Genomic DNA, 69,995 nt, shown 5'->3' with positions numbered 1-69,995 from the left:
CGCGGGGGCACAGGGGAGAGCTCACTCCCCGGCTGCACTCTGGGTACGGCGTGGCATGGCCCTGCGGTGCCGACACCGTGGCCGCTCTGCTGCTTGGAGGCGGGGAAACCAGTGGGGTGGTTTCTCCAAAAGGTGTTGGTGTGGGAATGCAACACTCTGGGGGGCAAATATGGGGATCCTCCTGACATTAGGGAAGTTTTGCAAAAGTCTCCTCTGGTGTGGAAAAGCAGAGAGGCAGCAAGGAATGGTATACATGGGAAAGAACTTGGTGTTTCACTGTTGATCTTGTCAGTTGATTTGGTTCTGGTAAGTTCCCGTGTGTGCATGACTATTAGTCAGTATTTACAGTTAAACATTGAAGAGAAGGCTCTTACAGTCAAATAAAAATGAATTCTCTGCAGGCCCTTATCGTGCCCAACACTTAAGAAGCCCTTTGGCACTGGGTCCCTTATGAAGGTGACAGAAGACAGCCTCCCGTGTCCCCTGCGGTCAGACCTGCTGTTGGAGGGAAACACCAGCATGGTTTGTCCATGTGATCATAGGAAACCCAGAGCTTCCCATCTTGGAGTAGATCCAAGATCTCTTGTGCTTTATGCACAAGACCATCCTAGGAAGGATGTGCTGTTTCCTGATACTCCCAGCAAACAGTTTCCTGCCCTGAGATAACCAGAAGTCGTTAAGCTTAGCTAGGACTCATCCAGACATCCGATTTACTACCAATATCCATGCGGGAGTTGTGGGAACAGATGAAGCTGTCAGCATGCCGAATTCTTCCACGGGGCTCTTCCAGCCCGAGCAGGAGAGGCAGTCTCTGCTTAGTTCATGTTCTTTGAGGGAAAAGAGGAAGAAGGGGAAGGCAGAATGATGCAAAGTCTGTCTTTTCTTTCTCTCATTTGCATGTGTTTTCTGGACAGATTTTCCTGCTCTGACTCAACATTAGTAAGCTTTTGTTTCCCAGTTTGTAATCGCTCTCTGCTGATAGAGGAGGAAGAAGGCTGTCGTCACATGCAGTTGGTGAAACGGCCTCTGACATTTCTGTTAACTTGTTTAAACAAATACATCTCAAAACCAGTTCTGTTTGAGAGGGCAGTGCACAGAGGTTAACTCTGTGTGTGCTAGTAAGTACTTGTATATAATGTTCTACCTTTTCAAGGAGGTATAGATATATTTTCACAGAGCTCAAACTCCAGGCAGCAGCTAATTCTGGGTTGTTTAGCAAGATGTAGCTCCACTGCAAATAAGTTAATGTGAATGTATTTTCTATTGGTTGTGGAGTTCATCTTGCTCTTTAGATGAATCTAATTAAAATATTCTGTTTGCCTATCCAAATTTCAGGTATTTTCATAAGTGCGGTCTTGTTTGTAAAACAGGTAAGATTACATAAAGATAATCTTTTCTGGTTTCTGAGAGGGCTACGACACACAGCTACTATAAGTGACAAAAATTGCCAAAGAAGCCTGTGACGGTGTTTACTAGCGATCTCTTTACGTCCCTCATTACTGCAGGCATGTAGTCTGCTTTCTCTTAACAAATTCATGGCATCCATTGATTAATCCCTGTGCACACGTCAGTCTTGTGTTCATGCAGGTCTCAGAGGCTGAAAGAAGCGTAGTCTGTGAGGAAGCAGCTGGAAATCAGGAGGGAATTTGGGTTGCTTTCTGTCATTTTTGTTTCACTGACCAGTTCCAGCCTACCCATGGGAGCTGCTGCCACCTCTCCAGGACCACATAACGCCTGCATGTGGGGAGCACCACGCTCTAACTGAAGCCCCCTGTTTTCCATGCTCTTGGAACGACGTGATGAGTTTGCAGACGACTGGCAAAAGGTTTTGAAGTGAAATAATGCCCAGGCTTGTTCTGTTCCTGACATCCAACCCCCCAGTTCTCACTCTGGCATCCCTGACATTTGGTGAGACTCCCAAGCCTGTACTGTACCCTGTGTGCAGCAGGTTTGCCCAGGGCTTTTGGAAAGTCCCTGACAAAGACCTTCCTTGGTATGCTGAGACAGAGAAGTATTTTAAGGATTTGGGTTAGCTAAACTGTGATAAGCTGCCGGAAGAAATTTTTTTTAGGTTGCGTTGAGCTCAAGGGAAAAAGGTCTTTAATCCACAAATCACACCTTGCTGAAGGCGGTTTTGTTTTGCATAACTGGTCAAATGGCAGTTTGTGTTTTCACTTCTGTTTAGAGCTTAGGAAAAACATTGGCCTGTTTGAGCCCTGGAAAGGATTGTACAGAGGTCGACAAAAGCAAGGACCTCCCTTAGAGCGAGGAGCCACCAGCCTCAGACCTGTGTTGTGTGAAGGACAAAAAATGACCCAGTAAGGGTGTGAATCCAGCCTGTGAATTGGGAGCTGGAAAAGAGAAAAGTATGGAGAGCTGCTCGTGATAGCCAGTGGTCCAAGAAGACACTTCTGTCCAGGTTTATGCTCGCTTTTGGACTAAGAGTGTTACTAATCACAGAAAGTCCCTCTTGTGTTTCCACTGAAGTTCCTGTCCCAGCTTATCCAGCCTCAGGGGAAGCCCACAGAGATGTGGGTAGCAGCTGTAAATGTCCCAGGGTTTGAGGACATGCTGCGGGGAACTGATCTGAAGCACATCAGACAGTGCAGGCGTCCTTAACCTGTCACCTCCCCACTGAGAACACCAGCGCAAACCCGGCTTGTGAACCCAGTGTGCTAGTGGCTGTGTGGCACACTGAGTAGGTCTTAAGTTGTAGTCAGCCTGTGGGACTTAGAGAGCTCTAGCTTGATTTTTGCAAATGTTTAGCATTTAGTAGCTGTGTTTGTGCCCATAGGATCAATTTACATAAAGTATTCAGCAGTCGGCATGCTTTGCTCCTGTAGGAATCTGCCTCTTTGATTCCTCTCCAGTGCCCATCAGCATAACCAGAGAATCTCTCCAGGAATCTCCTTGTGTTACCATTATTTTTAGCGCTAAATTTCCCTTTCTTCTCTGCCAGTTCAGTAATCCTTCCCAGAATGCCTCCGCATTCTTACTTCTTTTTTTCCCATGCAAACATCACAAGCAAGCTTTCAGGCTAACAGACGTAACTCGTGTGGCTTCAGATGACCATGACATGAGAAAGAAGTGCTCGTTTTGCTGATCGTCTTGCACATAAGTGTTCCACACAGTTATTCGGATGTTTGAGATTAGAAGAATTCCTGGGAGTGCAGCCTATGCAGATACAGATTGGATGAATTCACTTCCCTCCAGGGAACTGCCTGTGGGGAGCAAAGCATCCTTGCAGAGAACCTCCTCACCCCTCCGTGGTGCACCTGGGGAGTTCACTGACGAGCATCAGGCAGGAGCGATGCTCCCGTGCCAGCTTCTGACTGCACAGCATCATGCAGACGTCGAAGCTGATTATGTTTTGCCACCTGACCGCACTTCCATGGTCCAAACCTCAGCTGAGGTGAACAGGCTTCAGTTCTACACACGTCTTTCCGTTCCTGATGTGACCTCTGTGACAAGGTTGGGAGAACCACCTTTGGAAAACTGGCTGTCAGCTGACAATCCTCCCTGCAAACTGCTGGTGAAGACCAACCCCTCTTTGAAGCAATATGAGCTCCATGGAGATTTAGAAGAGGAACAGCTGGGCAGCCTGCTCCTCATGGACACAGCAAAGAGGTGTGCTCTTGTCAAGGCTGTGCCTGCTGGGAACAGAAGTTGTGGGGGTTTAAAGGAGCGTAAAGAGCCCTGGGGAGCTGGTGTGGGTGTTGGTGCAGGTGTAGGTGCAGGCTGTGCCCCGAGGGCTCCTTCACAGCCCTGGTAACAGGAATAAGGCAGCAGAGCTTCAGGGCTTGGGAGTAACATTTTCTGAGTAAGAGGAGCGCGGTACTGTGAATCCCAGTTTTGTGGCTCTTCAGGCAAAACTGGACTTTAGAAATATTTCTCCAAACAGCTTTGCACCAGTGTAGCTTTAAACCAATACAGCACCAACCCTCTCTGGATGCTCGTCTATTGAGAACTGGTATCCTTCTGTTTGGCTTGGGCTGGCAGGGACTTGGATATGGCTTGTGGACAAATGTCTTCTTCCAGCTCCTGCCTTCACAGCAGAACCATCTGCTTTTACAGAGGTTTCCTCAGATCTGCTGCCGGAGGTGCCCAGCCTCCTCCAGACAAAATCAATTGGTTTTGGAGCTAGTATTTATATCTATATACATACAACTGCTGTGTACAGCTGGACTTATACAGTTTACAGTAATTGTTTTCCTATAAATGTTGCTTGCAAGCTTCTTTAACAAAGACTAATCCTTGACAAGTGTTTCACAGCCCCCTGATAATATCACAGCTTGAAGGGCCACGTGTTGGAGGCCTCTTCTGCAGCAATGGGTTTTGACATTTCTGCTTTAGCGTCTCGTATCCGGTCACTGGAGCGAGGTTTCCCGCTCGGTGCCGCGGGAACAATCATGGTTTGTGTTTGATCTGTGCTTCAAAGAGAGCCTTGTGCTGCAGCCCTGCCAGGCCACCAGAGCCGCTCAGGCGCCCGGTGCCGGCACTGACCTCCACCCGAGAGCGGTGGTGCTGCCTGCCGCAGATGTCTGCGGGGGGGGCATCCTCTGGGGTAACGTGGGGTGGTGGGGGTTTCTGACAAAATGGTTTTTAAGGGAGCCATCTGGTTTGCATGGAGGGTTGACAGCATGTCGTCTTCTTTGTTGTCTTTGGGACTCAGTATGTGCCTGGGGCTCCACTTGTGCCAGGAGAATGGTCACTGGTTTCAGTAGGTGGCCTTGGGGAACAGAGCTCTTTGCTCTGTGTTTTGGTTTCCCTTTCTGTACAACAGTGCCTCCCTTTCACTTGCACTGAATCCACCTTGTCAATAATGACGTACTTCGAGGCAACAGTAAGTACAGACTGTCATTGTGGGATGCAGTCACATGAAGCACTTGCAAAATGGAAAGAAAAGGGAAATTGCTTAATCTCTGATTTCTCCGTTGTGAATTATCTTTTTAGAGAATATATCAAATCAGCACTGCACTAAGATTACAGAGTAGTCTTTGGTCCCAAATATTACTAAGTTCCTTCTTTTGCTTTTACAGCCCCATCTGAAGTGGTATTAAATGCAGCAAGTCACTTATAACGTGTCCGAGCAGGCAAAAGAAATATAAAGACTGGTATTCGGGCAAGTCAGCAGATGTACCATCTGGCAATTATGTATGTTGGGCATACCTTGACCGGCTTTGTGCTGGTGAGTTCAGGTAAGACGGCACTCCAGTTCATCAGGACAACGCGGCGTTCAGCACAGGTTATGGGAATTAGCTAAATAAATACCTACACAGTCCATGGTAAGACCTTATGTTGCTGCAGGTGAATTTCTCCTGTAACCTGGGCAGCTGTGCTTTAGTGAAAAGTGTCAGCAGAGTGAGCCGTAGCCCATCATGTCCTGTAAAACATTGCTATTTTGAGATTACTGCTCTGGCAGTTGTCTTTGCATCCAGTTATATCAGTGCCTTCGGTGCCTGAGAATATTCTCTAGCAACTCTGATTCGTTCACTGTATTTTCCTCTGGTAGTTGATTTTTTTTTTTCCTTTTTGTTTTTGTTCTAATTTTAACCGCAGAAAGCTTAAATGAGTAGACGTACTATTTAGACACTGTGAGAGGTAAAAGTATGAAATAAGGCAGTTTATTTTCCTGTCCCAGCTAGCCAAGTATTAGCCTGCTCAGTCAGTCCTCCCAGCGGGGCTGGATCCAGCCCAGCGCTCCCACCCCAGGCTGCACTGGGGACAGACCCATTGTTCCCAGCTAATTGTTTTCTCCTGTACAGAAGCTGACTTCCTTTGAACTGCAGTATAATGTGACACCAAGCATCACATTTCCTTCTACCCACTCTCCTGTGGCTTGTAGCAACCTGATACAGCTACGACCAGATAAACGCATGTGGCTGTTAAAGTCAACGCGACTTTCCCGTGTTTTATGAGAGCGTTGAACAGAGAAATGCTGATGTGACGTGGTCTTGCATGAGCTTGCCCTGTTTGAATTAAGTAGACTGGTCTTGTTTCCTGCTTTCAGGCAACCTAAACGGATTAATCACTTTATAAAGAAATAACGCAGTGTGACGGGGTAAACTTTCTGCAGACTCAGAAACATGGGAGAAAAAGCAGTGCAAATCTTAGTCTCAAGCTAAGACTTAGCTTCATCTGAGCTTTAACTGGACTGACCAAGTTCTGTGGTAGGCAAGTGGTTTCAGTTTTCTGCCTTACTCCTGCAACTTGTCAACTCTCAGGCTTTCTCGGTTTCTCTTCCAGTTCCCTGTGCAGACAGTGGTGAGGCTCCTTCTGGACTTTCAAGTCGTAACATCCGCAAGTCATCCTTGAGCAACTCTTCCCTCTGGTTGCTTCCACTGCCCTCCTAGTCCCTTGCTTGGCTGCAGCATGTCAGCATGTAAATTAATATCCCCTTGCCCAGCACCTTTCCTGGGCTCTGGTGATGCATTTGCAATGTGAAGGCAGCTGGAGTGTTCAGAGTTCCTCCAGCAGCAGCCTTACCCCACTGTGGTGTAACTCCACTGTGTCCTGTATGTGTCCCAGCCTGCTCTGGCATGCATGGGTGAGATTAAAGCATTTTCACTCCAAGTCCTACTTTGGTGGGGGTTTTTTGGTTTTGTTTGGAAGGATTGTAATGCAGGGTTATTCAATGGCTGTACCATGAGTCGTTCCTCTCCCCAGTATAAGAACAAACGCTGCTGCAAGTCACTGCCTCTGCAGGGTAAATAACTTGCAGATGGGCTCACAGTGTTTTGAGATCCATTTGCATCTCACAGCTCGTATGACATGCATCAATACTGGGTGTTCGTTCCAGTGAAAAAGGGAGTGTTTCTTCCTGGCTTGGGTCCCTTTTGTGTGTCTGTATGTAAATCCATGATTATACTCTCTAATCAAAGAAATTCTGGGGATTCCCTGGTGCGTATTATGTGACTCACAGCAATTTTTAAATTTTGGTATTGCTTTGTTTTTAGGCTGGGTTTGTGAGGGTTTTTGTGTTTGTTCATTTGTTTGTTGGTTTGTTTATAAAAGCAGAAATAAATTTGCCCCGTTTTCTGTGAAATGGCAGTAGCAATTGAAGTTCCTTACATAAGAAACTTGCTCCAGCTTCCTCCTAATAAGGAGAATTCGAATGAGCAGCATAATGTTTCACCACTTGGGTAGGGAGCGATTAGACTAGATTCTTGTAGTAAATCTGAGTAACAGCCATCCTTAACTTAGGTATGGAAGTTATCAGTCAACTGTGTACTGTCTGCCCAGCTGGATGTATCCAATTTTAAGATGTGCTAGCTAGGGTTTGGTGTTGCTGGTGCATTCAGATACTAGAAGATTAATGTTAGGGTCCTCGTTCTGTATTTTGGTATGTACAGATGCTACTATTCAGGATATACACCATGTTAAATTAATTTCATTGTAAATTATTATAATTGCTTCAATATCTCACATTAATGTTGATTTGAAAGCAAAAATTAATTCATGCCTTCAGAGGGACAGGTATTAAGGCAAGTAACTTGTTGATTTAAAGTATTTACCGAGGAACCAAGATACAAAGGTGCTAATCCTGTTTGACGTCAATTTGTTATGTCACTTTATCTAAATTGCATTTCTGATATCTCTGTTTCCTTCTGTTACAGCTGGGACATTGCTCCTGCTGGGGCTCCAGAGAGACCCTGCTGGGCTGGATGGCATTGCCAAGTAACAAGATTGTCAGAAACAGTTTAAATCCTATATGGAGTAGTAGTTGACCCGCCTACCTAACACACATCACCATATGAAAATCAGGGCACATTGGTGGAAAGGATTTGTTTATGTGCGTACTGGGTAGGCCTGAAGGAGACAGAGCAGCAGAAAAGAGTGAGGGAGTGGAAAAGTAATCACAGGTATAGCACGAGTTCCAAGAGTTATTCTGGAACGGCCGTCCCACTAAAACTATTTCTGATTAACTTGTCTTAGAAACACATACCAGGTTGAGTGTTTTGGGTTTTGTTTGGTTTTGTTTTGTGGTTTTGTTTGTTTGGTTTGGGGTGGGTTTTTTTGTGTTTTGTTGTTGTTGTTTTAATTGTGGATTAGCTCAATGTATTTCCAAAGGCATTTTTGCTCTGGAACACCAGTCTCTATAGCATCTATCTAAAATCGCAATATTTCACTTTAAAATTGTAGTATTCCTTGATTTTAATTAACTTTCCCAAAGAAAGAGAGAGAACCGCTGGGGTTAATCGGTAGCTCTCAGGAAGAAAATTGGTGCAAAGAGCCCACCTACTGCTACCAAGTTCCTTTAGCATGCAGGGAAACAAGACTTTGCATGTTCTTTGTAAAGAAGTCCTCTCAATGATTTTAAGTTTTAAAGTAAATTTAAATTCTCACGGAAGTACTTTGTTATTTTGAAGGGTGACTTGAAAATACAAAAAAAAAAACCACCAAAAAAAGTGAAATATTTATCCATTTCACTCTTGCCTCATTTTAGTAGGAGGTATACTTAGATATATTTCACTTGGGAATAAACAGGGATGGAAACATTGCTGAACAGATGAAGACAGAGACATTTAGAGGCGATCCAAGGAACAGAACAGTGCATTTCCATATTTGTTCCCATATAGCATGGTTGGGGCCTGGAGTGTCACTGCTGCATCATCTGCTTATTAATGTAAATTTTAAACGTCCTCTTTGTTTTCAAAGAATGGATCCCATTGGATTTATGAGGCTGGATTCCATGGATTAAAATCCTGTATGTATTAATTTTATGGAAGTTAATGGCCCCGAAATAAGACAGTTGTATAAATAAGTTCATTGGAGTAAGTCCTGTGTAGTAATGTTTGTCTCTGCTCAGATGCAGAAGACTTAAGAAATGGTAAGATCGTTTTCAACAACAGTCAACAAATGGTGGAGTCTTCAGTTCCCAGCTTGAGCTATCACATATTTTATAAATAATTACCCATGGACATGGTCTGTTAGAACAAGCAGCATTCCTGCTGCGCTCTGCTTATGCTGAAAGTTGTAATAACTCCAGCGTGGTTATGTTATGGCTGTTGACAGCTGCAGAGGATCCTTTTTCTCTCGGTGTCCCTGCAGTGATGATCTTTAGCCAGCATTGCAAATAATCTACTGGTAATGCTAATCTGTGTGACGTGAAGCAGACAAAGGGAAACAGAAATACAAAGCAGGCAGGATGTCTCGCTCCTTACAGAAACACACAGCAGACTTGAAAAGACCCTGAAACTTTTCTCTCCACTGAAATAAAAAAAATGGTCAACTAGCTGATGAAGAAGTTGGTATTTTCTAATGACAGGTGTCTGTGCTCTGGTAAGGAAATGCAAATCTTGTCCGACTTGGTTGCTCATTAAACATGGTGGTATTTGGGGTTTTGTTTGTTTGTTTGTTTGTTTGTTTTTGCTTTGACTAGAGCTGTGTGTCATCTGCCAAACTGCCAACTCCAGTTTGATTCTTGATAGTGGGTGGTCAGGGCTGAATTCAGAATAAATAGGAGAGATTTTGTCTTCCCGCAGTGCTGCTTCCCATGTGCTGCAGCGAATAACTCCCTCAAAGGGAATGATCTTGGGGCAAATGCTACACTTGCTAGGTATAGCTGGCATTATGCTCCCCCAGCACAGCCTGGGCCATGGGACAAAGGGAGTTGCAGAGCATGAGACCCTTGATCTCTGCATGCAAAGAATACAAAATGCCTCATGAACTTGGCCAGGGATCCTGTTAGCTGTCCCCTGGCAGCGCCCTTTGATGTAGGATATTTGAGCATGAGGGTGGAACCTCTACCGTAAGGCCTCTTTGCCCGTTATAAAACTATCCAAATGTCAGGATCACACACTTTCCTTTTAACTCAGAAAACAAGTGAGAGAGCTCCAGTGATTTGTGTGTGTGTGTGTTGTTTTAAAGGTAAAGGCACCTCGAAGAGCCTTTAGGACAGTTTACAAAGCCAGCCTGAACCTTCTGATTCCACTCATCCTCAGAGCAGGGACATCTGCTATAAAGCCTTGTTACAATTTAAGTGTTAGAGATAAATGCATATGCAAGTTTGAACCTTCAAACTGAAACTGTGAAGCAGGTCCTGTGGCTGGAGGAAATGAAGGTGAATGATGGCAGAGTGCTCTCCAGTCTTCTGCTCCTGTCCTCTGTGGAAGTGATAATGGCTTTGGCTTCAAGATGTGCCTAGCAGTATGAGGCAGTCTTAAATTAAATTACTGAAATGCTTCACTGCTTGATTGATTGGTTAAACCAAGTCCTTGTGAATTGATTTTTTTTTTTCTTGTGAAAAGCATAAACTTATTGTTCTTACTGAGTACTAAAGCCAGCCTATAAGTATGCATCAGTTATAATACTAACAAGAAATGCAAATAGAAATGTGATTGAGAGAGGCAGTTCTGAACAAACAGAAACCTCTGATCTGGAAGTTCGTAACTTTTCACAAATAACCTGAACTATGACTTCCTATCATTTCCCTCATGGGGAAGCGTGATATATGAGATATGTTTGTAACTACCTCTGCTGTGGAGCTTATGTATTTTTGGGAAATGTGTCTCTTGCAGGGTGCTTGGTGAGCTATACCTGGTGAGGAGTACGAGGGTGGGAAGACAAGAGACGTGGTGGTCAGTGGCACGTGATGCAGTCAGACAAGGCTCTCCAGCTCCTGCTGCAGCTTCTCCTGGAGGTACGTGGACCAAAACAGGGAGGACCGTGGCTCCTGTGCAGCTGGTAGTGTAGCTTTTCCATCTGATGCAAGAGGAGGCTATTTCAAGACAGGCACATAAATGTTGCTGGATGGGGTCAGGGACAGTGGCTGGCACTGAAGGGGCTGCTCATGCTCGGCAACTGTGTGGGAAGACAAGTGAAGTGGCGTCAAATTTAAAGCTGCTTTTGATCCCTTATAATGAATTTTCCTAATGTTAGCTATTTAGTAGTTGGTTTGGTTTTTTTTTTTACCTTTTTGGGGTTTTTTGGCTTTGCCAGATCATAGTGTTTTAATGTTCTGCTATGTAACTGGGTATATACAATGGTGATTAGTTTGGTAATTTCTTCAAATCTTTAGGAATGCCACTGTTTTTTCCTTGGCAATATAATAATCTGTGAGAGCCCATCACGGATGCAGACTGTGGTTATTAGCTTGTTTTGGCATAAAGTTGTTCTAACAGTGCTTTGAAGCTGTGCCAGCTGACAGAGCTCTTCAACTCAGTGAGGGCCATGCGAGATGCTGAGAACTGCAGGTTACTTTTGTTGATGGTATCCACTAAAACTACATATGGCAAATGTCACAGACAGCACAGATCCAGCTGGATTCTATGGGTTCAAACACCATAGCAAGAAGTCCTGTGTAAACACTGCATTTTTGTAAAAATATTCCAGATCAGTCTTCTTCCAGAGGGCAATATGAGTGAATAAGCTAGGCGACAATGGTCTAAATAAAAGAAGTGATAAATCTCATCTGTGCAGTGAATGTGAGGTTGATTAATTCTTACTTAAATCAGACATTGATAGGCTCTGTTTTATTTTCTTTTGACTATAACTGCTCCTGTGATGATCAAAAAAGCTGGATGATCTCCAAAAGCACACATCTTCGTGTGAGGAATTGGATGGTTACTTGAAGTTTATTTTTAAAGAAATCTAGAAGGATGCTACTCAGAAAATACTTTACATAGAAAAAGTTATACTTGGAAAAGGCTGCGAAGAGGAGGTTGGGAGCCAAATCTAATGAAACCATCCAAGAATAGGATTTCTGAACGATCAGATGCATTTGTCTGTATGCATTCTTCTAAGAGTCTTTCAGAAATGACTTCAAGTGCTTTATCCTGTAGTAATGCAAATCTTTGCTAACACTTCAGCTATATTTCCTTATGATTTGTAACCTATGGCTTTCTTTACTATGCATGCTTTCTCTTTGTAAGTAACACCTCATAAGCATTCAAGGTTATATCTTTAAATGAAAATATAATATCCCATGTTTGTTCTGGAGAACAAACAGCTATAGCGAAACATGTTATTTACCTTTCTGGGTTTGAGACAACAAAGCTGCAAAAGAGCTTTGATGTTCATCAGTGACTACAGCTGAATACAACTAGTTTTTAAGACTGCTGTTTTCTTGTCTTTTAGAATGTGACTACTTATCTTTATTTACATTGTGTTTCTTCAGAAAAGTTTGACTTTAATAATGAGCATTCATCTCCTCAAAATATTGCAAAAGTACCTACCAGCTCCTTCTCACATCAGTGACTCTAGAAGCTGTGTTACTTTTTAGCATCCCCATCGGTCACTAGCTGAACTGGTGTGGCAAACTTCACCCCAATGCCAGTAAGATCCTGCTGAGAGATTGCTCTGTCAGTTCTTCATTATGCGTGACCACATCACAACCCCCAGTGAGGCTGCAGCTTGCATGAGATCAGCTCATGGAGGAAAATCAGCTGCCATGGCAGACAAAGAGCATTCCTGGGGACAGAAGAAGTCTTCTGAAGAGTCTTAAGACAAAGTGTGGTGTCCTTGGTTGAAAGTACGAAACCGTAACTGTCAAATGCCATCTTCAGTTTAGGGGTACTGTTGGATTTTGAAGTGCTGCTACACTTTCTCACAACAGCACCCACTTGTCACACCTCCCAGTACCTCAGATTGGCTTGAAGTCTTGGCTCATTTTCACTAATTTTATCAAAACATTCTCACAAGCGGGCAGAGAGCTATAAAGTTATACTGTTCAGTGTCTGCTGGGCATTTTTCAGTCAGATCTAATAGTGAGATTCCACCCTCACTCTAAGCAGGAGGTTTCTCTCTAGATGTGTCCTTTTTTCCACCTACAAGATTTATCTGAGGAGAAGCTGGACATTTTGAACAGTTCTTGAGATTCCTGGATGTCTGGAAATCCAGGGTATACAAGCGCTCACCTGGGTTTCAGTGTTTTCTGGCTGTTTTGGACCTCTTGTACCTTTCTGATGGGCTATAGGTATCAAGTCTGATGCATATGGCATGCCAGGCATTTTGCACTTTTGCAATCTGTACAAGTGCATGCTCAGAAGGTTGGGTACCTCCCAAACACGCTGGTGCTTTGAGGCAAATTATGCCTCAAGGAGACAAGGGGAGTGAGCTGTAGGTGCCTTGCTGTCTGTGATGGAAAGAGTGTTGGATACAGGCGAGGTGAAAATGGAGGATTTGACTAGCCCCACAGACAGCGCTCTGCTGGTGTGTACCTCTATCTGTGGTGCTGTCTTGGTCTTCTGCATCGTCTCCGAGGGAATGATGAAACCCGCCACTGAATTCCTCCTGATTTCATCCTGCTTGCCTGCTCTTTCCTTGATGTCCTCTATTGCCCAGTGTCAGAAAAAGGGTTAGGCTAGATTGACTGTTGGTCTAATTCAGTCTGACCCGCTGTGGTGTGTCTGCTCTTTTTGAAGAGTGCTGTTAAGACCACAGCCTTTGCTCTTGTGCAGGAAGTCCTCACTCGCTAGTACTGTAACACTCGAAACTTGGAAGGATTTGAGTCTGGGTTTTTTCTTCAACGTGAGCCTAACCCTGCAGAAACTAATGTGCGCAAATGGCCCCACAGATTACACGGGGCTGGGAGAAGAGAGCGGCAGGAGTGGAAGTTTGCCTAGCATAACGTGTAGGGCACCAGGCACCACGTAGTTTTGGGATTCAGGTCTCAAAGGCTGCTGCTAGAGGAGGTACTCTGCAATTATATAATATAGTCTGGTGCCTTTGGGCTTTAGGAAAAAACGTAATTCTCTTAAAATCCTTCGATTACACTTTTCCTACTGCAGCCCTTCAGGCAGAAAATCTCCAGCTGGTGCTGGGCAGGAGCTGCTGTTCCAGCTCTCCCATCTCCGCTACTTTGGCGTGGGCTTCCCTGCCTTGCACAGAACTCCAGGACTGTTTGGCTCCTGACCTGCTTCACAGTGGAAAATTCTTCCACAAGCATTACTTACAGGAAGTGAATGAGCATCTCCTTTAAATGGTCTGGCCTCATGGGGAGGAAATGGGTCATTTTGTGAAGTATACTGTTTACCGGATAGCAAATGGACCATCTCCAAAATATATACTTAGCCTGAAGGAAGAAAAATGTCTGAGGTGATTCAGTTTTTATGTCAGTGTTTAAATACTATGTAGTTCATAGCTAATGAAAATGTGCATTTTTTTATTTGGGCTAAAAATGTCCTATCCTGTGCCAGGAAATTGGTAAAACCAAGTTTTAAATTTAAGTAAAAAATCCTGGGTGTGTATGACTTGCCAAGTTTTATTTTACTGTAACACTTTATAGCTTCATTATAGTGGTTTGTGGTAGGGGCGTGAAACAAAGGTAATGTCTCCCAGTGATACTGATAAATTTCGTACTTGTTTTACTCAGTAATTCTAATGCAGCAGCCAGCTCAAGGCTGGAGCATGATCTGGGTTTTATACAAGGCTGGTTTCGTGCTGCCTTCATTTATAATTAGTTTCTGCCAGCATCTCTCTGGTATTTTTGGTCCAACCTCAGGCTGAAAGGAAAGTGCCACATTCCCTAACACAGGAGACATGAGTAAGAATGTTGACGTGGATTTGGTGCAAGATTAGTGCTGCTTTGGCTTCAGATTATCTAGATCAGACACTATCCTGTAATATGATATTCATCCAAATTCAAAACATCGTAATCTGGCAAAACCAAAATGCAGCCGAGCACAGTGTTTAATGAGGAGTTAAGGCCAGTTTTTGCCGTGGTGTGGATACTGCACGGCTGCCAGGGAAGGCAACAACAAGTGAAAATGTGTACATGGGTGCAGCACCAGGCTGTTGATGGTGCTTTTGGAGAAACTCCGCCTGTAACCAGTACAGAAATGCCTGTAACATCAATTATATGGGTGCTCATGTTAAATAAGTATCTTCTTTTGATAACTGTCAAATATATATATATTAAAAAAAAAAAAAAAAAGGAAAAAAGCAGCAGAAATCTCTAGATATAGAGGCTGAGCCCCATGAAAGTGAGCGGGACATTTTGGGCTTCTCTGAAGGTTAGTAGCTGGTGAAACACCCAAGGGTCATCCAAAGCTTCATGGTCAACATTTGAAACTGTGTCAGAGCACAGAAAGCATCCTGCACGTGTTAGTGTCTCTGGATCAGCTCCATGATCTCTATCAGATCTCTTCATGTTTCCAGCAAGTAGGTGTTTGCACAGTGGAAAAGAGCCTTCATTTTCAATCCAAAACCATTCTTCAGTCTGCTCCAGAGGTCAAATCCTCAAATAGTTTGGTAATTCTAGCATAATCTTCTTCATGTGATTCCAGCACAACCTGGTTGTGATTTCTGCTTGAAAGTATATGCAGGGCTACAGCAAACTCCTCTGAACTGTTTTGTTAAGCAAGCTCCCATATCTCTAGACTTTGCTTAACAATTGCAAAATGGTTAGCCAGTTAATATTTATCCTATTGTTACTAAAACTCACAATTCAGTGTGTCTTACTTCAGAGAGCAGTATACATGTCAGTAGTAATTACGAGCTGTTCCTTGAGTTAGAGCCTCCCAAGCTAAATTAAAAGCAACTGTGGCTTGAGCTAAATGGCTAAAGGATGTCTTCAAAGGCAGTCATTCACTTAAAGATGCAGTTACATTCGGTTGCTATCATTTATCTTTTTGGATGGGAAGTTCATTCCAAATTTACTATGGGATCTTTGCAAGTCCCTGGGGTTATCTACCCACTTTAAAATTTACTTTTTTTTTTTTTTTTAAGTCCTGCTTGAAATCTCCCAGCCGAAGACTGTTTCAGTCTAGCATCTTCTGTGGATGACACACAGAAAGGCACAAACCACATCCTGTCTGGAGACTACATCACTTCATCAACAGCGAAAAACCCAGCAGTGATCAAGGAGAAAAACCACTGTAGAGCTATTCTACCAGCTCTAGGTTTTACTAGGTTTTGAGAATTTTTTGGTGTTCTGAGTTAGGATGTCTCAAAGGGACCAGATTTGTGTGAAGTTGTCTGTGAGATAGTGTGAGTAAGCCTGGGACACGATGCAAAGGGGTGAAAGGTGGGTTTAACCTGTCTGCCCTGGCTCTGGCTTGCAATGGTCCATGTGCTGGAGCCGCAGCCGCTGGCTGCCTCCTTCCAGCCCCCCGGGAGCTGCGCTGCCCCTTGCGCCCCACAAAGTGTCACAGTCACCTCCCTTGATCTCCAGACCATGTGCGGCGTCTGCGAGATGCTGGAGGTGCCAGCTGGGGACGTTTTTTGCATTGGGCAGGCCTCCATTGGCCAGAATCACGCTCAAAATGCAGTACTGTGTGCTGGAGAGGGCTGCTAGTGGATGAAATGAGCTGGATTGCCGGTGTGGCTCCAGTATAAAATTGGCTGGAAGTCCTTTCGGTCCAGTTTGCAGTGAGCTGGCCGCCGGCAGCCTGGCTGGGAGAGGTGATCCAGCACGGCCAGCGCTGCCTGGGAAGCTGTGCCCGACCACGCGGTTCCTGTGCTGAATAACTGGAAAAAGTGACTTGCTTAATGGGATGCAGGCTCATGAGCTGAATCAGCCTCGACAGGGTTTTTGTTGTTTCAACTGTTTCTTGTATTGAAAACTCTCTCCACAGCCATCTGTGAAGGCTGGCTGTGCACCAGTGGTGTCGAACCGGTGCTGATGAGCGGTGTGAACTGGGGAGGGCAAGCCCTGCCCCTGGGCGGCGAGGGGAGGTGGAGAAGGGCAGGGTAAACCTCTACCCTTTGCTCTGGGGCAGCTCAGCAGAGGCAAGGGAAGGCATACAGCCCAGCCAGCTGTGCATCTCCTCCACTCCCAAGAGCAAAGCACAAACTGCACTTTTGTGGAGAGCAGAGAGACAGCGAAAGGGTGGCAGCTGTGTCAGCCCACGCTGCGTGCTTAGTCTGTGAAGGTTTTGTCTGTCAAATGCATGCAGGCTCTGCTGCCTCCAAACATTGTTCGCAGCCACAGCCATCGCTGTGCTTTGTTTGGTGCAGGCAACCGTGCTGGGGCTGTGCTTGCCAGGTGGCTTTCAGGACCCTGTGGCTTGCAAAAGGAAATGCTTTTCAAACCTCCTCTTCCCCTGCCATGTAGAAATGGACATGGAGAGAAATGGGGATGCAATCAGTGAGCACCCCATGCACTTGCCTTCCCAAGTTGCCAAATGCCTTTGCCTTGCCTATATGCAGTGACACTACATTTGCATTACAGAGGGGGATGGTGCAAGGGAACTGTCACACTGGCTCAGATCAACAGCAGCCTAGGCAGTAAGGCCCAGAAAAGTGATTCTCTGGCCGTGTTCAGCAGAGATGCGGCTACAGCTGAAATTCTGGGTCTGTGTTTTGCACATTCTAGTTGAAGAAAGTGGTGGATCACACTAGAGAAGAGCAGCAAAAATAATAGTGGCAAAGTCCAGCAAAAGTAATAGCAGCACTACCCTCACCAACCTCATATTCTGTTTGGAACAACTGGAATAAGAGTCATCAAGCCTAAATGACAAAGAATTAAAGAGGGAGAGAACAAGCTTCAGATGTGAAGCTGAGGCCATACAAAAGGACCTGCTCCCCAGGTCCGTGGCGGTTCACACAAGAAGAAATGGGTTCGAACTGCAGTGAGAAGGGTTGGCGTAAGGCAGGAGGAGCTGGGGCTGGTCTCCTGCCTTTCTGCTGCAGGGAATGTCATCTTCACTGTCTGTGCAAAGTGATGAGTTTCTTTACCTGAGGAATGGGGATAACGATGCTACCCTCCTTGCATGCATGTCTTTATCCCACATGGAGGCTCTATGCGAAGGAGCAATGTGCAGGTACGAAACCTGTGTGTGCAGGTCTGCAGCAGCAGAAGTAACAGCTGGTTGCTTTTATCCCAGCAGTCTGCTTGTTTCTGAACTACTTGAGTGTCACAGGAGTGGAAAGGAGTTCAGCCAAGCATTGCACTTGAGCAGCAGCTTGTGTTGGGGGTGTAAGGTGTAGCTGGTGAGCATGTGCGCACATGAGGAGTGTGTGTGTGTGTGCGCCCGGGACGATGGCACTCCCTGCACACAGCAGATGCTCTTGCATATGCGGCCGCACAAGCCTGGTGGCTGCATCTTGGAGAGCAAACGGAGAGCAGCTGGTGTTTTGTCTTGTGAGTATATCAGTGTGGCTGCTGGCATTTTCAGGTCTGTTTTAAAGCATGGCAGAGGGTTGGTGCTGTATCTAAGAAGAATTTGATTTTGCTGTCAGCAGGCTCCTGTTCTGAGGTCCTCAGGGCCATGAGAATTTATGGAGCCAACAATGTCTCTTGTGCAAGTCTTGTGGATGGTAGAACTAAGGCTCAAAGCAGGGATGTGGCTTGCCTTTCATCTCCCAGAGCCTCCTCAACCATGTGCAGAGGCAGCTTCATCAGCTCTTGAGATTCCCTTGGGAGGAAGGAGGAACGTTTCTAGCTCCTGTGCTTGCAGAAAGAGCCTTGAAAACGTGAAGGGGTGATAATCTCTTTTTCATGCTGAGCGCTGGTTTTAAGTTCGGATATGTGCAAAGTTTCATACTGGTACTACCGCATCTTGAAAAACACCTAATTCCGAGTATTTCACTCCCAGGTATCATGCAAGTCTAATGAACAGCAAGCAAATTACTGCTAAAAGAAGATAGCCCTTCATTAGGCTTGTCTAGCAAGCAGAGGAAGGTGCTTTACTTGCCTGGCAAGCTGGCTGCAGGGTATAGAAGTGTGATCGGAGAAGGATGGTGCTGGGGAGAGGTCGGGAGGGACAGAACTGCCTCTCTGGATTCCCCTGTAATTGCCACTGCTTGAGACAATCAGCAGCCTGTTTACAGCAAGGTTGGTCTGTGTGGGGCTCGGCACAGTCGCCACGAGGTGCGATACTGCTCCTCACCTACATGTTTGCTCTCTTTGTCTTTACCTGGTGCTTAGGTTGGCTCCAGCTCCCAGCAAAGCCCCCGAAGTCCTTTCAGGGTGGATGGATTGAGTTCTTCTACCATTCTCTTCATGAAAGGATCTGAGCACCTCAGGTCTGAGGGAGCACTGAGGCTTAAGCCTTATGCCAGTGCTTCCAGTTTGGCGGCATTTTATAAATAGCAGGAAATACGGTTGTTTTCAGCGTGCTTTTCTAAAACCTCGATTACTGACCCTGCAGTGCAGCATCTTCTACAGTTAAGGCCATCTATAATTTCCAGCCGTCACCACGGCCTGGCTGGAGTCAGACATCTCTGCACACTGCAGGGCATATCGGCTTCAGCACAGATCTGCTTCTGCCTGGATCCGACGTGCGCAGGAGCTGAGAGCTCTCCGTGCAGATTGCTCATTGAAATGCAAACCTCATCCCCTTGAAGCTTCTGTCTGCCAGCATCCCCTTCGACAAACTGATAGTCCACGATAACAGAGAATTTTATCTCCATTCTTAAACATCTCAGGCATGATTATTAGTGTCTTCCTATTGCACAATAAACAACACGGAGCCCTCAGCTTTTCTGGAAGAGGGAGGCGTGCAAGTCACATCTGCACGGTGGGTGAGCTGTGCATTGGCTGCTTCTGCAATCAGCCAACAGACCCCCCCAGATTTCCGAGGTCGGGCTGTTGCTGCTGGCAGCTTATCTCCTTACTCAACAACAGAGCAGACTCTCAGGGTGAAAAGCTGGGCCTGTTGAAATCAGTGGCAAAGTCCTGCTCGTTTTACTTGAGTCAGGATTTCTCGCTTGATCTCTTCATTTCTGAGTGAGCAGAGGAAAAAGTCCTTTCTTTGCTGAGTGCCTTTTTTGGAGCACAGGCTGTGCAGATGTTGTGCTTTTGGCTGTGCAGAAGGTGTGCAGGGTGTCAGAGGTCAGCCCTGCGCCGCGCCAGCTGTGCTGGGGAAGGGGAGCGGGAGGACAGGGTCTGTCTGTGCCTCCGCGCATGGCACAGGCCTTGCCAGCCTGAATACGGTGCCTGGTTTTCACCTGTCAGGACTGAAACACACACCAACAACACACCCTGAAGAATTCTGGTTAGGGTATAGGCCAGGAACTTCTCTTTTTGGATCATTTGGTAACTTTTGTGACCCCCCTTGTCTGATTGGGCAGTTTGTTCAGTGCTGCTAGAATCAAATTCATAATCCTTTTTGCCAAGCATGAAATTCCCTACAGGCAGCCTTGACTTGTTCGCAGGTTCGCGTGTAGCATGCTACTCTTGCGTGTAATGAAAACACAAGGGTTTGTGCCGCATTCCCAGGGGCTGCAGCAGGCAGTGACACAGCTCAGACATCCACAACAGAGTCCGTGAGAAATCCAGTGGCTGCAGCCTGATCATGAACATGTTTATGGTCAATTTTGAATCAGAAAAAAGCCCTGGAACTAGTAGTTCAAAGGTGATTTCTGGCCAAGTATAGATTGAATAGCCACTATGCTAGATCTCATTGGGAATATAAAGTTACATAACTCTCAATTTTGTTGCTCATAATGACGCACTAATGGCATGTGCCATCATGGAAAGTACCTTCCTGCTTTCCAGAGCATACTCTGACCTGCCAACTGGCCACCTCTGCCCCAGAGGGCAAAGATCTTGTGCCTCGCCTCTCAGACACTGCAGCAGAATTGGCTTTTCTTTCACAGTTCCTGAAACCTGCCCTGATTTGCTGTCTAAAGAACAATTACACAAGCCTTTATCTCATCTGCTATTTTTTGCTGAAGTCCTCAGCTGCACCTGGGTGGTTTGGGTTTTTTTTTGGTTGGGTTTTTTTCATCCCATTTATCTCCTAGAGACTTTGATGCACCTCACCCCTTTTTCTTAGGACACCACCTTGATCACAGAACACCTTATAGATAATTCTGGTTGTGTTTTTCCAAGGCATTTCCTCTCGTGATAAATACTCGTAGAGCTCCACTGCAATAGTGGCTGAACCTCTAGTATGGTATGAGTTTTTGATTTTGGAGAAATCATTCAAAGATGTTTTTTCTTGTGTTCCAGAAGTACCTGTAACAGAATCCACAGTAAAGTGGAGTTAGAAGGAATTCAGCTGTGAGTAACTGTGTGTGCAGTGATGTGGCACTTGCTGGTTTTGACCTGAACGCTGCCCCAGTGCCCACGCGCCTGTGTTGCACCTCTGTAGAGCTGACGTGCGCTTGAGTCAATGTTAAAACCTGCTGCTGGTACAACCTTTGTCAAACTTGAACAAAGAAGGAAAAAATAGAGGTAGAGGAGAGATGCTGGCTTATCTGCAGTCCGGCAAGGGCTCTAGACTGCAAATACAGATATTTTCTAACAGCCTTCTGCAGAGGGAGAATTTGGCAGTCCTGTTCACCAGGGCCACAGAACATGGCACTGCTGGTTCATGTTTTCTGTTTTTCATTTCTATGCCATTAAAATAAGCAATGCCCCTGTGGAGATGACTCGGTTTGACAAGGTGACAGCAGGGTTCCCAGCTCTCCTCTCTGTGTGCGAGGACCTGGTGCATGCGCCCCTGCGCAGCCGCTGCCAGAGGCTGGGCAGAGACCCGGGAGCACAGCCAGGGAAACCTGGGGCTTCTTGTGCCTCCTCCTGGGATCCAGCCAGGTGCCGTGCTGGCTGTCAGCGGTGGGGTCCTGGTGCAGGTGAGACGTTGGCCATGAATCAGAAGGCAAGACAGTGAATTATAAGCAAAGTGGTCACTAGCTCTTCTGCAGTACAGCCTGTTCAGCAACTGGAATGGCAAGGTCTGGTCTCCTGTCTCCAGCCTCCCTGTGCAGGACAGAAAGCTCTGTTCCCACTCCGTGGGCAGGCAGGGATCTTTCCTGGCTGGGCAGGGAGGGGTGTCCCCAGGAGCTGCTCCAGGCTTGTTGCAACCCCACAGAGCAGCATGGCGTGAGAGCCCTGTGCTTTCAGGCTGAGGACATAAAGAGGATGGATCTTGGCTGGCATCCCTCTCTGCCAAGGGAATTGATTTAGCGGTTGCAAGTTATGATGGGCTTGGTTGTCCCGGGTGGAAAACTTTCTCAGGAAGCAGCATGTTCCCACACAGAGTGTTGCCTCCTCAGCCAGCCTTGTCCCTAGCCAGTTCCCGCTGCCCAGATCTGTGCCATCAGGTTTGTGTTTTACCCAGCACTGTTCGCTTGCATGCCAGCTGTGCTTCATGTCTGGCTTAGTGACTTGGCTGCTTTTTGGGGTATAAAAATGTTCTGTCTTGAATTTTGTCAGGCTCTTTTCCCTCACCTGAATTACCATAGTCTTTCCCCTCACCGAAAGCAACTGCTGCTTCAAGGATTGGAGGGTCTGTGCATTTGCCCTCCAGATGTGGTTGCATGGGGGAAACAGAAACAACCATGAACATTCATACAGTCAGAGTGATAGAAATAGAGGATCAGCCTCCTTCGGCTCTCCTCTGGGCCCACAACTACAGCATGCAAACAGCCTTGCAGAAAGCAGTCTCACCTTGGGTCGTGGTTTGGGTCTGAGCCCAGTGCCATGCTCAGGTGCCATGGTAGACTCTGGTGACAGGAAGGTCATATCTGGGATCCTGGGGTACACAGGGGGAAAGACCTGAAAACAAGCTCAGTTGAAGGCCTCATTTTGATACCTTTTTCTTTTTTTTCCTTAGCAAAACTGATACTGGAAGCTATGAGACACACCAGCTCTTGGTAGCTCATGGCTTGATGCAGTTCACACAAACTCATCTGGTCTTTGGCTGCAAGTGAAGCTTCTTTGTGCTCCCAGCAGTGATTGTACCCCTTTACCCACCGGTATTCACAGCAAACTGTGCCCACCAGGTAAGAAACCCAAGTAATCATTGGATTGTAAGGAAATTTTTGTAGCATATCATTTTTCTGGGAAACATGGAGAAGTGCACTTGCCCCGTCCATTCATCTTTCACAATGGCCTGCGTGAAGCTGCCGTCTGAAGGAGCAGGGCTGGACAGGACTCTAGAGAGACAGTTTCTGTCTCCGCATTCAGCCAGAGGCATTGGCTTTGAGCAACTCTGCGCACACCTTCCCCCCAACATAAATGCACTGCCGGTGCACGTATTGGCTCTCAGCTGCAGCAAAGCCCTGCCACCGGCCCCGTGGTGCCACCAGCCCCATGGTGCCACCAGCCCCATGGTGCCACTCGACCCTGCAAGGCATCCCCCGGTACAAGCAGGAGAAGCAGCACTGAGCCCTGGCCTGGCTTACAGAGCTGGGATGCAAATCAGCAGCTGCTCTAGTGCCCAGGCCATCAAACCCTTAACCCTGGGGCTGGATCCAATGCCAAGTGTCTGCTGGAGTGATGCTAGACACAGCATTCACTGGAAGCAGGAGCTCCCTTTGCAGGGAAATATGGATATTCATGTGTGTCTGTGTGTGCACTTGCATGCCCAAGACATCAAATTGGTTCATTTATATTTGGATTACCACCTATTTTCATGCATTCAAACATTGCCAGCTGTGTTAATGATGGCTGTGGCACATCAGCCACTTCTGTTTCCTCCCAGACTTGTTATTTTTCCCACTGATTGTTCTATCTATTTCACGAGACTGCTACAGTGCTGTTTCTTTCACATAAACAGTCTCAGGTAGGAAATTGTAGTGCAGACTGTATATTTTTAGCAGCTATCAATTTGGGCTGGCAGGATCCTGGGTGTGTTAGAGCAGGGAGAGACCTCAAAGCTGGGATCAGCTAGCTCAGAGACTGAGGCAGACTGAAAGAAAAAAGAGTATATTATAATTTTGAGATGTTTAAAAAACATGTGCCTCCTCTCCAATACTCCAGACTATTGAGCTTTATCAGTTTTACTGCAAACTACAAATGCTTTTTATGTTATGACAGCTCTTTAATTGGAACTTGGAAGCAATAGCATCTGCTGATTATAGCATGGTCCAGCATGTTCCTATTCCTCAGTTTTATTTCCAGCTCTGCAACTCAATTGTTGCATGCCTCAAGGCAAGTGACTTCACCTCTCAGTGTCTTTACTTCCACAGATGGGGTTAAAACCTCCGGTGGAGATCCCTGGACAGAACCTGCTCAAATGGCACAGTCTTGGATTACTTTTCCATCCTGTGTACGTTTGGGAACCCATGTATCAGTCCAGTGGATGAGAGTTTGGGGTTTTGCCTTGTACAGGCATACTCTATGAGATACTCCAGGTTTGAACAATGGAAATTTTATAGGTTCCAATTAACTGGCTGGGCAAGAAACAACAGCTTTGCTGTTATGAGTCCTCACTTGCATGGAATGCCATTTAGTGTCTGCTCTCCTTGCCAAAGAGAGATATTAACATGTGTCGATCCAGAGTATATCTCTAGGGTGATGAAAAAGGGGAAAAACCCTCTCACACTGAAGCGATCCTCAGTTTGGTTAGTAAAAGGGTTTGTTTCCCAAGAGGGATATTATATACTAGCGATTATGGAAAAAATGAAGCAACACAGTTCAGAGGGACAGCACAGCTAATTCTGCTGTCTGCAATCTTTCCCTCCAACTTGGTGGGGATACTGGTGTAGATGAAGGAAGATGACAGTGGTCGCTGTGATGCCTCTCTTTAAACCTTTCGTTTTGGGATTACCAGTTTGAACAGCAGGAACAGAACACTTCTCCTTACAGCCAAAGGTGGCCGAGTGCTGTGCAGCCCCACACCAAGGCACCATCGTCCCTTGCATTGGGGATTTCAAATGCAGGCCCTGGCAGAGTGTGTTAAAGTCGTCACTAGATCAAACTGGGGCAAGGTCAGAAGTGAAGTACACAAGGAAACGGGGGTCAGACCTGTACTGAGAAGTGGCAGAAGGAACGGTAGATTAGTGTTACGTATGCTTATGGGCAAGCAGTGGTGTAAATTGCAACAAGCAAGTTGCAATTTTTTCCTAGTCTTACTTAAAAATGTTCTCAAAATCCGTGAGTACAGCATCACAGAACGCCTGATATTTTGTAATGCCGCAAACACTGACCTTAAAAGACACCAGAAATCTCACTGGGAGCTTTCTCCATTTGCAGTGGTAACATGAGGTCTTTAATAGTAAGAATGTTTCAATAACTTTCCGGGATTTTTTCCACTTTGGCACAGCTGTTCCCTGACAGAATGCAAAAAGAGAGGGATTCGGTAGTAACAGCTTGATCCTGCAGGATGCCGAAGTCTTTCTGCCCAAGGCCAGGTGCCCTCAGCCCTTACCCAGAGCAGCTCGGCCTCTCACAGCATTACTCAGCTTTTTGCCTCCTTACCCACTTGGCCTCGCCACTGACTTTTCTATTTCTGTGGAAATGAGCCAAAACTGGTGCCATTCTCTGAAGGGACTCATTAGTCTTTCTGTCTAGGAAAGGGCTTGGTGGTGTTGTAGGAAAGCTGTGGAGTGATGATACGACTGGAAAATTTATGCCTGAATTTTCTCTCTCTTAGAAAAGCAGCATCTTGATGCTAGATTTAGTAACAACGGCAGCATAACTGAATTGTTTATTACATTGTAATAAGGTTATGTAGAGGAAATGTCAAGGGAAATTACTTCCTTCCCCTATTTCTAAAACTAAGTATAGACTCCAAATGGGTATTAATTCTGATAGAATTCAACAGTTTGGGAAGGCATGTTTTGTTTTGTTGATTGAACAGAAAAAATGTGGTATCTTTGCTATGGCTGTCATGATTAATGTTAATTAAACCCCTCGTTCAGACATAAAATATCTACAGTTGCATAAACAATCCCTGGGATTCACCCATACAGCACCAATAGGGTCAATGGTGAAGTTCTTGCCAGCTGCAGCAGGCCAAAGGGGTTTCACGCTGTTCTGGCCCTTCCTGGTATTTGCTACCTCAGAGATCAGGGTATTGCAGAATCCCTTGTTGTTCAAGAGAAGGCAGAAAACATGTTTTCCCTCTTTTCGCCCTGGCCTTTCCTTGTCAGAACAAGGAAGAAAAGCAGGAGGCTGAGGCAAAACAAACATGAGCAGGGCAGGATGGTATTTGGTCACTTCGGGGACAACGTAGCTGGAGTGAACTGCTCACTGGTTTTAATACAGCTGTGGTGGTCTGTGTGAGAGGAGGACACCCCCACTTTCCACCAAGCCCCGCCCCCGGTTGCTGCTGCTCTGCACTGGGAAGGGCTCTGCCCTCTGCAAGGCGATGCTTTCCCCAGATACTGACCCAAACTGCTGCACCGTGTTCTAGCCGGGAATGGCAATTTTGCTCTTCAGCCTGCCCAGCGCCCAGAAATCCCACTTCCTTGCACATTGAGCATTGCTTCAGCACTGATGTCAAGTTGACAGCTGCCAGAGCACAGCCCAGGGCAGAGCAGAAATCCACTCTCCTCCCTGCTGGGTTCTGCAAGTCCCACACCTTACGCTATAAGGACACCCCAGAAGAGCTGCTGGCACAGGCAGAAAAGGTGGCCAGACCATCCTGAGTAACCCAGCTCTGATGGCAGGGAAGTGTCGACACCCTTGAGAAGGACACACCGACTGGAGTTGTTCCTGTCCCCAGGGCATAACTAGACAGGACACAGCCAGGCACCTGCTGCAGGGAGTTTAGACTCATCAGGGCGGTGCTTTGCAGTCGAGGGAATGGTAATTTTTTTTAATTGCTCCAACTTGATTGCATGCAATCATCTGCCTTTCAAGGACAAAATGCAAGGAAGAATGTTTTAACACTGAGGTCAACTTCTAATTACTCTCAGCCTCTAGGCTGACTTTGGAAACGTCCTATATGACCAGTGTTGAAACTCAGACGAGCATTTATCTGAATGGAGGCTGCTTTTGCTGTCCTTCACTAACCTCTCAGTCATTGCCTATAGAAATTGTATGGGAACGTAGAGGAAGATTTGGCAAGGAGGTTAGTTAAATGTAAATACGCTCAAAGTGACTTGCACCTGTCTGTAGAAAAAGCACATGCATCACACTAATTGTTTTACTGACCTTGTGTGCTTGATGAGTAGAACCTCTGTGTTAGATAACATAGGCGTGTGAGAAACTCTAGGCACCTTATCACTATGTCTGAGATTCCTGCTTTGTTGTGAGCAAGAGCGGGAGGCTGCACCTGCCTAAAGCCTTGAAATCCAGGCGAGCTCAGCAGGCCCAGAGACCTTCCAGCAGGGCTGGACTGACCAGCGCCTGCGTCCCCGTTTGTGTCACCTCTGCCTGGGAGCTCAGGTGCGACTTCGGAGATCCCCCAGTAGAGAGGTAACTAAAATAAAGCTTGCTCTTTGCAATGCATTCGTGGCCTCTGGCTCTTCTTGCGATGTTCCTGCGTATGTGTACACAGAAATTAACGTATGGTTTCAGCTCATACATATATAAAAGATAGCTATATAACACAATGTTGGATTAGAGTCCATGAAATATACGTGTAACTAAGCGGGCCATATCCTAGAGTACTATCATTCCCGCAAGGATTTTTAAAACATAAGGCCATGTGTAAGCAACTTCAAACGTAAGCCTGACTTGGTGTTTGGGTTTTGTTGTTTTGTTGTTTTTTCTTAATGAAAACCTTTTCAGAAATGAAGCACAAAGCCTGGCTTTGAAGCTGTCGGTCTGGTGGGACACAGAGTTGCACCAATGCAGCGTGCGTGGGGCTGCGGCAGCTCCCGGGGACCCGCCGTCCCCGCAGCGGGGCTCCTGCCCCCCGCACTCCTTTCCTGCCCCTGCCAAGCAGAGCCTGTTCTTTCCCCCTCCCCACAGCCGCGTGACCTTGCATGTTTATTTTGAAAAGCTGTCTGCAAAACTCTTTAGGGTTTTTCTCTATTGTAAGGAGAAAAATTAAAATCAAGTTAACAGCTGCCTTTTTAAACAAACCCAAAGCAACTGATTTTGCTTTGTGTAGCAGGGCTTGCCAGCTTCTGCATCTGAAAAGGGTAATGGTTACAGTGACTTACAGCTTCAATTTGTCCCACAGGTCCCTAGGGCCAGGCCTACATCAGAAGCTTATGATAATAGGGAAATGCTGCTTAAAGAAAAGATTTCTTTCATGCCATTTCTGTATCATTAAAATCCCATTGTAGGTGTATAGTTAAATCAACGTGATTTTTTTCCTATTTAGATTATTTTACTTACTGAAATGGGAGATGCTCTGGCAGCAGAAGTACCCCTACTAGGAAAGTTTGTCATTTTTACTACATTGAGAAAATCTGGTGTTAGAGACAGGGTTGTTATGTCAAGGCATTTTTTTAGTCTAGACTATGTCTTTAGACCAGAGATTTAGTATTTTGGATAGCAGATAGTTGCCAAACTGCATGTAGGACCCTGACTCCTGGGGACCTGTCAACTGTCAGTGTCACTTCTGACAAGGTGACCGTGTGTTTGTACTACCCAGCAGTGTTGGTCTTGCTGATGGAAAAACAAATTCTGTTACAGACGGGATACACAGTCTTTGTTATAGAAATATCAGCATCAAAAGCATGGAAAAAAAAAAAAAAAGAAGGATATATTTCACTTACACATACCACTTAAGTGAATAGTAAAACTTGAGGTACCAAAGCAACTTTTGAGTGGAGAATCTGACTACTCTTCTGATTCTGATTCAGGAAATTGTTTAAGCATAAGCTTATCTCTGCTATAGATCTGCCTGGTTCAGAAAAAAAAAAAAAAAGAAAGAAGAGAGAGAGAACTGTAGTGTAGGAGCCAAATCTCCGATGCTGATTTAAGGCTTTTCTTCCCTCTGTGGTTTTCTTCTGTCTGCGGTTTAGAGGGAAAAAAAAAAGCAGAGAGCAGCTTCTGGCTGTTTTGGCAGCCCTGATCAGTGGCCGAAAGGTGCAGAACGGCCTTTTATCCAGGGAGGAGAGCAGCAGATCCAACACACGGGAGGGAAGAGTTGTTCCCACGTTCTCCAAGGCTTGCAGTGGTGTTTGTCAAACTGAGGTTTGTCAAGCCGCAGTCCCGCTCAGGGAACCAGGGGAGCTATTCCTGACATCGGGTGTCCCATCCAAGTGCTATTGTGTCCTACATTTTTAGCAGTGTTGAGTTTCTAACAGATAAGGAGAATGGGCTGCTAAAAAGAGTAAGTGAAGTAGGTTCCCACCTTGGATTGCAACAGAGAGAGAAGGCACAAGGTCACGGCTGGAGCATGGGCAGACTGTAGGGTACCCAACCCACAGAGCAGCTACAAAGCTGGGGTAGCAGAAAGCTCATCAAGCGCCCATGCAAGTGCTGGAAAGGCTTACAGTCCTTATTCCCAGCGGGCAGCAAATAGATGTGGTAATTCAGGCAAAGAGCCTCATCGTCACGTACAGGGATTTACATTCAGGAATGCTGACAGCTCAGAACAGGTTTGATGGTTCAAGCAATAGATGTGCAGAGCTGCGGGGCAGCACCGAGCACAGGCTGTGCTGGACACGCAGGGCTGGGTCCCGACTCGCCTCTTCTCTCTCTGCCTTAGTCCTTCCCTCTGGAACCCCCAGCTGCTGTTTTCCTTACCAGCCTGAAACCCCGTGCCCTGCCTGCAGGAGAGATTTGAATTATAAGCAAACCTGCACTAAGATAGTTATTTTTGGTGGAGATTCAGTAAAAGCTTGTGGTTTCAGCAGTTTTGCTTTGAGTTTTGGGTGGAAACCTGCTGCACTCAAAGTGAGGTTCGTGTGCTGCCAAAGAATGAGGCAGAAGTGTTCACACAAATTTCTGGAAGTTAAAGTTTCAGATTTGTTCAGCCCCAGAACACCCTCTTTTCGGTTCCCAGGTGCTGGAGCATAAAGGTGTCTCTCAGCAAGAGCAGAGGCATCACTCACCCTTCTGCTTCTCCCTCTCCAGCCTCATCTGCAGAAGGTTTTACTGAGGGGCTTCTGGCCAGCGCCTGGCTGGATCATTTCAGCAGCGTGGGCACCCTGACCTCATCCTCTGTGTGTGGCAGTGAGAACCCACCGCATGTGCTGCCGGGCTGCTGGTAATGCATTGCCCGCTAGCCCCTGTGGGGTGGCCCTGGCTGAGAAGACGGGGGTGACGGGACCTGCTGCTCAGGTTCTGGAAGGGTGGTGGAGAAGAGAGGCCAGGCAGAGCAGCGGTGACCCTTTTGGGAGGGCTTCAAAGCTGAGAGGCTGCTGAAGGTGAGGGAACTGTGTGGCTGGATGCTTTAATGGGGAAAAAGGGATTTCAGTCCCAAACTTCCCTCTGACTGTGGGAGCTGTGAACAGTAAAGGTGAACACCTGAATAACACAGGAACAGTCAACCCTCTTTGGTGGGGATGACGATATGGAGTGGTATCATGGCCTGCAGCAGTCCTGCTGCTTATCTGTACGGTCCTGCAGACTTTTTGGCCCTTTTAGCTGTGTGCGTTGAATATTAGAGACTCTTGACCTGCTTCTCTTTGGCTGTGGGCCTGTTGCCAGTTCCCAGGTAGTTACTGGTTCTGCTGTGTGGGTAGTATCTGGGTGCATATCAAGCCTGGATTTTGAGAGGGTTGTATATCACTGAGCTCAATCCACTGGCAGGTCACAGATGTACTTTTCTTTCCCTTCCCTTGTCCTGTAGTCCTGGTTGGATGCCTTAGCTGCATGCTGGAGGATTTTTCTGTGTCCTGTAAAGGATGAGGTTGCATCTGTGCCCTTTCTTCTGTGACAAGTTCAGTGTCTTTTGGAAGTGCCTGGGCTGAAGTTTGTAAGTAAGGAAAGAAGGGACCCAAGTGCAGGTGGTGGGCTCCCAGTCCTCTCTCCCCTGCCTTCCCAGCCCCAAGGGAGGAGAAGTACCAGCCTCAGGACTCAGTGTGCCATCTGAATTCGAGTAATAGCTCTGTCCTGTGATGGGTTAAATGAAGAGCCAACTATTAATACTACATAATATTGGGGGAGTTTTCTGATTTTGAGATCTAAATCTGTGGCGTGTTTCTAATTGTCATTGTGCGTGTCCGTCCCTGAAGCCACCTCCTCTCCAAATACACAAATGGAGCATCTAGAAGAAAGGAGCTCTGTGACTTGTCAAGCTGAGGACAGACACTGCTCCATTTGTCTTCCTCCAGCGTGCTCTCTGTGTTGGAGCTGGAAGTCATTAACTGGCATGTTTCCCCCTACTTTGGACTCTGATTTAAGCTTATTATGGCAGTTTCCTCTGTGGATCTGTGCAGTGCTGGTTTCGCTGCTGCCCTGATGAAAGAATAGTTGTTTGGCAGCTTAAACACTACCTCTTTGCTTCCGATATGCCCTTGTGACCTGCTCAGAAGATACGGGCTTAATAAGGCAGGATTGTAGATACTTACAGTCCCACCTGTGTGGTGGGAAGGAAGTGTGTGCCTGTTTAAATGGGAAGCTGTCTGGGATACAGGAAATCTGCTCCGGAACAGGCAGCGCTGGAAGGCCCTGGCTATATATATGAGCCATATGTAACCTGGAGCATTATTAAGTATGCTTCTTGTCCCATGGGACAAAATGAGGAAATGAGCCCCATTCATCTTTGTGATCAGTGAGATTTTCTCTGAGCATGTGGGGTAGGACTCAAGATGTCGACTAAACTTCTGGCAAGAGCAAGGATTGAAATAAAAAAGTGTAACGCTGCACCAGCTCTGCGTGTCGTGAGCTCAGTAGACAGGGACAAAAGGTTTTAAAAGTAGGTTATTGAAAGCAAATCTGCAACTAGGTGGTCCTGGAGAGGTTTAATTGAGGGATATCTAAACTGTTTATCCTTTCCCAGGGGTAAGGAAAGCCATGGCTAAACTGATGTGTGCTTTGATTGACAGTTAATGGCTGCATTCAGTTCTGTCCCTTATCTCTCCATGAGAAATGGTTATTGAACAAAGCCCTATCCAGCCTGGGTATAGAAATGTATTAAACAGTTTCCATTTGAACTTGATATGCTGATCTGAAGTATTCTGTAAGTTCTGTACATACCATTTGTGATAGCATTTGGTTCAAGAAGGAAAAAATACAGCATCCTTCTGGCTGTTGTAATATTCACTGAAGTTAGCTATGGTTTCCCTGAGAATAGCTGCTATTTCATTTTACTGCAAGAACGTTTGTATAAAGGATTTTATGGCACTTTAAGCTGCCTGATCCTCATGCACAATAAAACCTCTGTTGAATTTTTTCCCTTCTTTCCCTTTCCTCTTTCTCCTGTTCCCTCTTCCTGTAAGAGTTGTTTGTTCTAGAGTTTGAGCTCCTGAGAGAGGTTTTGGTACCTTCTTCACCATCCTTACGCACTGTTCGTTCACAGGGTCAAGGCTGAGTCAGCACCAGTGAGGATGTGGCAGGAATATTTCCATGTTTTGGGTGGTGTATCTGTTGTGGATTTTATGCTTCTAGCCTCTGAATGTACACATCCGAACCTCTTGGGTCAAGTCAGTAGACAACAGGGTGAATTGCTCCTTTTATAGATTTACCTCTCGTGGTTTGGCACGTACAGCAGGCACTAACACCATTTCTTATGTGCAACCACCTATCCTCACAGAATTTGTAGGACTCTATAAGGATGGTCGTATTTATGCTGCCCTGTTACCGTTTCCTCCCAGATGTGACATTAAGGCTAAAGGTTTTACCATCTGCGTTGCTGAGGTGACTTTATCTGGGCCAAGGAAGGGCTGTAAGTGAGGCTGAGCAGGTAAAGCAGGTAGAGCTGGGTTTCTCAAGCAACATCTCATCCTGCTTGAGCATCTCTGTTGAAAGTATGAGAGGTGCCAGTGCTGAAGGCAAAATAACAAGAGTTCAGCCACAAGCTCTGGAGGGACGTGCCAGCCAGGGCAGTATCCCACAGACATACACGCCACTGAGCCAGCAAAAGGCTGAGGACTCGCCGGGTGGCCAGCACCCGTTGGGCAGAGCAGTCCACGCAGGTGGCAGTGCCGGGGCACACGTGCCACATCTGTACTGTTATCAGCCTCGGCGCTGGGCACTCCAGGCTGAGGCACCTGGCCTAGCAGTAGCAGTTCTCCTAAGTAGAGGTGCTAACTGGAGATCAAGACAGCCAAGGGCCATATGGCTTTTCCATTGGATTTCTTCTGCTGAGCCTTGCAGATTCGTACTGGCCATCTCTTAATGAGCATGCAAATGGGCAGCCCAAAACCTGAGTCTCACGTCCAGAAGCACAGGGCAGTTAAGGCCCTTTGTTACCTTGTGCCTGGCAGAGCTTGGCCAGCACACGGCATGTACTTTGTTCCCTGTGTCCCTCAGGAGCTGCCCAGGGCTCCAGGGAGCACAAACTCCAAAGAGAAGCCAGAGCACAAGGGGGACAGAGAGACCTGCCCACGCCGGACCCGGCCAGCGCTGGTGAGAGCGCGGGGCCCTCAGGAGCTGCCGACTCTGAGCTGTGCAAGCCTGTTCCCGCGAGCTGAGCTCACCTCGCCCTGGCTGTCCTGTTGTGCTCTGACCAGTGTGTGCAGGTTGCAGCCAGAGGGCTGACTTATGACTAAGAGTGGGGTTTTTTGTTTGGTTTGGCTTTTTTCTTTCTCCTAGTGCAGCACGGTCAGGTCTGGGCAACTAGCAGGGCTGTAACAGCTTTTCTGTAGGAGGCTTTGCGGTCTACTTGCACTGAAGGAAAAGTGGGGTTTGTTTTGGTTTGTTTTTAATGAAAATAAAAATATTTTCCTTTTTTTTTTTTTTTCTGGATCAATGCTCTTTGTGAGAACATTAAACTGGGTCATTTTTCTTTACCCAGCTCTTTCCACAAAGCACTCTTTTCCACTTGTCCCTTTAACAACTTCTCTTGCTTGGATGAAGCATCCTAATTACAAAACAGCTCTGGGCTGCTGGAGCAGGCTTGGCAAAGCCATGCAGCACCCCTGAGATGGTTACCTGTGCAGGACAATGCCACCAGGCATAAAGCTCCTCTGGACATGAGGCAGGAAGGGAGATCTGCTGCTTGGCTTGTACCCAAGAGTACCTGAAGAGTACCCCAGAGGGCCTGAACAAAGGTCCCTGTGCTGGGCTTGCTAGCAAGAGTAACAAGTGTGGCGTGAGCTTGTCAGCCCAGCCAGGCTGCTTATTGTGACAGGTGGAGGAGAGAGAGTTGTGGGTGTGGAGAAGTGTGGGTGTAAAGAAACTACTCAGTGGAGGGGTGAGGTTGGAAGGAATGGATAGGGAAGAGCCAGAGGCATAGATGTCAGTCGGGATACTGGTGAGGTACCTCCTGCCCATGTGCTGCTCTGGCATCATGCATGACCACCTTCTTGGCAAACCCTCTCTGGGGTTATTGGAGCTAGGAGGGGTCTCCCAGAGCATGAAACCCTCAGGAATTTATCATAAGGTCCTGGAGCTCTGTGGAATGACAGCCCTGGTGCCTACAGTGTTCCCGTTCAGCAGCAATGGGTACAAATCTGTGCCCTGTCTCACTGCAGGTACAACCAAACATATAATGGCATTCAGGTATGTGCCACCCAAGTCGCTCAGCCTCAGAGACCTCTGAGGTGACAGTGCTGCTACTGGACTTGCTGGTGCTGCCCAGCTGTGCTACCAACTGCTGGGCACGGCTGTGTCCAGCGAGCTCTGCAGGGACACATGTTGTGTCATGGTGGGGTGGCCCCTGTGGTCCCATAGCCCTCTGGTTCTGCAGCAGTCATTTGCCCTTGCTCTCCTTGGAACCGTATTTCTCCTCTTCTTCCCCAGGCCTCGGAGCCACAGGTCTTCTGAGCATGCTGAAGCAGCAAAATCCCTCGTGATGGCCAGTACTGCTGCCAGGCTGGGGGCAAGGGGGTTGTGTCAGGGAAACGGAGCATCCTGGGATGAGGAAGAGGTGGTCCTGGAATTATCTGCCTCCTCACACTGTACATAATGCCCAGTAGAGACAAGGAAGAAATGAAACTTGCCCCTTCCCTTCTGCTTCTTAAGGTGTAGATGCTGCATAACTCAATCCTGAACCTTGGGGAGTTGTGCTGGAAATATGGTCACTCATGGGTGACAAAGCAGCAAAACACGGTCTCTGCCACCTCAGGGCAGGCAAGGAGGTTAATGTTTCATGGTGTAGTTAGCTGACTGGAGTAGCTCTGTCAGTGTTTCACTTGGTAGAAATTATTTATTAACAAGGAGGGTTTTCAGATTGTCCCAAGGAAAATTATTTGGGAAACAGCTGGGATTTCTTCCAAGCTAAGAAGAGCTATTTGGCTCATGAGTTGAAAACTGACCCACAGATGCACACTCCTGTCAATCAGTTACATTTAGGAAAAATTAAAAAACTCTGAGGCAGAGCCAAGTACTTAAAAGGCAGAAGTCTTTGCATTGATTCCAGTGGTAAAATGCCAAGCCTTGTGATGTCCTGAACCAAGTGCAGAGAAATGAAAAATATGAATAGGTCAAATACTGAGATCCTGGTTACAGAAAAGGGCCACTTGAGACTGCCTAAGATCTGGCCCCTCATCAGGGAGATACAGTAATGGAGGAAGCTCTCATTGCAGTCCTCAGCCGTAGCGTTGTGCTCAGCATCCTCGGCAGCATTCTTCTTCCTCATCTGCCAGCTTTCTTTTTGTTTCCATTCCAACTAAAAAGAAAAAAAAAAGAGAGATGAAATTACCTGCTCTATTTTTAATCCTATTTGTCTGTAGATAAACTGCATGCTAGATGATTCATAGATCTTTATCACTTCATAAAGTTTAGACTATAAAAAGCCTACTCCTCTTTTTTGACTGACAAATAACTATGTAAGCCTTGCTGCTGTTGCTCAAAATCTAAGTTGGACACTTCAGAGAGCACTGCTTAGTTTCTCAAGTGGCCCATGTGGCCTTTGAAGAGCCAAAGGAGAATCTGTCCACTTGTGTGGCCCTCAGGAAGCACGACTCTCTGGTTTCATCTAGCAAGACCAAGCTACGGAGCCCACCTGGTTAAGGAAAGGCTGGGCACGGGCAGGCTGTGCTCAACCATGCCGGGGGCTGGGCCCAGCAGTCTGCAGCGGGTGGTCGTACCTTCAGACCCTAGTGCTGATAACGAACTTAGACTTTGTATGTGATGAGGGTTTGGGGTTTTTGGTGCCAGCGTGGCTTTTCTCACTGACCCCTCTGTTCCCAGGGCATGTGTGGTGCCCAGCCTTGCAGTGAACTCCTCTACATCGAGTTGCTCCATGGCTATGGTGGGGTCTGATGCTTGGTTATAAGAGGAATAAATTAATGGTGTGATATCTCCTGAGTTAGGTTACTTCTCTTGAAATAAGACTGGCCAAGGGAGCTAATTCCACTGACCAATCTTTGAACTTTGTACTCAATCCTTCTCTAATTGCACGTATCTTCTCCAAGGTGAATGGAAGCTACCCCCAAATCCACAGGAGAGGGCACTTGAAAAATTGTGGTAGCTTACTTGGGCAGGATTTCCTTGTTAATATTGTATTTTAGTGAACAAAAGAATTGGATAAATTTGCCATTTGCCTTTTTTTTTTTTTTTTAAACTAAGAGCATAGCCTGGCATGGAATGGCACTTGGGCAGACATTGGACAAAACCTGAAAAAGCCTTGACCTCAAAGATACTTGTCAACAGAGGCTGGAGCCTCTTCTGAACCAAGACCATGGATTTGGATTAAACTAGCAACTTCTTCCGTCATGGAAGAAGAGCAAACCTGAGCCTGGGCTTCTGGACCTCCTCAAACCTTGTACATTGATCTAGTTGCCACCAAGCCCAGCTGGAAATTGATGGTTTCCCATAAAGACAGTATAAAAGCTGTTGCAATGTGGTATTTTATGGAAGCTATTAAATCTGTCAGCTGACCCAATTTGTACCTGAGAATGTTTATCTTCTCCCACATATTCACCTTCAATTAGCAATTCAGTGGTTGCTGAGACTTTTTAACCTTTGTCCACAGTTTTTATTCTGATTTAAAATGATACATTAGCCCTTTCCTTGTTAATGTGTATTACTAGTCTTCATGTAGTTGCTTTTCAAAATGCAGACTAAGAGAAAGGAGGGAATAGTAGTGAGACCTTTCCAGGCTACTGAAGACCAATGGGAAAAGTGGAGGCTGCCCTGCAGATGATTTTAGCAATTGTACATGAACGCTTTGAAATCTGGACAACTGCTTGCATAAGGAGGATTTTGGTTCTGTAACTGTGTGTGTATATATGTAGTGTGGAGGAGGATGTACAAGGAGGGAGCGAGTTTGACTTATCTTAAATCATGTTTGGTACTACTAGTCGAGAGAGCAGCAAATATTTTGCATTCCACTGGACCAGGCCCAAACCCTTCACGTCGAAAAAGAGGTTTGTTACTTTAGGGAGTCTTCTGCTTGTTCCAGGGTATTTCCTCAACTCGTCTGTGGCCAGTGACACAACCCAGCACCCAAGCTGGTGGAAGACTGAGCCCTCCGATTGCTGAGATACTAGTGAGAGTGCAAACGGTCTTCGACCTCGCGTTAATCAGATGACACTTGTTGGGGCTGGAGCTGTCACCAGAGGCTGACGCAGAAGCTCGAGGAATTGGAGGATGGCTCCTGCCTCCCCATGTGATTGGGAACATGTAAGTCCCAGCTGGGAGTGCTAATGGGGTCAGTGGCTAATTCCAGCCCCTGTATCTGTCCTACCCATGAGGCAGCGGTGGTGGAGCTGGAGGGAGGGCTGAGCCAGGGATTAAAGCCAGTGTGGCAATTCTGTTCTAGCATTCCCAAAACACAAGGAGGAGGACAACCCCAGCCTCTCCTGCATTGCTCTAAGTACTAATACAGAGAGGAGCTCATCCTCCTGCAGCCCCCTGTCACCTACTCTTGTGAACAGTGTAGATCAATATTCCCCACCCCATCAATGTGCCCAGCGATCTGATTCTGCTTTATGCACAAATCTTGGTGGCAAGTTATGAAGACCAGTTTTAAATGGTCACTCCGCTGGGACACTGACAATGGCTATGGAGATCTTATGAGTGGTGTTCTCTACAATATAGTAATAACACAAATCCTGTTTTATAGGATGCAGCAAATAAAACCCTGTATCAGTCAGCTAAAAATAATATCAACGTTAACTCAGGCTGTTTGCAAACTTGACCTTGAAGGATTAGGCCAATTAAATGAAGCAGGAGGGTGGGGGGGAGCAGAATGTCTCTGCCAGAATAGGAGAAAATAGAAAAAATTCTGATGAAGAATTTACCTTGGCGTGCTTCAAACCAATGGGACTGCATGAGTTTGGCATCTCTTAATGGTTGTACTTTGTGTACCTTGTATTTTCATGCCAAGCACTAAGCTGAATGCTTCTCTGTGGATTTATTCTGTTACAAACTGTTTGTTATGTAGCCTCATGGCCATTTCTGGAGTCTGCATCTGTATTTCTGCTTAAATGGTTGCTTATTACCTTTATAGATTTATATTGCCGAGAAGACGATGCTCAGCCAGGGAAGTAGTAGTAACACTCTTTCTGCTAACAAGGAGGAGTTGTACAGAATTAAAAAGAAAAAGCCAACCCACAAAAACTAGCATGTGAGAGGTGTGTTTATATTGAATTGTTGGATAAAGTTGTGCAACTCTGTATGCAACCGAGTGGTCAGGCTGCCTCTCCTGCCAGAGATGCCACCCACATGTGTCTGGGTTAGGCCTGCAGCAGCTGCTTCCTCCAGCCTGAGCTGAGCCTGCTGTTGCTGGGTGTTGCTGCTCTCCCTGGCTCCCCAGGGCTGTGCTCTGCTCCTCATACCCTCCTGCAGCAGCTCCTCGGGTGCCACAGCTCTCCTGAGCCTGCCCATGCCAGAGACCCTGATGGGCCAAGATGATGGAACGAGCCTGGAGGTAAGTAAGCCCTGATTAAAGACATGGGTTTTATCAGTGTGTCTGTAGATAAATGGCCAAGTGCAGCAGCGATTCAGCAATTCCCTGCGAGAGGCTGCCAGGTGAGGCTCCCGCAGGCAGCTCTTTGCAGGCAGCACAGAATCTTGCTGGAAATACACTGAAATCCAAGAGACACCACGTACAGACCTAGAGCACTGGTCGTGGGATCAATGTATTCATTAGGTAATGGCTCCTTCTGAGAGTAGAAGCAGAATTTAACTTTCAGAAGTAAAACCGGGAGAATTTCTAGATTTCTTCAGGGACCAGTTTGCTCACTTTATTCATGAGGTAACAAAAACAAACCTTCCTGCTCTATAGCTCCTAATGCTCTTTCTGTATTGGTGGCCTATTTTTCTGCTTAAGGACAGGGAGGGACTGTTGAGTCACACACAATCTCGTGCCCTCCTCCTCCTCTCATTTAAATATTAATATGATGAATTATTACTAGAGTAACAGCTGTGCACTACTCATATCACAGCAACATAACCTTCTCCTCCTCATCAGAGCACAGCTATTCCTGACTCGCGTTTTCTGGTTGACCTTCTCACTTCTTCTGGATGACTTTTTAAAAATTACTTTTGTTAGCTCTTGTTGGCGTGTCATTAGGATAGTTGTTCATTCTGTTTTTTCAGCTTAAATATTAATGATACTGAGGAATTCAAAAGATAGCTTCAGTAATGGTAAGTTAAATATCTGTGTGTATTCTCCTATGAGATCTGTTTGTTTAGAGAGAAAGAAATAGAAAGGATTAAGATCAGTCTTTCTAACTAATACCTATAAACATTTCTGTCTTTAAGAATTACTAAAATAATTATATATTGTCTTTTATATAAATAAAATCATCGTATATTAGTCAGCTAGTGTCTCTAGATAATGCAAAGGAATACCCAGTGTTGTACCTAGAAGTACTAATGCATTGTATTCTCTATAGATAAAGTATTATGAGAGACTACTAATAAAATGATGAGACAACTCTGTAAAGTCTGCTGAAAATACATATTTGGCATCAAACAAAGAAGGGGAGGCCATATGAAGGAAAGATAGAACACCAATTAGTTAGCTCAATATGATTGGAAATACCGAGGTAAAGCCTTCCCAGGCAGGTGTGGAAGTGTTAGTAGATGCCAAGTTTGGTGGGTAAAGGTCCTTCTCTGCTGAGCACCTTTCACATGGTTCTCGTGTTTGTTTGTGTGTGTGGTTTACAAAGCCACAGGGTTTTTCTCCTTGAAAATGTCACTCTGTGGAGTACTTTCATACTGAAGAAGGGGTGGCTGGGTTTGTTGTTTCTGGCCCACTGTTGTGGAGAACTTAATGCCAGCAGGAGTGTATAGAAATTAGGTTTACTGCATTTGATTAATTGCTCATATTTAGCATCAGATGAAAGTTTTCCCACATTTCCTTGAACTTTAACTTGCTGCTCTTGTCACGTAGGGAGAAAAAAAAATCTGAAATGCTCTAACAAAGATTTTGAAATGTCCATATTTTGATTTGTAATTTTTGATTTTCTTTTTTTTTTTCTTAAATCGGTGTTCTTAAAGTCAAACAAAATGCCTTCCTTTTAAATAAAATATTCGTTTATTGCTTTGTAGGGGTTTTTTAAGTAGCTCATAATTATAATGGAGAACCTAAAAAATTAATCCAAATTTATAAAGGGTGCCCTTCTTTTCCCACTCCTGAAGAAATCAGTAGAAACTTTTTTCCCAATCCGCCTTACTAGTGATGAGAGAAAGGGAGGCGGGAGGCTTCTGCTGCCTGAGAACTGTCCCCATTCACAACCGGTGCTAACCCCGTGTCTGGTCAGGGGCTGGGAGAAGGAAGAGTGAAAAGAGAAATGGCAAAATGTGTTTCTAAATCGTTCATTGCTAGGATGTAATGCTAGAAGTAGTGCTGTTACTTGAAATTTTTTTTCCACTCTGCTCTTTTCTGAACAAGTACTTGGTGGAAGCAAAGAACCCAATCCTGACTGTTTGCAATTACCACTGTAGTCAACAAGAGTACATTCATGGATTGAGACCTGCTCAGTACCACCAATATACCTATACATATGTTGGGGGTTTTTCCCTCTGTATTCTGTTCCTCCTAAAGTTTATGGTGGTTGGATTTTTTTTTTTCTCTATTTGCCATTTACATAAGGGATATTTTTTAATTCTCCTGCAGGTTACTGAATTGCAAATTATTCAGCAAAAATGACACTTTTATAAAAAGCCTTTATACCCTGATAAACTTGTAGCATATCCCCCAGATAAAATCTCGCTACAAACAGTCCCTTCAGATGATTATCTGCAGTGATTGCGAATGAACCTTGTAGCAATCTCATAACAACTGTCCTCGTGGACGGAAGAGAAACCTGCTGTCAGAACTACAAATAATTTATGTAACCCAATTTAAAGCTCTAACAAAATGTTCCCTTGTTAAGAGGATTGTTATACTTAACGTGTGAGATGAAAATACTTTCTGAAGGTCAGGAATGCACAGAAGATAGATTAGATCTCTTGAAAAGACAAAAAAGAGGTTTTTACCAGAAGTTTTTCCTCTGTCAGACACTCAACTTGGCATTCTCAGAAGCTTATATAAGCACAGCTTTATTCCTGCAAACACTGTGTTTGTTCTGCAGAGGGAGAGGAGCCTTGGAGATCTAGCTCTGCACATGGAAAAACAACTGAAGGCGGACAGGGGACTCGGGTGATTTTTTTTTTTTTTTTTTTTTTTTGCCACCATCAACAGCATGAATAAAAGCTTGCTTTAAAAAACATCAAGGGTGGATTTGGGGATGTATTTCCTAGGTTGTGCCCGCCACAGCTGCCGGCACGGTGCTGGAGGAGCTGGGCAGTGTGTGTAGCTGCCGCAGGTGAGGCATTGCCCGCAGCCCCGGGTCCTGGGCGAGAGCGGGTGGGCTTGCTGTGCGCTGTGGCATTAACCCTGCGAGCGGGGCGGTGGGATGGAGCTGTCTTTCTTTGAGGTCTTCTGCTAGTGACCATGGCATGGTAAAGGTCCTGGGAACCGACCTGCTTGCCACTGAGTGATGGAGGGGTGGGACAGACTCTGTTGAGGCTGGAGATGGGGGCTCTGAGAAGCACGTCTGACCCAGGCAAGGCATTGGGGAACTGAGCCATGCACTCCTAGTGTTCAGTGACTTGGCTGCCTGCGCTCAGTTGGGAGTTAATGCTGTCTTCGTAAAACTGTCAAACAGTGCCACAAAAACTAAATTTGGCGTGTTGGAAAACGGCTTTGTGAGATCCAGCTTTTCATAGTAGGATCTTGGAGATGGGGCAGGTTTTGAAATGCTTTTCACGTAGGATACCATGGAAATAAAAAGACATTACAGGCTCTGTAACCATCAGAAAGTCAGGTTAATGTCACTGCTGTCCTTATCCCCTGCACACAGTTACATATGATTTATGTCCATCCTTCCACCAGCCAAAAACTGAGATTACGGAGAAGCCAATGATGGGGATTATTTAAACACTTATCTCCTCACCTCCTTCCCTGTTGCATTCCCCTAATTCCTGGGGTTCCTCCCTGTAACCCCAGGTCTCCTGCCCACCCTCTGGCTGCCCCACAGCCTGGCTCTCAGCAGTGGGGGTTATGGGGTCTGTGCCTGAGATGGAGGGGAAGCAGCAGGGTTTGGGGGTAGGAGAGGCTGCATGACTGTGCATCAGAGCAAAATAATAAGAAGAAACTCTGTCTTGGAGAGTGGGATATTTTCTCACAGGAAACAGCCTCTTGCTTTCCACTGCTGCGAGCATTTCCCCAAAATACCTTTGTGAATGCGAAATGAAGCTTCAACAGGGCCCCCTGCATCCCTCCAGTGATGCCCAGTGACCCCATAGGGCTTCCCTGTGCTGCCCCAGCAACTTCTTGCTGACCCACAGGGAAGGCACTGACAGGGTCATATCTTTCTCAGAAACTCTCTGGTCCACTTTTTTCCCTCCCTAATGTGTTCCTTTATAGGAAGACCATTTTACCACCACCTTCCCTGACAGCAGGCGGCTCTCCAGCCCCGGGGCTGGCAGGAGACGCTGCCTGGAGAGGTGACACAGCCCCCGTTAGCTTCCAGGGTACCTTCTGCTGGGGGAGAAGGTGTGCAAAGGCTGTTCCTTTGCCCAGGCAGAGGGGTGGTGATGGAGAAAGGCTGAACGGGCAGAGAGCAGTGGCACAGCAGAGCAGAACGTGGCACTTGCAGCCCTTGGTGGCTCGAGCAAAGCTGGGAAGCTCTTGTGTTGGGATTGCCTTGGTCTCAGTGCTTGTCTCGGTTTTGATAGATCATGACTTTGCCAACAGCTAATTCTTTGGATGGGAACAGTTTTGTGCTGGGTATATTTCCAAATCTGAACTTTGCTGGAACACTTAGCTCAAATATTTTTGTCGTTTTACAAGAACCAGGGTGGAGCAGAGAATTGTTTTTGCCCTACTTAAAAATAGGCAAGCAAAGTTTTTAAAAGGCTCCCGCCTGTTCCAGAAGAAGAGGGCACTTTTGAAATCCAGAGTCGAAGATGTGTGGTTTATCTTTGTGGAAAATCTCTCCATGTCTATGAACTGGATAGATGTGGTACCAGATAAATTCCCACACTGTCTGTCAGTCCTGGGTGTGCTCCAGCCCGGTCAACTTCAGAACAGAAATTTTCCTGTGACTGCATCCACGGGCTGCTGCAGGCTGTGTTGAGTTTGGGCACCTTAATTAAATATAAGTAGACTGTTCCTCCCATGCGCTGCTTTTAGTGGCTCCTGCTGGCTCCAGTTAAGAAGTTGGAGGTAGCTACCTGACTCACATGTGAAAGAAACAAGGACCAAATAGGTAGGAAATTTTAACGGAGTAGTTTGGGAGAAAAAGCTTGTAAAAATGAGATTTGAATTGGAAAGGGGAAAAGAAAATAGAAAGTGGGAAACGGGAAGAGACTTGGAGAAACCAGGTGAGCAGCTGAGAGGGAGCGGAGAGGCTGCTGTGGAGGATGTGCAAACAGCTACTCAGCGGCTTCTGGGGCTGGGGGAAATCAGAACTGCCTGGACAAGGCCTAAGGTAACTTGCAAAAACAGATAATTCAGAGCTCTGGGGATCTGCACTTGGTGCAAGAAGTAGCAAGCTCTTTGAAAAGTGTGTTGAAAAGCTGAACAGTAGAATAAAATACCAATCCCTCGCAAAATTCAGTTCTAGAAGTCTTAAATTGTGCATCTGCTGTTAAGGGCTACTGTGACCTTGATCTTTGTGACCCAGTTCAGGAAAGTGGAAATGATGATATCCTGATGTGCTTGCAGATTGTAGAAATTAATTTAATGGATAGTTGCAGAGCCCTTAAATTCTGGTGATTCTGTGCTCAGACTGGGGCAATATGTGATGAATAAGGCATAGGGCAGCATGCTGATTTTATTTTTTTCTTGGTATATAACTACTGGTGATCAGGTGAGCACTATCTGTCCTGTGTGGTGAATGAAGCAGGGCACTGAGCACTTGTGATGAGAAAAAGGAGTATGTGCTCATGCAGTAATGCTGCATCAGAGCAGATAGAGCTGGTTCTGGTTACTGTGATTGTCATGTCACATAGAGTTCCCCTCAAAGGTCAGAGAAGTTTACTAGCTGACATTAAGGCCCATATTCCCCTGGTCTCCTGGTACCCGAAACACTGGAGCAATTAGAAAGATAAATCTTCTTGTTCTTCTGTGTGAAAAGCTTCACAAGTACCCATTACCACCCTGCAGTTTCACTTGATTTTGGCAGTTACTGCAGGTTCTTGGTTGAACTTTTCCTACTTGACAACAGCCTGTTCAAGCCTGGCCACTGATTTACCATCGCCTAGCAATGATTACATTTGTATTGTTTACTAACAAATATCATCGGACCTAGGATGATAAATATGGGGTACAGGGTAGTACTTTGATCGCAGATTGTACATGTAGTCCTTGAATCATTTTTACTACAAGCAAATGAATTGCCTTAATTATTTAAATGGGGATATTATCACAAACCATAATAATCTCACTTTACTTCTAGGAAGCATTTAGATAGTACATGCAGCTGTGGAAATACCAGCTTGGGTAGTCTGTCAGGAAAAAATACACAGCTGACATCTCGAAACCTTTGGTGGGTCGAAGGGAAAACCTCACCTTGGTTTTGATTAATATTGCACTGTCTTGTGGAGTCTCTGTGAAGCGTCTCTGACGGACAGGCTGGAGAGTGTTAAGTCCTCCCTGGAGCTGCCCTTTGTCAGAGAAGGATGGTTTGGGCAGCGGCAGTGAGCCTCCTCGTCCAGCCCTGGCAGGATCATTCCACTCTGAAAGAGAGGGCTGAGGCTCATGTACATCCTTGATTTCTGGGCTGTACCTTTTCCAAGACAGTCCGAAGCTGGAGAGGCTGTCTGTCCTGGAAAAGTTAATAGCAAGGAAAAGCTGAGAGGTTTGTGACCTTCTGTCTTACCCCTCTGGGCCACCATTTCAAGACACAGACTACTAGGAAGAGTTTGCCCACTGTTGTCTGGTGGCTGAAGCCTCATTCTTCATTGCTCTGTGTGGCCAAGTGGGATCTCCCACTGCGCAGCCTGATCTTGTCATAAATAGTCTCCCACTGCTGAACATGAATGAACGGATTTGTGTACCTAACGTCTGTGATAATGGACATGAAGGAACAGAAGAAGGTCCTTCAGCTGGTTTGTGGTGCTGTGAGCCACTGGGGACATCGGATTGCAGATAGGAAGCAAGTGGCAGCTCTTGTTGCCACCCAGGGCAATGCTAGGGTAGGTCACGGGGCACACGTGAACGCTCGGCTCATGTTGGTGTCTGTTGAATTGCAGCAATCATGAGAAATAAGTATTGCGATTGGAGTTGGTCCAAAGGCAGAAACTCCTCTTCTTTGAATCATCTCGATTGCTTTTGTTTTGGGAGTGCCCAGATTAAACACGAAGATATTTGAGATAATGGTGAGCAACTTTTTTTGTTTGCTAAAATAGGTTTATCAGCAAACGATTTTATTTTAACTGAGGCTTAAATGGTTCTCCAGTGTTTCATAAAGCACAATGAGGGAAGAATACCTTTTCCCCTGTCATGAAATATAGCTTTAGATGTACGTGGTATCTCTTAAATTTGGGTTTAACAGCTTTTGACTGAATGCAATTGAAAACTGCTTAGAGAGATGCTCAAGATAAGAGAACGCTGATGCACTGAAAACCAGAAGATTTCTCTGCCTCTCTAATCTTTCTTAGTTCCAGCTCACTTGCAAAGTAGATCTCGCTATTCAGATCATGAAAGGACCTCTAGGCATAACTAGACTCTGAAATGTTTACCTATATGAGATAACTGGTTTACGACTGTTTCTCAGTGATGTCTCAGCACCGGGGTACCCCATGGAGGTATTTCTGAGCAGCAGTCTGCAGGAGCCCTGCACAAGGAAAGTGTGTCTCTGTGGAGGAGACTGTCCAGCAGTGCCGTGAATAGCCACGTGAGACACATTCTGCATTCCGTATTACTGTTGCAAAGAGGAACAGATAGGTCTTGGGATCAGATGAACAGATATGGATTAACTTCTAACCAGCTATTATTGGAGCACATTTAAGTAGTTTGAGTTGGAAGAGCCTTTGCTGAAGCTGATGGGAAATGCCAGGGTAAGAAGATGATCCCAGTTTTTGGCACCCATCAGAGTCTAGAGAATCTCCAATGTGTGTGTTGGCATTTATGGTGTGTTAAGAGGGGAAAGCTCCTCCTTGAGAGTAAAAGACAAAGCGGCAAACTAGACAATTCTGATCAGTTTTTCCTCTTCAAAGCAAAATTTAATTTTCCTGGTTTTCATTGTAGTGCAGTTGCAAGCAAATACACTTTTTGCTTGAGTTGTAGTAAGATAGAGATCTTGTGTTCCATAAGCCTGATACCTTCTGCAGCAAATGACACTTCTGTGTGTTATATTTTTTCCCTGTGTAGTAGTTGCTGGTGCAAGTCCCTGTTTCTGAGCACTTCAGACTGTTGCCCTCTGTGGAGTGGCCTGAGCTCTTGCATCATTTCCTATCATCTGTCCAAAGCTATTTATAAAAGGTCTGCCAATTCGGGCGCATTGGCAAAACCCAGTTTTCATGAGAAAACAAACAGTTTGGTAGTGTATTCCTCCCAGCAAGTGTCTCAAAACTGTTGAGAAAACCTGAAAAGTCCTAGAAAATTTTAATGAAAGCTAAGATATAATGGGATTGGGGAATATGGGCAATTGAATAGTCCCATATATTTGCAGTGGAAATCTTTAGAAAAAGATGGTGCAACATGCACTGAGAAAAAGTTACAGAGTATTAACAGGGAGGAGGCGGTTCCAAAATGTATTTGTTTGCAAAATAAAAACTTTTGGGTTTGATGTCTGAAGATACAACAAAAGTGACTCAAGGTAGCTTTTGCAATGCTCGGTATTTGCCATATAATTTGATGGTAGATGTTCTATAGAAAGTTTCTACTTGTTGATATTTCTTGGGTTTTCCATTTCGTTAGCTTCAGGAGCCTAACTGGGGCAGGAGTCTGGCAGGGACAGCAGGAGGCATTAAGCGGAGCAGCGTGTTTCCCAGTCAATCTGCTGTGCCTGATAAGTGCTATTTTGGGAATCCTGACAAAGCGTGTTGGCCACAGACGAAACACGCCCTGAGCAACAGCACTCACATCGGCTTCTTAGCGTCTGCCTTGACCCTGCAGGCACCGTGCTCCTTGCCTGTCGATCTTTAGCCATGCAATAATGCTGCTGGCTGGTGAACCAGCTGCAGCCAGGAGTTTTGGGCAGGTTGGAGACCACTGTGTGCAGGGCATAGTGAACAGAGGGTGGCCTTTGCCTGAGCAGTCACAAAGACATGATTTCTGAATGTGTCTCCCGATCCAGCCTGTTTCATCCTGTGTTCGCAAACCACCATAAGAAGTACCATGTGCTGCGGGTGGGCTTGGAGTCCTCATCCTTCCCATGAAGAGCCTCTGCAGGGTACAAATCTACGGAGCAGCAGAGGTCTGAGAGGCTTCCACTATGAAAAATTAGTATTGCTTTTCCAACCACCAAGTTTCTCGTGGCAGCAATGGATGATCTTCTTAACTGCTGACAAAGATTCACTTTCTGCCCATGTCATTCTTTAGTAGTTTACTGCAAAATAATATCTGAAAGCATTTAAAAGGCCTCAACTCACTGCACCTCCCTTCTTCTCATGTAGATAACAGTTGTTGCTATTTGATATGTAAAAGTTGTGTAGCCTCGGGCTGGTATTAGCTGGTGCCCATGTACTTCTATTGAGCTTTGCCCCTATAAATATGTTTCAAGAGAATTCTGGTGTTGATGAAAATGTTAGCGAATGTTAGCCTGGTGGTTTTTTTTCTCTGTAAATGAAAAGCGCTGCAGCACCAGCTGTATTTACAATTGCACAGCAGAGGTTTTATCTCTATAATGCAATAGCAATCAAAAGGCTGCATGTAGGAAGGTTTACTGTTCTACAGGAATGAACAAGAACAGTTCTACACAGCAATATGTATAGCACTGCAATTAAATGCAATAGTTCTACAAAAACGTATAACTGTTCTACATAAATCCATCATCAGGCCTGTAAAACTTCTGCTCAAGAGCTGATGTATTTTCCAGTAGGGATGCAAAACCAAATGCATTTTTTTGCTGAGAGCACCCTGCCCTGTTTCCAGGGCCTCTCTCCACATTGGAGTACTCAAGGTATTGCAGATATTTAAATAATATCTGTACAGGCACTTGCTGCCTTATGACTCTAGCAACACTGCAGCCGATGCAATAACTAGCACAGAGATGTCTTGGACAATTGCTCTGGTGACACTTCAGTGGGCAGACGTGTTGTCCAAACTGCTTCACTTGAGGTTTCAGAGGTGGGGATGGCAGCAGTGCCTCTGTGCAGGTCTGAACATGGGAGAACTGCCACACACAGAATTCTCTTATATTCTCCCTGAAATTCTGGGGAAAAAAACCCCTTTGGTCCTTCTTGTTTCCACTTCATCCTGTGCTTTGCTTTGTCACAACAGCTTTGCTCCTCTTTCCATAGAATGTTTTTCAGCTGTAGATTCATCCACTGACTGGCTCTGCAGCCTGGCTCCGGCACACCTCCCGTGTCCCATGCTGGGAAGTTATAAGCAACTCAGGTCACCTGGAGCACCTGAATGTGAAAATATTGGTACTAGTCATCCTTTAAAAGGTGATTAAACTCAACACATACTGCCTTAACTGCCTGCCTTGGTAATTTTTTCTGCATTTGCTATTCTGTGCATGAAATACCGAGAACTATCTCTAAGTGATGTTAACTAACAAGGAATTAATAAAAGGCTGAGAAATCTGGGAAAGCTCCAGCCCTAGAAGTGAATTTCACACACTGAGGGCTGACACTTTCAGTGGTGACCCAGCTACAGGGCAAGTTTTCTAAGCTTTCCTCTTCTCCCAGTATTGCCATGGCTCTGCCAACTCCTGCTTTAGGCAGCTGCTCTGTCCCTGTGCTAAGTGTTGGTTAAGGCATAGAAACAGTAGGCAATGAAATCGCCTGACTTCATAAAAATGTGTGATATTAAGCAGGGAGCCTGCATGCAGCTAGCTGTACTGACATGCCCTAAATTGCTGATGACCTACCAAGGGGCAAGAATGGCTTGTTCTGTTTTAATTGTTTAATGACTTTTTTTTTTTTTTTCATGCAGATTCACAGAATTTCCAAAGTATGTCACAGAACTCATTTATTTCTAACCTCAAAGTTGAACAACATCTGTGACTTTCTTTTTCCACCTTCATTTGCCCTTTGTACTTTGCTGCTTTTGGTTTGAGTTGGTCTCTGCTAATGGTCTGTTCTTTTCCAGTCTTTCTATTGTTTCACACAAGGATGAAGATCTTAGGGTTTGCTTTTTTCCTTTCCCCTAATATTGTCACAGCTCCTTTCCTGATCAGAATGTAGACAGTACAGAGCTTGCTCTAGCAAAGCCAGTTCCACCAAGTGAGTGCAAAGAGGGTGCCAGCAAGCTGTGTGTGCCCAGGTAGCTTTGGCTACTGCCAACCAGACTTTAATTAAAAAAGGGATGTTGACACAAAAAAATGGTTAAAAGTTTTGAAGATGGCAACTTCTGTGTGGTTACCTGCTAACAATGTTGGCATGAAGTACACTTTAAGATGTATTGGGCAAAAGTCTGCAAACTCAGAAAAGTATTTGTTAGGGAAATGTGTTTGTGTTTAAAAGAACAAATAAAACCCCCCTGCTTCCAGTATGGAAACGTGTAGACTAACCTTTTCCAAGAAATGGAGGTGCCCAAGAAGTGAAGCTACCTGAGCTGTTGGGTTGTCAGAGAAATTTAAATTTATCTCGACTGTTTGTGCTGAACATCAGCGCTATGAAACCGTAAGCTGGAAGAGCACGTGTTTGGGAAAGGCTTTGCTTAACGCCTGCAGAAAACAGAGCTAATTGGAGAAGGCAGCAGTTACAGGAGACCCAAACAAACTATCAAAACTCTTGAGAGTTGTGCCAGGAAAACCAAATCGTATTTCAGGGCACAGATCACCCTGCAGAACACAGATAAGCAGGAACAGGCCGATAAGGCAACACAAATGGAATATTTCTTGAATCTCATCTAATTGGTTCTTAATATGTTGCATTTTCTCTCTAAATTAATCCCTATTCCCATGCAAAATGAATCCTAGAGAAACTGAGACAAAGGCCTGGAGCTGCCAAGTCACCTTGGGCAACCTTTTCAAACTGTCTCCAAATCTTTCTTCCTTTGCCAATCAAAATGGGTGCGGATGCTTTAAAATACTTCATTCCCTTTTATGCCACAAGTAACAATTCACGCACAGGACTGAAATATTACATTGGAATTTACTGTTTGATCTTTTTGAACTTGGATATAATAAATGAATCATTGCTTCAGTTCTAATTATTTTTCAATTGCTAGGCTTTGTGACCTTCAAAGTCCAGTTCTTTTCTTACTCTGCATTTTACTGACAGTTAATATCTGCAAATGTTTTAGAATGGGTTAGTATCATATAGCATATCATCTACGTGCTATGTAACTGCATTCTTGTGGGGAACAGGGAAACAATTTGACACAGTAATTTACAGCCTAATCAATAGTGTATTAAAAATCTGAGAACAGATTAGCAATTCGCTGGATTAGATAGCTCTAAATTGCCATGTGACACACGATTAGATTCTGAGCTGCTCTCTTTTACATGCTTTGTAATTCTATAAATTGTGAAGCTGAAGACAAGTAACATTCCTGCTCCATGCTCTTCCTTGTTGCATGATTTGCCTCTAGATTGAAGGATCTCATTCATTAGATCCTACCACAGACTATGCTCTTAGAATGGCAGAAAAAAACCTGGAGGGCAAAAAACCAAAGCCAAACAAACAAAACCAACCCAAACCAAAAAAACACAGGAAGAAGAAAAAAAATAAAGTAGCTCTTGATTTATTTATTAGGAACCCAGAAAAATGGTGGTACTTCTGGACTATGTGAGATTTATGAGTGTGCTACCCAGGCGAGGAAGCCACCTCTGTGTTTGCTAAACTACTTTTCAAACAGCCTGGGCTGCTGCAGAGTGAACTGCATGGATGTGCAACCTCCACCTGCCTGAAAGGGCCATGTGGGTATTGGCAAATAGTCCCAATGGACACACGATGACGATGGGCTCTCCAGGTGCTGTGACAAGGCTGTAATATAATTTTTTTCTTACTGCAGTACCCTAAAATCAGCTTGTTCTTTTGTCTCTCATAATGAAAATACTTTGTATATGGGTGGAAGGATTCTTTAATTAACTAAATAGCTCTGGATTTAGACATGCAACCACTGCTGCTCCTGCCTTTTTTGAGTCCCAAATCTCTTTCTTTAATGCAAGTAAATACTCCACTGTGGCTTGGCTCTGGTTGCCGTCCTAACATCACCTCTTCCAAATATGCACTCCTGCAGGTTTTTTTATAGCCTGTATTTAAATACAGGCCTTCTGGAGCAGCCAGTGCTGTTATCTTCCAACTCTGTTTTGCTGGGTGGGCAGAAGAACTGCAACTTTGTTTCTGACTTTTCTCCGCTGTTGGCAGCACCGTTAGCTGCCTATAAATTAGCCAATATTATGATGTAAAGAGCCTGTTTAGTAACTGACTTCTGTATGCGTGCTATTGTCAAATGCCCAAGTCACCTCTCCTGCTACTGGGAGCAATGTCAGAGTTAGCAACACATCTGACTAAATTGAAACATGTAATGCTTGGCTTCATAATCAAAGGGGTTTTAAAAGTTATTTAAATAACTTTGGAGAATCTGGCTAGGGAGCACCTTGGATGTTGATGTATTACTCATTTATTTAAAAAAAAAAAAGTTATGTGATTTAGAAATGCAGGGGTCAATCGGATGCTTCTGTCCAGATGGCAGCGGAGCGAGCTGTAAAACCCTGTGCAATGTGAGTAACTTCTGTCCTGGTACTAACTATAAATAACATCTGTCTAACCAGTAAAATTGAGTATTAATTGTTTTATCTTCTTTTGAGTCATTCTACATTGACAAGGCATACAGGGGACCCAGGGAAATGGCAGCCTGTCTTGAGAATTGTACCAAAACTGTTTTAGGGCAAGCAGAAGGCTCTTCTGATAGCTACAGGCCTGCTGATTTCATGCCTCTCTCCAGTAAGAGTGCTATATAAAAGTCTCACGAGGAAAAAACTTAAAGTTTTAGTTATTTTGCTTCATTTTGTTGTATTAGCTGTGATTTTCAGGGAAAAGTAGAGTTTTACTGTCCCTGCCTAGATCTGTTAGGGGAGATGCAACAGCAAGAGAGAAATCCTCTCTGGTGTCACAGAAGCGAGAGTAATGACAAGCAGTTTGTAGATGCTTGTGGGACAACATTCGGGTCCACTATGACACTAAGACTGCAGAACATTTGAGCTGACCTGTCCCCATCGGAGAAGGAAAGCTGTTGCCGTCATTCCAGCCTGCTGCCTTCCTACCATGGTTTTGTTTCTTTACCATGAGGGATGTTTGAAGCCGGGACGGTTGAACTGGGCCCATAAGACCACTTCACTGGCCGTGGTTTGTGGGACCCCCACGCACCGAGATGGACAGCTGGGCCTGCTCGTCCTGCTCGTCTCCCAGTCCTCCCCCCAGCTGTCACAGGCCTGTGACCTGGCATGGAAACGTGGCCTGGCCCTCCTCGCTGCATCCCCCCAGCTACAGAAAACCCATGCTCCTGCTTCCTTCTCCGCCTGCGGGCTTTGTTTGCATGTGCTGTGTTGTGGCTGCGGGAAATGCTGAACCAAGCGAGCCGCGGGCACTGCCAGGGCTCGGGTCACGCACGGGCCTCAGAAGCAGGACTCTGGGTGCAGGGCAGCTGTCAGGGGGCAGCGGAGATTGAACAGGAAGAGGAAGCTGCCATTATAACTGAAGCCTGAGGGCTAACGCGGCACTGCAGGGCCTGTTAACGTCTGTAGGCCTCTTGTTCGTGCTACCGTTGCTGGCTGCGTGGAGCCCCTAGCGCAGCTCCACCAGGCCCGTTTCTTCGAGTGTTTGATGCTACTGTTCTTTGGCTAACCGGACATCCGGGCTCCCGCGAGCGGGGGGCAGGCCAGGCCGTGAGGTGACCGCTCTGCCAGAGGCTGTCCCGCCGCGGGCCCCCGGGCCAACCCCGCTGGGGGAAGGGGTCCGCGTGCTCCGCCGGACTGGAGGGAGCGGGCCCTGCTGCGCGGTCAGGCTCTGGGGCGCCCGTGCCTCCGGAACAGACCCCCGGGGGTCTGAGGGCCGAGGACAGCCGGCCGACCCTGCGCCGGGGGCCGCCCCGGGCCCCGCCCCGCGGAGGCGGAGCCGCCGGCGGCCCCGCCCCTCCCTGCCCTCCGCGCCGGGTTACATGGCGGCGGTTGCGGCAGCGGCGACTGCGGCGAGGCGAGCGGGCGCCGGGCGGGAGCCGGTGGCGGGGCCGCGGGGCCCGGCCGTGTGAGCAGCGCAGCCCCCGATGAGCCTGGGAAGGCCCGTGAGTGCGGCGGGGCGGCCGGCGAGGCGGCGGGTGGGAGAGGGGGTCTCGGGCTGCCGCACACGCGGGCCCGGCCCCGCCGCACAAAGGCGCTTTGTTCCCTCCCGCCGGACAGCGGCGGCGCCCCCGGCCCGCTCCGCTCCTCCCCGCTCCGCTGGGGCTCGCCCAGGCCCGGCCCCTCCGCACTGCGGCGGCTCGCGGGCAGCGGCGGCCCCGGGGCTGAGCGGGGCGGGCGGGCGCTGACAGGGCGGGCGGGGGCGGCCTCGAGGGGGGCGCTCCCAACGGCCGCGGCCCGGGCAGGCCCCGTGGCGCCCGGGGGTCGCCTCTCCCGCCGGAGCGGGGCCTGCGGGGCCGGGAGCGGCGGGCGGTGTCCGCGCCGTGAAGGGCGTTTGAAGGTAGGGCTCCTCCGCGCTGCGGCGGCCCCGCGGGGGCGCCGGCTCCGGTGGCCGCGGTGCGGCCGGGGACCGGGCTGGCCGCAGCTCCCCCCGCCGCGGCCGGGGGAATGGCGAGGGTGGGTCTGCTCTGCCGGAGCCGTCGCCGGTGTCTGGACGGGGTGTGCGGGAAAGGAGCGGCGGTGGCGGGCGAAGCCGGCCCGTCCCCGCAGGGCGGCGGAGGAAGGATGTCCTTTGCCGGGACGCCTGCGGGCTGGCGGCGGCCACGGCCTCGCCTCGAGCCGGCCGAAGTTTTGCTGCTGGATTCGGTGCCGGCGGCTCCCGGCAAAGGATCCGGCGCCGCTCTCCCGCAGCCGTGCCGGGGACACGGGGACAGGTGCCACTCGGTCCCGCCGCCGGGGCACCCGCGGGCTCCCCTGTAACCTCCAGCACCTTTTGTGGAAAAAGTGACTTAATACTTTACATAAGTGGCTTGAAGCGCCCGCTGAAAACAGCTTGAAGAGATGCTGCTCGAGTACTGGGGTTTGGAGGAGCAGGTACCCTTGGCTAGGCGAGCAGGATGCACACACTCGGCTTCTGTGTGATGAGGATCTGGCTAATTCAGTACCATTTTGGATCAGCCTGACAATGGCTAAGTTAATTGTGTTGTGGAAAAAGAAACAGTGGTTGGCATGTCGTCATATGGCTCCTGCAAATGCTGAGAAAAGCACTGTTGCCAACAAGGTTTTTTTAATGTATTTGTTAATATATGTACTTATACATACACACATTATGATAGCATTATGTGTTTATAAACGAGTTACAAATTCCAGAAAGAGGTGGCTGAGGAGCAGGTTTTAGTTTGGTAAAGGGCTTCAGAAATTGCGTGCTGTGAAGCTAAAATGGGAACTTTAATTTCAGCCTCTCAGGCTCAGTCATTGCTTGTGCGGTCGTTATCTTTAATTCACTCTTGACTGGTTAACTGTTGAGTGGAACGGCAGACAGTGGCAGAGCTGCCGAGGTGCCCAGGCTGTGGTTAGCTAGGGTAGGCTTCTTCAGTGGCAAGTCTTCATTGAATTGTCCAAAGGGAGGACCAAACCCCTTTGATTTTATGATGCAAAGAAACACAGCGGATTTTTGTGTGCTTTTACAGATCCTTCAGAAGATTTATAAACTAATAGTAACATTTGCTGACTGCCAGCACAGAGTTCCCTAAACAGTGTGGGGAGCAAGTAGGAGGCTTGAGAAAAGCGGCATTTTCGTGAGCTGGCGATGACTCACTCTGCCTACTGACTGCAACGTGGCTGATCTAAAAAAAATACTTCTGTGCCCTGTATTTTTATAGTCAAAGGGATAGTACTTAGCAGGTTGTATAATGTGTCATTAGTCATTCTTGGTCTTTCTCTTGTGACTAATGATTTGATCATTATGTGGTCTGCATAATCAAATTAACCGGTATCTTTCCTCTTAGTTGTATTTCTGAAAAAGTGAACGTCTCATACTTGCCTGTGTTTCAGTGTACATCCTGTTTCCTGAAAACTGTGATAAATCCAAGTGCAGGAGTTGAACACGAGTTGCAGGGGCTGCTGGCACAGTGCGTGAAGCTGGTCCTGTGCTGACGTCTGCCAGCACCAGGAATCATTTCAAAGACAACAGCCCTTCTCTGGGTCACTTCTGTTGCCCTCTCCCAAGAACTGATCTGTTTTAAAAGCATGGTTGTAAACCACATAAGAAACTAGTAGCTTTGTGTTTCCCTCTTTAAACTTTGTGGGAGGGAGGAATAAAAGTACCACTTAAAAAAAAAATAGTAGTCTTGGAAAGGTGACAGCCTAAATGAAAACATCAATGTCTGTGTGAATAGCCTATTCGGCACAAACTGGGGTGATAAATCCCACTTTTTTATACTATAGTCCATTGTGTGTTTCAAGTGGTTAGAGCATGTTACACAACTGAAGAGAATTTGTCAATTTTGTTTATTTAGTGTGTATTTTCAAGGCAGGCAGTTGGACTGATGGTTATGACTTTCATTGAAACTGAAAATGTATAAACTTAATAGGTGTTGGTGTCACTCTTTGTAAGTATTAGTGTTTTAAAAATACCGCCTCATTATTTTCCAAAGTTAAAAAATGACTGTGAAATGTAAAGAAGAAAACTCGTTACTTTGAGCTCATTTTGGCATGAGAAAAGCCTTGATTTCTTCTAGTTGATTACCCTTTAAGTAATTATTATCGTGGTCAGAGTGAAAGGAAGTTTGGGGTTAACTTTTTATTTTCCACTCTTCCTATCTGCTTCTGGTCCACGGGGCTATTTGTCCTAAATGTGTGTTTGCTATTAACTTGTGGATGGGGAAAGGAGTTCAACTGCTTCCCTGGAGGAAGCGATGCCCTGGGGGCTGTGGTCCTGGCCCAGGGACGGGTGAGAGATGGAACTGGCATAGTGAAAGAAGTAGGTCTTCAGTGTGAAAAAAGAGATTAGTTAATGCATGAGGTTAGTTTAGAAGAGTTTCTGTTTTGTTTAGACAAGGATCTGGACCTTGTCTGGGCATTGTAATTTGTTACATTTCCAAAGTTGAATTTCAGTGGCAGTAAGTGAAAGATCACTCTCAAATACTGAGTCTTAATTTAATTTGTTTTAATAACAGGGCATTTTTGCTAGGGCAATCTCTAATTGTCCTCACCATACCCATGTGAGATACTGTCTCTGTTTGCCCCCTGGTCAGTTTACTAGGACTAGGTCCTGTTTTGAATGATAGCTGGGCTGTGCTTTTTGTGGCTTTGGGATTAAGTCATTTGCTTGTAGTTACGTAGGAACTTTGTAGCAGGATCAGGTCAAATTGAGGGCTGCAATGGGTCACTTGTGTTGTCAACATTTGTTTTCTTAGCTAAATCACTCTGGTGCCGAAAATCATTACATACCTTCTGAAAATGTTGCAGTTAGCGGTCACCTAGTGGAAGGAATAGTATAAGCTGATGATTAAAAATGCTTCAATTCAGGAATACAGAATGAGAGTTTTAGGACTCCTGCTTCAGCAGGCAAGGGGCCGTAACTCCCTCTCTCTGTGAGGCAGAAATGTTGTAGCTGCTCTCACTGTGGTGCTGCTGCTGCCTTCGGTCAGTCCTGGTGCTCAGGGGTAGGAGCTGAGTTACGGTGAAGAAATTGCTAGATCTAACTTCTTGCTACTGATGGGCATCTATTTGAATCTGGTCCTGTGCTGTTCAATGGCACTAGCTAAAAGAGAGGTTCCAGATGTGTCACCCAGCCGGTGCAAACCCATTCCGTGTGGCTACATATCGAAGACATCAGCAATGTGAAACAATAGGCCTGATTATGGGGAAGGGTACTGGTTTTAGATGGTCCCAGGGATATAAAACACAGCTTATTGCATGATATTTGCACAGAGGCCTTGGACCTTGTGTTAAAATGAAATTTAAAGTGTGAGCATAAGATACAAACATGAATTTCTGTAACTTTTTTTGGGGGGGGTGGAGGGGGAAATGAAAGGAAAATGGTCTGGGATGATGTAAACTTTTTACAGGCAGCAACTCAGAATAAGGGAGCCTGGAAATGGTGCATGTGAATGAGTAAATAGTTTCAGGTTTGAAAAAAAAAGTTAAAAATCAAGACGCTGGACTGATGGTTTTTATAGTTGTGAGCAAAGAGTTGGATAGTCACTGATGCTATTTTAGTTAACGCTAGGATAAATTTTGTATTTGTCCTTTAAGCAAATTAATGGGTATTATAAGAAGGGTCCTCATGCTGACGTGCTAATATGGATATAAATTCAAGATAGTTTCACCTCATGTTTATACTGAGGTTATAGTAACCCTTGTAAAACACTGTCTAAAATCAGGACTCTTGGCAATATGTGAGGAAAGGAATCTCAAAAGGAGAAACCCGGCAGAGGAAAGCTCTGTGTTTCCTTCTCTCCTGTGTTTGCCGTGTGGCTGCACAGATACCTGAGGCAGGTGCTGTGTGGCAGGAGGGAGCGAGCCAGGGCACTGGGCTGTGCGTCCGTGTCAGACTTGAGCCTTAGGAATGGTGATATTTAAATATGTTCAAACAGTCTTCTTTCTGTTTGCCAGTGTGCCTTTCTTCCTTTTTTTTTTCCTGCATGCAATTCTGATTACTTTAGTGAATTGAGGCCATTATTTACAATATGTTAATAGTTAGTCAGCTGCTCTTGCTGCCCTATTAGGAGTGGGGAGACTTGTTTTCCTTGGTCCCGCTTGTCCCACTGAAATGCTAGCACAGTTTTAAGGGAAAACACTCATACAGTTAATTCTAAAGTGTTGGGATAGTTTAGGGAACTTTACATCTATTTAGAGAGCTGGGTGAAGAGCTGTCACATGTTAATCTGAGATAGAAGACATTTAGTGGTTTGATGTGACCTATAATTGTTGGGGAAGAACATACAAGTGACTTGTAATGGAATTGCCAAAACCTCACCACACTGGGTAAGGTACGCGTTTGACTCTTTGTGGCATATTTGAACTTTTAAAAGAAATGAGGATGTTGTGCAAAAATGCAGCATATGGTCTTTATGGCTGCATTCTGCTGCTGCAGACAGGGAAGCAGCATAGAAGTAATTGATGAAGTAGTAATATTTGTCTAATATGTAGGCATTACCACTATGATTCCTGTAACAATGAATCTATAGAGGCAAAATTATTATTTGAGATGTTAGTAAACTTTATCCAAAATCACAAGAATCCAAGCTTTGTAAGTGGCATTGGACGTGTACTGTATGTTCCGCAAAGTCAAAAATCCTGCGAGTGCACAAACCTTACCCTTTTTGCGTGAATGGTTCCCAGTTCTCTCTTATTATGGTGAAAGAATTAAACCCCTGTTTTTGTCATTGAGTAAAAGTTTAGTGGAAAGAATTATTCCAAAATATAGTGACTGATGTGCAGCATATTATTGTTTCTGACTTGTCTCTTAACAGCTGTATTGGAGAATTGTCAAGTTTTTTGTGATGCTCCCTTCTTTATGAAGATTCAGTAGGACTTTTCGTTGTGAGTTTTATATTCTCAATAGGTTGTATCTCAAACTTTCACAATATATGTTTAGGAATGGTGGTTGGTGATTATTGTCAGTCTTCCTCCACGAGTATGAAAAGTATATGTCATTTCTAGTTAGTTTAGCTTTTGTGATTGTTTCTTGTTTCGTAACTGGACACTAAATAAGCTGTGTATTTAGGACAACTTAAGGAGCTGAGGGAGGCAGAAGACGCCTGTGTGTGCTGGAATACTGATGTGTTTTTCTCTCCTTTTCAGGTTGTCACAGAGTAAAATGGATGGTAGCTTTGATTGTGATTGTGGTGAGCTGGAGCCACCTGATCATTAACAGAAGGCATCTTTTGTAAATCAAAGGCTGCCAGTTTCCCGTTTAACTAGACTGTAAACAAAGGAGAGGAGAAGGAGGAAGAAGAAGAAGAAGGAAAAAATAGTGCTTACCAGCACCATAGAATGACGCTGCTCAGGACCAGTCCAACACTGAATGTATCTGCACTGTGAGGAGGAGGATGTTAATAGAAGCCTATTATGTGCATATTTATTCACATTTTTGTTAAATGTTAACCAGTTTAGCACAGTAGAGCTGAGTGCATAGTATGTCATTTCATTCCGTTTGAGTTTCTTGTGAGTATTTTCTTTAATGTCTGCAGAAATGCTGCACCTTTCTTGAACTATGAATGCTGCAACCTTTCTATCTTATGCTCGGTCTGAGTTCTAGAGCTTACGGGCTCTAAATTCAAGGGGACACAACAGGCCTGGCTGGCTCATAATGAAATGAGAGTGTCAAGAAACCATCTTGCAGTCAAAGCCAAGTGTTTCTTCTCCCTTTCTGCAAGACCTTTCCTTCAGATACCAGTGGAAGTGTCTCTGCGTGTTTACAGAAGCTTAGTAGTTTGAGGAAAAAGAAACGTAAAGAATTTTAAAATGGCAGAAAAATTTGAAAGTCTCATGAACATTCATGGTTTTGATCTGGGCTCTCGGTATATGGACTTAAAACCACTGGGCTGTGGTGGAAATGGCTTAGTTTTTTCTGCTGTCGATAATGACTGTGACAAAAGAGTGGCTGTCAAGAAAATTGTCCTTACAGATCCCCAGAGTGTTAAACATGCTCTACGCGAGATCAAAATTATTAGAAGACTTGACCACGATAACATTGTCAAAGTATTTGAAATTCTTGGTCCTAGTGGAAGCCAGTTAACAGATGATGTGGGCTCCCTTACAGAACTGAACTGTGTTTACATTGTCCAGGAATACATGGAGACAGATCTGGCTAATCTGCTGGAGCAAGGCCCTTTACTGGAAGATCATGCCAGGCTTTTCATGTACCAGCTGCTACGTGGGCTCAAGTATATTCACTCTGCAAATGTTCTGCATAGAGATCTTAAACCAGCTAATCTTTTCATTAATACTGAAGACTTGGTGCTGAAGATTGGTGACTTCGGACTCGCACGAATCATGGATCCTCATTATTCCCACAAGGTATGTGAAGAGCGGGAATATTTAGGTGATACATTGACAGCCGTGCTTAGAATAGCATCTTCCTCCCTTTGGCAGAGGGAGGTACTCTGTGAAGGCCTCGTTAGCAGGTGGGATATCATGTTAGGGCTCATAGAGTAGAACTGGAATGCTTGCAAATAGATTAAAATGGATCCCTGGATCACATGTTTTGTCTCAGATAGGACTACTGCAAGCATAAAATAAACTTTTTTTTTTCTTTCTAGATGTGTTCAGAAAAGCACATTTTTAACAGTGAATACAGAACCTGAGAACATTTAGAGGCATAACTATAGAAACCTTAGATAAGTTTATAAGTCGTACATTCATAGTGTGCAAGTGCAGCTACTACCTGGGATTGATTTAGAGATACTGTCTTCCTGGTTTAGATGATGTTTCACTAGAGAGTTCGTTATTATCTCTGCATTTATTTGGCATCTGGGAATAAGAAAGTTTTACTGCAGTACCTCATTTGACTAATAAATAGTGTCATACTTAATATTGTTGCTGTTCACGCATAAAGATATTGCTCTTCCTTTTTGAAAGGTAAAAAGGCTTAGCACATGCTACTATCCCTGGGACCTCAAGACCAAAAAATCTTGTAGTAGGGCATTAAAAAAATAGGAAACAGACAAATCTAAGTAAGCTTTTTTCTTTTTTTTTTTTTTCTTTTTCTTTTTAATTAATTTCATTAGGGCCATCTTTCTGAAGGATTGGTTACTAAATGGTACAGATCGCCTCGTCTTTTGCTTTCTCCTAACAACTACACTAAAGCCATTGACATGTGGGCTGCAGGTTGCATCTTTGCTGAAATGCTGACTGGGAAAACCCTCTTTGCAGGTGGGTAGAATAAAAACGTGTGTGTATATTTCTGAAAGGAATGGTACTGCTTAATTATCTTCTTAAAGGTTGATTCTTGTGGCTGATATCAAGAGCCATTGACTATTAGGATATGTTATATTATTGTGCAATTATATAAGCAAACTATAAATTGATGTATTTGTAAAGTAGATGATGTTTCAATTTCTGTTACTTGTACCAGTGTGTTTTTGGATAAATATTACAATTTAATTTAGTACTCACATATATGGTGAATCTGTCTGTAATTAGGTTAAGCTAAATTTGTTGGATGCCTAAGAAGTGTTCTAAATACGTGTATTTTAGTCAACTGATGTATCCAGGGAGTATTTGAGGATTATGAATGCCCTGAGTATCATATTCATAAAGGTGTTTTTTTATATAGTCAACCTAATCACTTCTCCCTTCTTTATATTTTTAATTATGAAAGAGTAGCCCTTTTCCCCCCATTCCCATTTTTTTTATCATCTACAGACTGTTTTGACCTGACTTTTGTTTCAGTGGTACAGGGGGGACTCTTCAGATTTAAATTTCAGCATGGTAAAGCTCCCATTATTTCTGGTAAGATAGGAAGCAATGCTCTGGTCTCGTTTGGCGCAGCTATGTTAGCCCTTAGATTGGGATCAGGAGCAAATTTTTGAAGCAAATCTCTTGATGGCCGTCCTGTACCACGTTGCTGACTTAGCTCAGTGCACAAACTCGAGTCTTTTTAGCTAAAATGAAACTGCCGTTTGCACTGTAGGAGATCACCCGATGTGCCCCACCTGCTGACTGGCGTTCAGCGCATGGGAGCAAATGAGCTGCTCTAGAGCAGAGCCCTGAAGTGCTGATCTGTGTGCACCCTGGGGCCACAGCAGCAGCCGTCTCATTCCAGCTCGTCTTGGATTTGGTCTTGTTGGTTGAAATCACTGGGGTGATACAGATAAAACCGCTCAGAACTGAGCTTGCGTTTCAAAGTTCGCATTCCTTTAGATGCGCGTGCGCTAAAAGCACACCGCTGCAGTAATTCTTAGCTTTGTATGTCAAGGTAATGAAATGGAGAGCTTTTCCCCATTAAGTGCTATTAATGGAGTACTGTCGCCTTGGAATCTTAATTTTATAGAAATCAGTGATCATACGAAGAGGCTTTTCTTAACTCGCAGTGAGTTGTGAACTCTGAGTTACTAACTATTGGACTAATGTCCCCAGTGTATTAAATGTTTGGCTGATAAGAGATTTACTAGGTTTCTGTTGCATCAAGCACTTCTACTGGAATAGTGAAACAGTGGGAGCAAGCCTGTGGATTTCAGCATTCAGTTGATTGCAGCTACTAGCGTTTTGCCTTTTTTTTGAGTAGTATTGGTATTTGCTAAAAGTTTTTTATTGATCTATGTAGTGAGTTAAATTTTTTAAACTAGTCTTAGTAACCAAAGTTCTAAATTTACAGACTCGTTCGTGTGCCCTAACTGCATTGTGTAGATACCTAGAAAAAATACTTTTATGTGTAAATGTGTCCCTCTGATAATTAGACACTGCCATATTTTGCTGATCTGAAGAGTCGACTACTTAACATCATGCATTTGGAAAAGGAAAAAGGTTGGAGATATGACAACCTGTCCTGAGGCTCTGGGTAAAATTCTTTTGCAAAGTTGTTTGGAGGACTTGATTTGGCTCATTTGCAGCTTCCTGTCTACTTCTGACCCATCCCTTAGGAATCCTGCTGATGGGAATAGGAAGGAAGAACACAGATGAAAATTGTAGAATACCTGGGCTGAGGAAGGGAAGGGAGGTTGAAGCGGAGGAATTCAATAGCTGTTCCAAACAACTTCTGTAATTCTTTCTTCTATGCAAATATTTTTAAATGTTAGTTTCATTTATAGTGGAAAGAGAACTGATTAATTTTAGGTGGATAGGACATGAAATAACGATACAGTAGAATCTGTTTTCCAGCAAATTGCAGTCAGTCTAACATCTGATAGATTATATTAAGTCATTTGTAGTAGTCTGAAGTAGAAGGACAAAACAGATTTTTCAATCTAAATAAGTTAACACGAGACAGGACTGAATCAGTTCAGAATGTAGTAGATTTTCTGTAGTGACTTTACCTGAGTTTTTCTTTAAGTCACCTGGCAGATGTGTGGTAGGATGTCCAGTGCACACTGTCATGCAAACTGGTAGCATGTAGATTTTGAGATGATACAGTGATGGTACATTGTATTTAATGTCACTTGCATCAGTATTGCTGATGATCGCCCAGAGCTGCTCGGTGAAACCCTGGCATGCAAATAATCCTATATATTTTCATCTGCTAGTTGAGTCTCTAGGGTGCTATGTGCTTCTTGGAGCTGAAAAATAGATTGAGGTAGACAAGCTGTATTTCTGGGTACTCCAAGTTTAACACTGGTACTGAATATAGATATTGTTCATTATTCAAAATTCACCTGCTGTATAAGCCCTTGTAGTTCTTCATCCAGGGAAACTTCAGGTAGTGCTAAAAGTGTGCTATAATTTCAATCATAATCCAGTACTTTTTTTTAAACAAGATTAGACTGCTTAACTGACCGATGACTTTTGTCTTGCACCTGACAGTAATACAAGGTTTCAGAGCAGAATATTAATGCAAATGGCTGTGGCCTGTAAGATCTCTTGCTGAGCTAAACAACTACTGTTATTATTATTAAGGGGCATATAATTCAAAGTGAGGTCAAATATTGAATTTGTCAGGTGGCTCAGTTGAAAGGGGAGGATTGCAGTATATAGCGTATAACAAAAAGATAGTGTTGCTGTAGAGTACTGCATCCATAGGGAAAACATCCTTGCAAAAGTTTCAGGTTAGGTCGCTTTATCTGTGTGTAGCAGATCTATAATTCTTCATACACTATAGCATTTGAGAGCTCTTCAGATTTATTATCATTCAAATTTAGAACTTCAGCCTGCCCTCTGTTGTAGGAGGTAATAGTCTTCTACTGAAAGTAGCTGCCCAGAGCACAAAATTTTGACAAGCCTTTCAGATGCAGGGATCAGAACTGTTTGAAGTTGAAATGGCAGCTTGTTTTTTCTCTTGGTGCTTAGGTGCGCATGAACTTGAACAGATGCAGTTGATTCTAGAATCAATTCCTGTTGTACATGAGGAGGACCGTCAGGAGCTTCTCAATGTAATTCCAGTTTACATTAGAAATGATATGACTGAGCCACACAAACCTTTAACTCAGTTGCTTCCAGGCATCAGTCCTGAAGGTAAGTAATTCAGAAAAACATAGTTCCTGTATTTCAAAATCATTAAATAGTGAACAACTTTACAGTCTGTGTGTGTGTGATTGTTAAAAACAAGTTTCAGTTAGAAGAATCTGTATGTTGTCTGAAGAAGAATTGTCTTCTGCTCTAATTAAAAAAAAAAAAGTTGCTTACAAAATAGCTGCTTGGTCATCTTTGGACTAGAATTGTGAATCTCTGCTGGAGAACTGGAAAACTGATTGAATTGCTCTCTTTTGAGACACTGCCCTTCTAAATATGAGGGAACATTGGAATGGAGTCAGTGTAAAACAACTGTCTTTCAACTCTTTTTAAAAGAAAGTCCCCAAACCAAACTGACAGTGATGTTTCCCAATAGCTGTTGGGGGATACTGATCCAGCTTGGAGCATTCTGTCTCTTACTGTTTTTTCCTGCTTTAAGTTAAATTATTGTTGATCTTGGATTTGAACTCTACTCTTGTAGCTTTCCTGTGGCTACAGAAGGTCTATTTGAAGTATCGGCTGCTGACACTATACTGTCACTTTTGAGAAAATGCACACCTCTAGAGCAAAGCACTGCACCTTAATCCTAAATTCTAGATGTCTGAAACGTCACTTTTCTCCTGTTTAACGATAACTTTTTCTCCACAGCACTGGACTTTCTGGAGCAAATTTTGACATTTAGTCCCATGGATCGATTGACAGCAGAAGAAGCTTTGTCCCATCCTTATATGAGCATTTATTCCTTTCCAACGGATGAGCCTATTTCAAGTCATCCTTTTCACATTGAAGATGAGGTTGATGATATTCTGCTGATGGATGAAAGTCACAGCCATATCTATAATTGGGAAAGGTAAATTTATCACTTTACTGTGTCACGTAACATAACTGAATGTTTGTGTGCTTGAAGTAATGTTGCTTCATGGGCATCATTTCCTTTTCCATTTGTTTCTTTTTCTTCAGTTGACCAAAGAATAAACTTTTCCCTTATAGGCAGTGCATTATCATTTGGTTCATAGTTCATTAGACTGACTTGGATATGCTGATGCATTCCTGAGATGCACTTAGGACTCTAGAATCTAAAGTTAATCTCTCCATTACATGTTTTGGGTTTTTTTTAAACTTTAAATGAAAAAAGTTTTAAGTATGATTGTCTTGTACAATGGTTGACTCCTACAATAGTAAAGAGATTTGCAGTAGTCGTTTAAAGTCAGTTAAACACACTTTAAGGAAGACTTGTGTAAATGGAGTGAGCTATTGTAGATAATTCTGGACTTAAATCTTTCAGATGTACATACGAGGATTACTTTATGCTAGATTAAATTAAAAACCTGGAAGAAGTACCCAGTTAGAGGAAAAACTGTGTTGAATCATTGTTATTCTGTAATGGAATTTCTAAACTGTGTGTGTCTTGGGAGCTAGAAGACTGGTTTTTATTTGCTAACACTTAGGAAATTGTCTTACAGATACCATGACAGTCAGTTTTCAGACCATGACTGGCCTATTCATAACAACTATGAAGCTGATGAAGTTCAGCGTGATCCAAGGGCTCTTTCTGATGTTACTGATGAGGAAGAAGTGCAAGTAGATCCTCGCAAATATTTGGATGGAGATCGTGAAAAGTATCTGGAGGATCCTGCCTTTGACACCCACTTCTCTACTGAGCCTTGCTGGCAGTATTCAGATCACCATGAAAACAAGTATTGTGATCTGGAATGTAGTCACACTTGTAATTACAAAATGAGGTCATCTTCATACCTAGATAATTTAGTTTGGCGAGACAGTGAAGTTAACCATTACTATGAGCCCAAGCTTATTATAGATCTTTCGAACTGGAAGGAACAGAGCAAAGAAAAGTCTGATAAGAAAGGCAAGTCTAAATGTGAAAAGAATGGGTTGGTGAAAGCTCAGATAGCGCTTGAGGAGGCATCACAGCAGCTTGTTGAAAAAGAAAGGGAGAAGAATCAAGGGTTTGACTTTGATTCATTTATAGCAGAAACCATTCAGCTTAGTTTACAACACGAGTCTACTGATGTTGATAAATTAAATGACTTGAATAGCTCAGTGTCTCAAATAGAGTTGAAAGGGTTAATATCAAAGTCAGTGAGCAGAGAGAAGCAGGAGAAGGGAATGGCTAATTTGGCACAGTTGGGAGCTCTGTACCAAACCTCTTGGGACAGCCAGTTTGTAAGTAGCGGGGAAGAGTGCTTCCTCATAGACCAGTTCTGCTGCGAAGTGAGGAAAGATGAACACGTTGAAAAAGAAAATACTTACACCAGTTATTTGGACAAATTTTTTAGTAAGAAGGAAGATGCTGAAATGCTAGAACCTGAGCCAGTAGAAGAGGGGAAGCTTGGGGAGAAGGAGAGAGAAGAGAGCTTTCTGAGTCACAGTGGGGAACTCCTCTTCAACAAGCAGCTGGAGGCCATAGGGATTCCGCAGTTCCACAGCCCTGTTGGTTCGCCACTGAAATCGATACAGGCCACGTTAACGCCTTCGGCGATGAAATCCTCTCCCCAGATTCCCCACAAAACATACAGCAGCATTCTGAAACATCTAAATTGAAACACTCAGCAGACATTTCTTTTATATTCATGAGGTGTGTTTGTCTTTTTTTATTACTAGTGTAAGTAATTTTTTTACTTGAATCAGACGGTGTAATTTTGGTATGGATTTCATTAGTTTTCTGTTTACCATTGGTTTTACAATCCAGAATTACTTTCTATACATGCGTTACTTTTGTTTTTAAACTGGCATGTCATTTGCACACAAAATTAAAGAATAGAGCAAAATAATGCAAAATGCAGGAGGTAACAAAAAGTGCACTAAACCAAGAAAAAACCATTCTCTCAGTAAAACAGTGTCCATGTTTTGCAGAAAAAGAACCTTGCCTTGAAATTTACACAGTGAGACTGTACATAATTGCATGAAGATATCTATTTTTCCCAAAACATTTTTTTCATTCATGCGTATTTTAGAGTTTTTCATACTGTACACATTTCTTAGACACATGATACCAGCAGCAACTGAACTGAATGCAGAATTTGGTACGCATGTGTTATCTACCTCAAGGTAACAGCAGTATGTGGCAAAACATTAACCACCCATAGTGCTTCTCATTATGCACTTCTATTTAGCCAGCATTATTGTAGTAGCTATTCTTATTGAAAATCATTCAATATTTATAAATGTTCTGGTATGCATTCTTTATAGTGAAGTGTTAATATGCAGCACTTTTATTTATTTTAGCAAATAAGTATATTTCTGTAATTATAGAAAGTCAACTTAATTTTTAAGTTACTTTTCAGATAAAAGTTTTTGTTTAGCACTATGGTTTTATTGCCTACATAGCTGGATATATATTAACATCGGCTTATTCTGAGGCTATCCAATACATTTTTTTTAATTTTTATTTTTTAGTTTTCATTTCAAGTAAAGCACTCACTGTGTATAGGAATTTGTAATTGGAGGTGCTTGATCTCTACAAAAGAAATTAGGAATTGCTTTATTATCAAATGCTCCTAGAAGTCTTAACTGTGTTCATTTTTAAAAAAAATTGTAATGTTAGTTGTGTGCATGGAAATAATTAAGGTACAACATAACCGTAGGTTAAAGTTCTATATGGTGAGGCATTTTGTTTTTACTGTATGTTTTTACTGAATGATTCCTGTCCCACTCCCAACTCCCCTCAAAAGCAAGCATGAATAAAATTAGGTTAAATATAGCATGTAGCATCTCGGTCTTCTGAAAATTTGTTTTACCTTCTGATTTTTTGAAATATTGGATGTATCATTGGCTCCCCTGTTTAAATGAAAACCAAATAAAAACATGGCCAGCAAAAATGACTGGGTTTTGATGCTTCGTCCAGGGAAGAGGAGCCCTGCGGTGGGGTGTGCGGGGGCAGCACCCGTGCCTCGCACCCTGGGACAAGGTGCTCGGGGGAGCGAGAGGGATGGTCCTGCAGCCCCCGGGTGCTGCTGCCGGGGAGCCCTGCCCTGGAAGGACACTTGGGGTGTTCGCCTCCATCCTGCTGCCCACGGCCTGCGTTTAAGAAAATCGTGTGGAATGGTATGGCTGTGAAAGCCTAAGCATATGGTGGTGTCAATAACGATTTTTGCTGAAAATATGATTGACTTTGAGAGCGTGAGCATTATGGTTTTATCAACTTTTAGACAGAATAGCATTAAAGGGGAGAAGGTGCTGTGGGTGTGTGGGGGCCTCTTCATGTCAGTGGCATCCTGGAGTGGAGATAATGGTCCAAGAGCCTGTGTGGAGCACTTTCACACCAGACTTCAGGAGCAGGACCAGGTAACTCCTGTGGGACATTTCAAAATGTGCAGGTTGGGTCTCTGTTGCAGCAAGCCCTAAGAGCAGTGCATATTCGTCTTCCAGTTCCTCCCATGAGAACCAGTCCTGAGGGAGCTAATGAAGCTGCATCTTTTGGCAAACCCCTACAATTTTTTCCATGATGTTGTCTTAGTTCCTCCAAATTTTTCCATCCCTGCTCAGCCTGACAGGTGGCACATCTGCAGCTCACTTAAAACAAGGAGCTGCCCCTTTGATGTGGCAGAAAGTGGTCACCTGGGGAGGTGGGACACAGTCTATGTCCTTGGACATGGTGTGGGATGTTTATGTAGCCATGTCATTTTGTATGTATGGGGCTGGAGGGAGGAGGAAACAGCTGGTTGCTCTCTCCAAGGCAAGAGAGTGTTTTGGAGTGTTGTGGTAGGGTTTTTTCCTGAGGTTGGATGAAAGCAGTAGGTGGGAAGTGCTTAGAAACTGGAAACAAAACTCAGTTTCAAAACATCTCGTGCAAATGGAGGTGGTCGTTGGGGGTTTTTGTGTGTTTTTGTTTGTTTCTTTGTTTGTTTGGTTTTTCCTTCTTTAAGAGCATCAATCAAACTTAACAGTACCTAAGAAGCCTGTGATAGTAGAAAGGGAACATTTTATACTCAAAAAGGAAGGGGAGAGTCAAGTGTTGAGCATAAATCCAGCACAGAGCTTCAGTGCTTTAGATGTCTGTGTGCCGGGAGCGATGCTGTGCGGGCACTGCCACCTGCTTTGGGGACAGCCCTCTGCTCCGAACAGGCTGTACCCACTGATCGCTGGAGGGTACAGCTGGGCAGTCTGGCTTATTAAATCGGATTAATTCCCTATGTGGAGTCAATTAAAGTGCTTCATAAGGACCATGCGAAGTGAAATCTACTGCCAAAAAGCACAGATACCCTTGAGTGTGTAGTTCGGTGTTCCTTGCAGGTGGAAGATGGTTTCTGTCCCACACTCATCAGCCATGCCCATCCCTGCAAGGAAATAATAGGACATGTGTAGCCCTTTTTGGCTGTGACCTAGCAACTGAATTGTCTTTAAAAGCAAATTATGGAAGAGGCTTAAATTATAAGCCAGATAAAGGGACCACTGTTTCATGCCAAAGTGTTTGCCAGGTAAAATAGAACACCCTTGTTTAACAAAAAAGCGAACAAGGAATTAGGATGCTAACCATGTTTTAAAAATACCTTTTGTTGTCTGTCTTTGGAATTTTAAAGTGTATCTAACAAGAACTTCAGCTAGAAGAGGTGATGCTTGCCCTTACTGAACAGACCAGGACAGAGCCTGTTCCATGTACTGTCATCACATGAGATCTAATAATTGCAAACTGGCACAACGCTGAACGGTTTGTTCTGATCGGATGTTCTCAA

At 45.0% G+C, this 69,995-nt stretch overlaps 1 protein-coding gene across 4 annotated transcripts; it reads left to right on the top strand.

The window, feature by feature from the left end:
- Positions 1 to 38,932: 38,932 nt before the first annotated feature.
- On the top strand, positions 38,933 to 68,131 carry MAPK6 (mitogen-activated protein kinase 6). Of its 4 annotated transcripts, none has more exons than XM_065641508.1 (6): positions 38,933 to 39,103; positions 58,999 to 60,216; positions 60,927 to 61,071; positions 64,141 to 64,305; positions 64,951 to 65,152; positions 65,766 to 68,131. In XM_065641508.1, exons 2-6 carry the CDS (start codon positions 59,662 to 59,664, stop codon positions 66,862 to 66,864), a joined length of 2,166 nt encoding a protein of 721 aa, XP_065497580.1. In that variant the 5' UTR covers positions 38,933 to 39,103; positions 58,999 to 59,661; the 3' UTR covers positions 66,865 to 68,131. The 4 variants fall into 4 exon arrangements, with proteins under 4 accessions (XP_065497580.1, XP_065497581.1, XP_065497578.1 ...); XM_065641509.1 differs by lacking the exon at positions 38,933 to 39,103 and adding an exon at positions 48,550 to 48,568; XM_065641506.1 differs by lacking the exon at positions 38,933 to 39,103 and adding an exon at positions 53,227 to 53,354.
- The last annotated feature ends 1,864 nt before the right edge of the window (positions 68,132 to 69,995 follow it).

The sequence above is a fragment of the Caloenas nicobarica genome, chromosome 10 (genome assembly GCF_036013445.1).
Source record: "Caloenas nicobarica isolate bCalNic1 chromosome 10, bCalNic1.hap1, whole genome shotgun sequence".
NCBI lineage: Eukaryota > Metazoa > Chordata > Aves > Columbiformes > Columbidae > Caloenas > Caloenas nicobarica.
Note: the sequence above shows the minus strand (reverse complement) of the source record. Positions and strands in the feature narration are given on the sequence as shown.

What these genes read in the sequence shown, in the direction of transcription:
- MAPK6 (XM_065641508.1), top strand. Translation starts at nt 59,662, where the DNA reads ATGGCAGAAAAATTTGAAAGTCTCATGAACATTCATGGTTTTGATCTG. An exon ending in TCCAGGCATCAGTCCTGAAG is followed by an intron (nt 64,306 to 64,950) that starts GTAAGTAATTCA and finishes TTTTCTCCACAG; the next exon opens with CACTGGACTTTCTGGAGCAA. An exon ending in CATATCTATAATTGGGAAAG is followed by an intron (nt 65,153 to 65,765) that starts GTAAATTTATCA and finishes ATTGTCTTACAG; the next exon opens with ATACCATGACAGTCAGTTTT.